Raw genomic sequence first — 72,089 nt, 5'->3', positions numbered from 1 at the left:
GCCCTTCCTCCTAACCTCACGGAAGATTCTTTTTTAGACAGGATTTCACCTACCATACGCACACCCAACCCAACACTACTGTCAAGAAGGATCTTGACCAGTGCTCTGGCTCTAAGCCCCCTCATTTTAACAACAGAACCACCGCACCTCAACACTCCATCGACAACCAGATCACTGAAAATAGCACATTTTTACACTCCAGTTTCGAGCATAGAAAAGCACAAACGTTCAAACGTAGATTTAGCGGATGCAGAGGAGGTGGAAAGAAGCGCACCTCTAAACAAACGACCAAAACCCAAAAGGGGAGAGAACCATTAGTCCACCCTCCCATGATAGAACAAAAAGCGAATGGCATCTTCAACTTATCAAAGTATTCCCCAACACAGAATGAGATTAAAGTATTAGGCAAAGGTTTATCGTTTTGTCAAACTAATGGACCTGGCCCCTTTGAACTATTTATAGATCTTAATCAATTTGTAAGGAAATTAACCCTTCATAGACATTTTTCTACAAAGAACCACAGTTGCCCCATTCAAGGTCGTACCTTGATGAGTGGTTGTTCCATCTTGGATCCCACCCCTACCTCGACACTTTCTACCACGGCTGATCCTCTTAGTCCTCCATCTGAGTCTGTGTCCACTCCGACATTCATCCAGTCTACAGTTAAACCCAAGTCTGTTTTTTATCCGTTAGAGAGTAGAGGTCCGCATATTGAGACCTTTTACAATATGGTCATGTCAGATTTTAAGGAGAATCGATCTACTATAACACTTACAAACAAAGAGAAAAACCTCGGTCCAGAACTTACCTCAGCCATGAACTCCTTGGGATAGGGATATTGTAATTAATAGTACCGACAAGGGAGGGGGCATTGTTATCATGGACACTAGCTATTACATCCAGGAGTCTCTCCGCATTCTATCGGATCAAGATTATTATGAGTCTTTAATCCACAATCCAACCCAAGAATATAAAAAGGAATTGCATCAACTTCACAGGTTTCACTGATGGTATTAGTGAAAAAATATGAAAATTCATCTAAGAACAATGTACCCATCCACAGATAGATTTTGTTTCTTACCTAAAATACATAAATCACTTACAAATTCCCCAAGTAGACCCATTATTTCAGGCATCGGTTCTCTTACCACCAATCTCTCTGAATATATTGATGGCATACTGCAGAATTATGTGGGGAAATTACCCTTCCATCTGAAAGACACGTCCCACTTATTGAAAATTCTGAACTCTTTTCAGTGGGAGGATAGCTACATTTGGGTGACTCTGGATGTAGCATCTTTATATAGTAACATTACCTACTCTTATGTCCTCAAGGCAATTGAAGAAATTTTATCTCTAGATCCTAATATGCCCATAGCACAAGGTGCTTTTATTATACAATCGATCAACTTCATCTTGAATCATAATTATTTTGAGTTTAAGGGTAATAGCTATCGCCCAAAAAAAGGAACGGCGATGGGAATCAAATTTGATCCGTCATATGCAAATTTATTTATGGGGGCCTTTTAAGACAAAATGTGTCTACTTACGCATCCCAACGTAAAACTATACAAGAGATATATCGATGACATCCTGATAGTTTGGGATGGGAATTACGATACTTTAACAACATTCCTTAAATATATGAATGTAAATTAATGGAATTTATCTTTTACTCTTGAAAAGCATCCAAGAGAAGCGGTCTTTTTGGATCTTCAACTTAGTATAGTGGATAACCGCATTGTCATGAGAACACATTTTAAACATGTTGATACTAATAGCTATTTAGATTTTAAAAGCTGCCACCATCATCGGTGGAAGAATAATATACCTTACAGCCAAATAAGGAGGCTAAGAAGGAATTGTTCGGACAATGCGGTACTCCATCAACAATTGGATTTAGTGGGAAAAATGTTCCTTGAAAAAGGGTATCCAAAAAAGCTCATTAACAAATCTAAGATGAGAACCCTAGTAGCAAGCCAAAAAGAGAGCTTGATAAAAAAGGACAAGGACGAACCTGCTAATACTAAAAACTTCCCTCTGAGTCGTATCACCAGATACAATATCAAACATACAGTGATTAGAAAGATTCTTACCAAACATTGGCCAATACTTAAAAAGGACCCTATTATAGGGGGTAGTATTTCCAAAGTCCCCAACGTAATTTTCAGGAGGGCCAAAACCATGAAGGAGACCCTAGCACTATCTTGCCTGAAATTGGAAAAAATTACGGATAAATCATCATTTCTTAATGATCTGAATACTAACTGAAAAAGGGGATCTTTCATGTGTGGAAAACCGAGATGCAAATGATGCGCTATGATCTCTCACAATACTAAAGTAACTATCACCACTCTCAAGGACCCCATTCGCCTGAGACATGATATGAATTGCAATACCTCCTTTGTGATATATCTCCTACACTGCTCCTGTAACATTTACTGTATAGGACGCACTACCCAAAGATTACGCAAACGCATGAATGAACACAGGTCCAATATTAACAGAAAAATCAACACCCATAGCGTCTCTCGTCATTTTTCCATACATCATGATGGGGACCCTAGTTGCCTCAGAGTGACTCCCCTGGAGTGGGTGCCCCACTCCTACCAGATACTATGTCACAAAGAAATGTTTTGGATCTATAAACTCAATACCCTAGTTCCGTTTGGCCTGAATGAATCATTAGAGTATGTCAACTATTGAAAGCTCTAAGAGGAAACACCGGCTGTTACTTGAGTAAAAGCGCATAATTTTTAATGTATGTACATTTGTTCATCTATTTATATAACATAATAAAATAAAAAGGGGGTAAAGTGGCCGTTGTCATGGCTCGCGAACTACAATAATACTAATTAGAATGTTTTGCCACCAATAGGTGTGTATACAGATACAGAGGTACATATGTGTATATTCATGGGATTCTTTTTATAACAGAATTTCTTGAGAAAGGCTCAGTTGTGAGCTGAAGCGTCGCTATTGCTTCACATGGGTGAATAAAGACACCGTTTTTTCAAGTCTTGGAGTGCTGTCCTATTTCTGGTGTGTATATATATATATATATATATATATATATATACACTCACCTAAAGAATTATTAGGAACACCATACTAATACAGTGTTGGACCCCCTTTTGCCTTCAGAACTGCCTTAATTCTACGTGGCATTGATTCAACAAGGTGCTGATAGCATTCTTTAGAAATGTTGGCCCATATTGATAGGATAGCATCTTGCAGTTGATGGAGATTTGAGGGGTGCACCTCCAGGGCACGAAGCTCCTGTTCCGCCACATCCCAAAGATGCTCTATTGGGTTGAGATCTGGTGACTGTGGGGGACATTTTAGTACAGTGAACTCATTGTCATGTTCAAGAAACCAATTTGAAATGATTTGAGCTTTGCGACATGGTGCATTATCCTGCTGGAAGTAGCCATCAGAGGATGGGTACATGGTGGTCATGAAGGGATGGACATGGTCAGAAACAATGCTCAGGTAGCCCGTGGCATTTAAACGATGGCCAATTGGCACTAAGGGGCCTAAAGTGTTTCCAGAAAACATCCCCCACACCATTACACCACCACCACCAGCCTGCACAGTGGTAACAAGGCATGATGGATACATGTTCTCATTCTGTTTATGCCAAATTCAGACTCTACCATTTGAATGTCTCAACAGGAATCGAGACTCATCAGACCAGGCAACATTTTTCCAGTCTTCAACAGTCCAATTTTGGTGAGCTTGTGCAAATTGTAGCCTCTTTTTCCTATTTGTAGTGGAGATGAGTGGTACCCGGTGGAGTCTTCTGCTGTTGTAGCCCACCTTTCTTTCCCATTCTGACATTCAGTTTGGAGTTCAGGAGATTGTCTTGACCAGGACCACAACCCTACATGCATTGAAGCAACTGCCATGTGATTGATTGACTAGATAATCGCATTAATGAGAAAAAGACAGGTGTTCCTAATAATTCTTTAGGTGAGTGTATATTATTTTATTTTTTCATTGTAACTCTTTTAATGTTTTTATATTGAGAGATTTCCCCCTTTTTTCATATGTCTGTATTTTTATATTATATATGGTACTCAGGGTTACATTTGATGTATTTTTGTGTGATTATATATTTATATACATTCTTCTATATACATGGGTTTTTTCAGTGTAGATGTGTATCTTAAGTTAAGTGTGCCCACATTCATATATGTTCATATGCTTTATGTTGCACTATTCGATCTATAATCAGATGTGATTCACTGTGTTTTTTTTATAGACTAAATATATATATACACTGAATATATATGTATATATATATATATATATATATATATACACACACACACTTTTTCTAACGACCGATATATAAAATAAAAAAGTGGTAAAAGCATAAAATAACCATTTACTTCTCATCTTGAGGGGCCAGACCTGTATATATCAATCTGGCAGGCAACGGTATGCTCCACAGTCAGCTGAGCATTCCTTGCGGCCTCCCACTTCCGGTACGGGAGAGCACTTATGCGTTCCACAGGACCAGCTGAGCACACTTTCTGGCCTCCCACTTCCAGTACGGGTGAGCGCTCATGCGTTCCAGCGAAAACCGGAAGTAACGGAGGAGCGTTCCATCGATAACCGGAAGCAATATATCGAGACAATGGGGAATACTCCTAAGTTGGTATAACTATTTTTGAACAGTGGCACCTTTAGTTAACATAGATTGACCGCCGGACTTATGGCGTTATCTTAGTATTTATTTAATTACTATATAATACATAGAAAATACCTTTGCGTTCCAGCGTGAAACGCATCAGACGTCACTTCGGGTTCCGGTTTAAAGTGGCGCGAAAACACGCCATATTCTATTGGATTTGAACATGTATAAATATGTATGAACTTTGAAACTGTATATTCTACATTTGCTCCTGAGGAAGGGGAACTTATGTCCCCGAAACACGTTGAGCCATATATTATACCGAATAAAGTGTTTGACCTGTGGCACTCACCACTTTTCATTTATTTTCCTTTTTTTATGTGATGGGTGACGGTTCATGGTGAAAATCATTCCCATTGACATCACCCCTTGCTTCTGTACTTTTGACATTGGAACTTCAACTTCCAATGACAATGCTGATGCTTTGTCTAGGCTACCTGCCAAGAAAGAACTAATTTCTACCGATGATCAGTGGGAAATGTGGAAATGCCAATATTCTACTCCTGATTTGCCCAGCAGGAGGCCCTACACACTAGGCGTCCGACCTCTAAAGTCGCTTGTTTTCCCACAGATCTGTGACTCCTCACCTCCAGTTGAGAAAGAGCTCTTGATTCAACTATAATCAGAGTAGGGTTGAGCGAACCCGAACTGTAAAGTTCGCGTTCGTACCGAACTTAGGATTCATGGATCCTGGACCCGAACATTACAGTAAAAGTTCGGGTTCGGAGTTCAGCGATTTATTGGCTCTTTTTGAAAGGCTGCAGAGCAGCCAATAAACAAGCGTTTAACTCTGTGCCCTTAGAAGCCAACATAGCCATGCCTATTAATGGCATGGCTGTGATTGGCCAGTGCAGCATGTGACCCAGCCTATATATAAGCTGGAATCACGTAGCACCGCCCGACTGCCCGTCACTCTGCTGTGCTTAGTGTAGGGATAGGATGCTGCTGCTGTGAGGGAGAGAATAGGAAAGAAACTTTAATCAGAACTACAATTGAACTCAGCGATCTACATAGATTTAGTTGTGTGGGTGCAGTGCACAATCTTTTTATCCTGCCCTGAGCCCAGTGACGGAGAAAAATGACTTTTATCTGTCTGTTAGTTAGGTGGGCGGCGGCGGCCATTTTATGCAATCTCAGTGCACCAGCACTGCATATGTGCTTTTGTGACATTGAAATCCAAGCTTAAAATACTGCATTAATAATCTGGGTTTAAAAAAAAAAAAACTTTTTTGACAATATGCTACATCTGGTGCCTTTGCAACATTAGTCAGTGTGCAATTTAAGCTAGAAATACAGCTATAATTTTCTGGGTTTTAAAAAAACTTTTGAGGCAAAATACTAAATTTTACAGCCCATTCTGCATCTGTACATGTGAAATTCAAGCGTTATATACTGCTGTCATATTCTGTTAGTAAAAAAGCATTTTTTTTCTGCAAAATACTAAATATTGCAGCCTTTGCATCTGTGATTGTTTAAAACAAGCTTGAAATACTTCAATAATTTTCTGGCTTAGAAAATACACCATTTTATGGCAATACCCTCCATCTTGGTCCTCTGCCGCATTAGTCAGTGTGCAATTTAAAGGCTGTTTACCACCAGAAATAACGTTATGTAGCCGACTGACATTAGCACATCGCTAATGTAAGCACTACATAACAGTATGTTTTTGACATTTCTCTCTGCAGCCATTTTGGTAAAATAAGCACTTTTATAATATGCTAATGAGCCTCTAGGTGCTATGTGGGCATTGAATTAGCACCTAGAGGCTCCGTCTACTCACCCTTTATCCCGCCCAGGTCCCCTGTTCTGCCCGCCCCGCTCCTCTTGATTAATGTGACGGTTCGCAGCTTCACTGATGAAATCCCACGCCTGCTCCGTTCACTTCTGTACTCGGCGCAGGCACAGTGAGTGAATGATGCGCTCCTGGTGCCGAAGGAAGCCGGCACCAGGAGAGCGACCTTCACTCACTGCGCCGAAGACAGAAGTGAATGGCGCAGGATTTCGTCAACGATGCTGAGAACCGTCACATCAATCAAGAGGAGCGGGGCGGGCAGAACAGGGGACCTGGGCGGGATAAAGGGTGAGTAGACGGAACTTCTAGGTGCTGATTTTACGCCCACATAGCACCTAGAGGCTCATTAGCATATTCCTTGAGTCCTTGCTGCATCTGTGCGTGTGAAATTCAAGCGTTATATACTGCCGTCATATTCTGTTATTTAAAAAACACCAATTTTTAGCAAAATACTCAATATTGCAGCCTTTGTTGCATCTGTTATTGTTAAAACAAGCTTGAAATACTTCAATAATTTTCTAGCTTTGAAAAAACACCCATTTTTGTCAATAACCTCCATCTTGGGCCTCTGCCACATTAGTCAGTGTGCAATTTAAGCTAGAAATACAATAATAATTTTCTGGGTTTTAAAAAACACCCATTTAGGGCAAAAAACATAATTTTGTAGTCTTTGCTGCATCTGTCATTGTGAAATACACCCTTTACATACTGCTGTGCTATTCTGGTATTAAAGAAAACACCCATTTTGGGCAAGATCCTAAATTTGAAAACTGCCATTTTAGGCAAAATACTTCATTTGCGGCCTTGCCTGCATTTGTACGTATGAAATTCAAGCGTTATATACTGCTGTCATATTCTGGTATAAAAACAAAAAAACACCCATTTAGGGCCAAAAAACTTAATTTTGCAGCCTTTGCTGCATCTGTCATTGTGAGATACACGAGTTAGATACTGTTGTTCTATTCTGTTATTAAAGAAAACACCCATTTTGGGCAAGATCCTAAATTTGAGAAATACGAGAAGACAGTGTCAAATAAGGGACATGGCGCTCCTGGTGGAGCTCCTGTTGCAGGGAGAGGACATGGTCGATCTGTGCCAGCTACTTGCATAAGTGAAACACCTTCCTCAGGTGAGAGTAGGTGACAGAACCTTTAGCGGTATTTGTCGGGCCTAATGCAGCTCTTCAAATGGTAAGGCCAGAACAAGTACAGGCGATAGTAGATTGGGTTGCTGACAGTGCCTTGGGTTGCAATACATCTGGTATGTCACTGTCCATATTGTGGGACTATTTGTGCAATTCTAGTAATTATTTCTTGGCTGCAAATACGAGCTGAAGGTTTTTCAGGTTCGCCTGCCATTAAAATGAATGTGACCCGCCGCAAACTTTCGGTTCGCAAACATTTGAACGCGTTTGCGTGATCGCGTTTGCGAACCGTCCCGGCAGATGTTCGTCCATCACTAGTCACAGGGACGTGCGATCAGGCAGAAGTTATCTAGAGTCAGCAAAGTGCAGTAGGGCCTATCCTGGCTAACGTTTCCAAATCCAAAATACCCCAGTGACATTCCTTATAATTTTTTATTAATCATTCCAATAACAGGACATTTTAAGAGTCCTGTATTGTTATTTATTGTCGCTACCTCCCCAAGTCAGGAGTGGGTAATTGCTGCGCTCGCCCTCCTTAACTTGGAAGCTTATGCTTCAATACTTTGTCCCACATTTCCACTCTATTACATTTAATTTCATCATTGACCTCCCTTGGATGTAGTATCCCTTTCTCAGGCTCCCTCTCCAGCCTGGAACCCTGATTCCCCGCCACCCGTGATCACCATGGATATGTGCATAAAAGAATATCGAAAGATTATAGAGAAGATATCCAATTGGATCGTGGACATCATTACATTTTTATAGCTATTTTAGTGCTCAAAACTTCGGGTCCTAATTGACTTCAATGGGGTTTGGGGTCAATTTCAGGTCAAGTTCGGGTCCTGAACTTGAACTTTTTTTGTGAAGTTCAAACCCGAACATCCAGCGGACGCATACTGCAGAGAATCCGACGGTGGAGAGCTGACTCAGAGCTGGTTCGCCTTTGGAGACAACAGAAACTACTCTTTCTACAAAGAGACCTACTCCTAAGGAGAACGCTTGATCCAGTCACCTGTGAGCGGCTCCATCAAATAGTGGTGCCCCGAAGAGATGCAAAGATGGTAATGGACATGTACCATAACCGGTCTGGTCACTTTGGAACCCAAAAAACAGAAGCCACCATCAGACAATGTTTCTACTGGATTAGCATGAGAAGTGACATTGAAACTCGGTGTTGGCAGTGTCCCACTTGTGCTGTGGCTAAAGGGGAAAGACATGATCAGCGAGCCCCCCTTCATCCAATAGTGAGTAGAAGTCCTCTTGACTTTGTGGCAATTGACCACGTCAAACTGGAACCCAGTAGATCCAGGTATGTCTATGCTATGACAATCATAGACCACTATACCAAGTTTGTTGTGGCTGTACCTGTCTCATCTTGGTAATCATGTTTCATTCCATCCCCCGACCCCCCTGAGGCTTTTCCTAAATATAATCTATTTTCTAAATCATAAAGTTTTTTAATAAAATTGAAATGTTTATAGTCGCTGCCCATGGATACGGCCACCGCTCGCCGGCCGCATCCATGGGCCGCGCTTGCGCATTCTTATCTTGTGATGCTCCGGTCGGCCTCCCCACTGTCACTGAATGCGCACGGCCGGCCGCGCATGCGCTGATGCACATTCTTCTGAGCCGTGGCTAATATAGTTCTGCGCATGCACGGCCGTACGAACAGTTCGTGCAGGGAAGAGACAGTGCGGACAGCGTCAGAGGACATAAGTGGTGGGTAAGTTTATTTCTATGTGCTCCACAAACGAATGGGGGCAGATGGAGGAGGCACTTATGGGGGGCAGATGGAGGAGGCACTTATGGGGGGCAGATGGAGAAGGCACTTATGGGGGCAGATGGAGGAGGCACTTATGGGGGGAAGATGGAGGAGGCACTTATGGGGCAGATGGAGGAGGCACTTATGGGGGCAGATGGAGGAGGCACTTATGGGGCAGATGGAGGAGGCACTTATGGGGCAGATGGAGGAGGCACTTATGGGGGCAGATGGTGGAGGCACTTTGGGGGCTAATGGATGTAGCAGAGCTGAATATGCTGCTGTTCAGCCACAGTACTAATGGTGAAGGAAAAAGACAGATGTAACCGAGATGTACAGTATACTGTCAAAACCACTGGTCAAAATCGACCACAATAGAGGAAACCTGAGGACTGCTAGTGAAATAATCTGTAACAAGTGGAGTCCTCGATGTTGAAGTCTTGGACCTACTAGGGTCACTATTCTTCATTCTCGCCCCAGTTTTGTTAATGCTGTCAGAGATGAGCCTCTTAGGATAACCCCTAGACCGAAACTTCATGGCCATCTCTGATAGTCTGTGGTCCCTAATTCGCCGACTATCCTGGCCACTCATAACATCTGACTAAGGGGGAGGGACTTGATCATTGCCCGCGGGTGATAGCTTTCGAACCTTACAAGAGCATTTTTATCCGTGGGTTTCACATAGAGGTCCGTGGAAAATACATGTCCTTGGATCGAGACCTCTGTATTATGAAACTGCAATTTATCCTGGGAGTGTATCAGAGTAAACTTGACACTTGGGTCAATCTCGTTTAAGAAGGAGTGGAAGGCCATGAGGTCCCCTATGGCACCCACCCATATAAAAAAAATATCATCTATGTAGCGCCACCACCCCAGCACATGGCTGAAGTGGTGGCACCCATAGATGTAAGACTCCTCTAGATGTGTCATATAGATGTTTGCATAGGTGGGCGCCACATTGGAACCCATCGCTGTCCCCCTCAACTGTACATAATATTTATCTTGAAATAAAAAATAATTCCTAGATAGAATGAACCTCAACAATCCAAGTAGAAATACCCTACATTCTTCTGTGTATTCGGTCTGCTGTAGACATTGCTCCACCGCAAGTAGGCCCAACTCATGCTCAATCAACGTGTATAAACTACACACGTCGAAAGGAGCAAGAGTGGCACCGCCAGGTACCCTCAGATCTTTGATTTTGGACAAAAAATCACTAGTGTCTCTTATATAAGACCTGGCGGACATAGCAAATGGCCGCAAGATCTTGTCAAGAAAAATCGCAGGGTTGCAAAATAGGGATCCCCTGCCAGACACTATGGGACGGCCAGGGGGGGCAAGCAGATTTTTATGTATTTTAGGGAGGGTATACAATATGGGCGTTATCGGTTTTTCACAAAATAAATAGATGAACAGTTTCTCATCTATGATGCCGCCAAATTTGGCCTGCAGCAACATCTCTCTAAGTTGTCTCAATAATACAAATTTGGGGTCATTTGAGACCCGCTGATACACATTTCTATCTGTCAACTGGGAATTTCTAGCACGTAGCGATCTGTGTCCATGACCACAACCCCACCACCCTTATCCGCAGACTTGATGGTAAGGCTGCGGTCCGAAGCCAGATTGCCAACGGCTTTTATATCCTCAGTGGTCATATTAGCATGCCCCATAGGATTCAACAAAACCTCTTGTTTTAGTTTCTCTATGTCCCTCCCTACTGCCAGAGTAAAAGCCTCAATGGCAGGGTGGTGTGACACAGGATTGAAATCACTTTTAAGAAACAATCCAGTGCCATGTAGACTCAGTTCACTCAATCTCTTAGTGTCAGTCGAGGGTCTGTCCTGTTGTCCTGAAGCCCACACTTTTAATTTGATCATGCGGTAAAACCTTTGCAGGTCCAATTCGACATTAAACCAATTCGTTTTGGCAACTGGGCAAAAGGACAACCCTTTATTTAGCACAGAAATGTGGGCATCAGTAAGTTCAACTGAAGAGATGTTTACCACTGTGTTCTCTTTTTCACAGTCCTTGGTCCTGAGATCTGGACACCTTTTCTTTTTCTCCACTTGCACTGGCGTCGCCCGCCCCGCCGGGTTCTCTTGTCCCTGGACTCTGCTCTAAAAAAGAAGAACAAGGGGCTCCAACAGCAGAAAATCGCATCTCAGCCTTGTCCCTAGGCCCTCGATTAGATGGTTTCCTATTATCACTTGTCGTACTCAAGCCTCTTTTCTCTCCCACCGGCCTCATTTTTTTTCTCAGATCTCCTTGCCAGCTATAGATATAACCCGTAGAGTAGTCTGAGTGGCCTGAAGATCGCTCTTGAATGTATCAAAGATCAACCGGCTGGTGGACATATATGTATCAAAGTCCTCTGTAGGTAACATTTTTGTTGCAGTTGTTCAATCAAAACCTGTAAGCATGCCTCTAATGTTATAAGCTCTTTTTGCAAAAATTCTACATTTAATAAAATAAAGTCAAAAGCATATTTGTTGGAAATCTGTGTAAATCTTGCACAAAACTCAGGATTATGCAAAAATAAATCCGGTCTGAGATGCGAGCGCATGCCTCTCGGTATTCTGTGAAGCTGGTTATATTCACTTAACGTTTGCAGGTGTAAATCCAAATTTATGGAGCGTTTTGATTCAGTTTCAAACTTTTTCTTAATGTCCACAATAGAAGGAACAGAAAGGAAGGTAACATCTCTCACCGTGTTCTGAAAAATTCTCTCCTCATCTTCTCTCGTATAGGAAAACACATCAGATCCGAGCAATATATGTAGAAAAATTGATGAGCAGCACACAAATCCAAGAATGGTGCAATTCCTTGAGACGGATTGTGGACCCAATCCAGCTGGATATATGTAAGAGAAATCCAAGGCAGCACACAGATATCCGTGAAAAAAATTGGTATTTTATTCAGCCATGTGTAGACAGCAACGTTTCAACTCACTCCATGGAGCCTTTGTCAAGCCATAATACAAAGTGCAAACTCAAGTGCTAATAAAGCATACATACTTAACAAAAGTGATTACATGATTATACATCAATTATTATAAAAAACATTAATAAAAGCAGTGAATCGCGAGTGTACATGATTATACTATAAAAAGAGAATTCATGTATCAAAAAAATGCTGTGTGCCAAAAATAATAACCTTCAATACATCCAATTATAGTGCATAATATCATAAATTGATATTCCCCATCAGGTGTGCATAATAGTGTTAATTGAAAAAACAATTCATTTAATATAGAAGTCTCACATGTCGCTGGAGACGGCAGGACTCGGTCGGCGTCCGGAACTCGACAGCGCGCAGGCGCGGGAAATATTACATCCCGCGAGACTAACCATAGCATAAAGCACATAGCGGCCCACAGTCAAGATGGCAACTCTGCACCAAACACAGACTGGGCATACTCATTCCCAAGGTAAGGCAGGCATAGTCTGATGTACACAGAAATCATGTGACAAATCACCTGACCACCATGCATAACAACGGACCGGTTATACTAATCATTTCCTATTTACTCACTCAAAAAGACGGGGAATCCGGCAGTGTAAAACAGGCTAATGGCATGTCGCCACTGTCACCCTTAATCACCTAATCCCCACAATTTTATAATTACAGTTAAATCTCCCAAAGTCCGCACATTATGTTCTGTCACACTTACTCCCCATTTGTGTGATGCCTCCGCCGGGGGTTACCCGATCGGTGGCAGCACACCTGAGCGGGATCGGCAGGCATGGACGTCACCATGAAATGACTCCGTGCCCCAATCCCCATCATGGGGGAGCCATCCAAACACGCGCAGACTATATCAATACTAGGTGACCGTTGTACACACTTAAGAAGCCTGCAAATGCTGGCCATCCATGTTCTGTCAAAGGTCCCCCAGTCAAGGGAACATGCATGGTGCTAAGTCTCATCCCGTCTGTGTCACCAAACATCAAATACATATCTCAAAGGAAATTAAAAGACAATATCAAATATCGCTGATCGCCAATGTGGTCCTGCTGTCTTCCAGCTTCCACGGTGAAAATCCATTATAGAATTCGTTTTCATATTCATCTATAAGAAATATATAAAAAACAAACTATTAGTTGTTGGTTTGAATACAAAACTTGCACATGTATAAAACCTTACGAGAGAAGCGAGCAGAGTTCAACAGAACCCACACAAGACAAACACAGGGAAAAAAAGGAGAAAGGGCAACATACACAAATGAACAAAGAAAAAAGGGAAGAGTAAACACAAAACAAAGGAAAGATGTTCAAACCACTCTAAAGTCAACATTGAGCCCTCTCGGTTTAAGAGTTTTTAACTCAAAAATCCAATAGAGCTCCCTTCTTTTCAAACGTATCATCCTGTCCCCACCCCTTCTGGGTAAGGGCACTTGCTCAAGTATTCTGAATTTCAAATCGCGTTCACTGTGTCCTGCTTCTGTAAAGTGTTTGGGCACGGGTAAATCCAACCTCTTTTTTCTTATAGTGTATCTATGTTGGTTTAACCGTATTTTGACATCCCAAGTTGTTTCACCAACGTACCACAGTCCACATGGTCATGATAACAAATAAATTGCATATGTGGAATCACACGTAAGGTATTGCTTAATTCGGATTGTCTTGCCAGAGGCTGGATCTACAAAAGAATCGCCCCTAAGGGTGACAGTGGTGACATGCAATTAGCCTGTTTTACACTGCCGGATTCCCCGTCTTTTTGAGTGAGTAACCAGGAAATGATTAGTATAACTGGTCCGTTGTTATGCATGGTGGTCAGGTGATTCATCACATGATTTCTGTGTACGTCAGACTATGCCCGCCTTACCTTGGGAACGAGCATGCCCATTCTGTGTTTGGTGCAGAGTTGCCATCTTGACTGTTGGCCGCTATGTGCTTTATGCTATGGTTAGTCTCAGGGATGTAATATTTCCCGCGCCTGCGCACTGTCGAGTTCCGGACTCCGTCCGAGTCCTGCCGTCTGCAGCGACATGTGAGAATTCTATATTAAATTAATTGTTTTTTTAATTAACACTATTATGCACACCTGATGGGGAATACCCATTTATGATATTATGCAATATAATTGGATGTATTAACCCCTTCACGCAACATCACGTACATGTACGTGGGGGAATGTGGTGCCTCACCGCATCCCCACGTGCATGTACGTGATCGGCTTTCACTGTCAGCGCAGGGACCGAAGTGCTGAAGATTCAGTGAAGCCGGCGTGCTGGGGTTGCTAGGCAACCAGAGAAGCCGGAAGGAGTTGTATTAGACCCCTGACCCGCCCACGATCGCTGTGATTGGTCCAATACTGCAGAGGGACCAATCGCAGCGCATCGGGGCAGGTAAGGGGGGGTTAGGGAGGGACTGTGTGCCTCTCCTTCTCTGATCGTCCCCATTCCTGTCAGGGAAGCGATCAGAGAAGGAGAGTGTGACAATATACTATACCTATGACATGTATACTAGTCATGGAGCACTGCTACTTAGCGCTCCATGACTAGTATACTCCTCATCGCATTTAACTGTCACCATGTCTGCAGACATGGTGACAGCGCTGAGTGCCGGCTGTTACACACAGTCAGGCACTCAGGCTCAATGCCGAGGGGGGTCCTGTGACCCCCGTATCGGCGATCGGGTAGTTTCGGCACCCCCCCATGGGCGATTGCTCAATGTAGTTTCTGATCCCTGCGGTCCCTGACCGCAGGGATCCGAAACCTAAAAATTGCCCCAAATCGATTTTTTTAACCCCCCTGCACCCCTTGAATTCATTTATGTGGCGGGGTGCAGGGGGGCGGTTTGTGGGCGGTGCGGGCGGTGCGGCAGTTGCGGGAGGCGGGCGGTGCGGCAGGCGGGATCGCGATCCCCCACCCGCCCCCCATTATAATCATCGTTGGCGTCTAGTGGGTTATACCAGGGTGCCAGCACATTGCTGGCACCCTGGTATAAACGGCTGACATCGGTGATGCGATGTCAGCCGTTTAACCCTTTCCATACCGCGGTCCGTACGGACCGCGGTATGGAAAAGGTTAACAGCTCAGGGAGCTCCCTCCCTCTCCCATCGGTGGGCTGCTGTACCTTTGCAGCCCCCCGATGGAGAGGGAGAGAGCCCCCAGACAGCCCCCCCAGAGCCCCGTCCTTACCCTTCCTCGTCTGCGCAGTTCTGACCATAACTGAGCAGACGGGGAAGGTTCCCATGGCAACAGGACGCCTCTCAGGCATCCTGCTGTCCATGGTGCTGAACAGATCTGTGCTGAAAGCATAGATCTGTTCAGTGTAAGTAAAATATAGTACAGTGCAATATATATTGTACTGTACTGTATTATACAGACATCAGACCCACTGGATCTTCAAGAACCAAGTGGGTCTGGGTCAAAAAAAAAAGTGAAAAAAGTAAAAAAAGAAATGTAAAAATCAAAAAACACATTTATCACTGATTAAACATGAGAAAAATAGAATTCCCTTCACATGTTTGGTATCGCCGCGTCCGTAACGACCTGATCTATAAAACGGTCATGTTACTTTTCCCGAACGGTGAACGCCATAAAAATAAAAAAATAAAAAACTATGATGAAATTGAAATTTTGCCCACCTTACTTCCCCAAAAAAGATAATAAAAGTAATCAAAAAAGTCGCATGTACTCCAAAATTGTAACAATCAAACCGTCATCTCATCCCGCAAAAAATGAGACCCTACTTAAGATAATCGCCCAAAAACTGAAAAAACTATGGCTCTTAGACTATGGAAACACTAAAACATCATTTTGTCATGGTCTTACCTCCTTGCTGTTCTCCTTCGTTTGACATGTGCTGGCGGCCATCTTGGTTTCTGGGTTTCTTGTAGCCTCCCACCCTGCAGCTCCTCCTTCCCACTGGGAGGAGCTGGATGCCTAGCTCATATATATAGGAGGTCTGTGGCTTCAGTTCCCTGCTTGGTCCTCCTGTGCTCACATGCTTCTAAGACTGCTGCTGCTTCTGGTTCCTGATCCTGGCTTCGTCTGACTACCCTGCTGATTCCTGATCCTGGCTTCGTCTGACTACCCTGTTGGTTCCTGATCCTGGCTTCATCTGACTACCCTTCTGGTTCCTGATCTCTGGTTTCGCAAGACCCTGCTTCGGTTTAGCCATCCGTTTGGACTTTTGCCTTACAGCTTTATTTTCAATAAAGCCTTCTTATTTCCACTCATCTCTTGTTGTACGTCTGGTTCATGGTTCCATGACATTAGGACCAAGCCATGAATTCTGATGGTACAGGGCCATCCTCGCTACCTACGCTGGTTGCCAGACTTGATCAGCAGGATCACCTGTTGGGTCGGTTCGCTGTGGCGTTGCAAACCCTGCTTGAACGCACGGCTCATTTAGCTTCCGTTGCCGATGGGTCGGTTGTCGCTCCTGGGCCCGCTCCTACTGCCGCTCCGGTTGTTGCGCCAGAGTCTACCCCGACACCTGTTGCTGCGCCTGCGGTGTTTCGGGGTATGACCGGTTCTGCCCCCCTTCCACAGCGCTTTGGGGGAGAGCCAACTCAGTGCCGAGGTTTCCTTAACCAGGTGGGCATTTACTTCGAGTTGCTGCCACATGCCTTTCCTACTGAGAGATCAAAGGTGGGCTTCTTGATCTCGCTGCTCTCGGACAAGGCCTTGGCCTGGGCCAGCCCTTTATGGGAGAACAACAATCCGGTGGTTGCCGAGTTTTCCGGTTTTGTTGCTTCTCTTCGGAAGGTATTCGATGTGCCGGCTCGTGCTGCCTCTGCTGCGAAGCTCCTTATGTCCATCAGACAGGGTTCACGATCCGTAGCTGAATACGCCATTGAGTTTCGTACCCTGGCAGCAGAGGTGGGCTGGAATAATGAGGCTCTGGTCGCTGCTTTCTCTCATGGTCTCTCGGATGCCTTGAAGGATGAGGTTGCAGCTAAGGACCTACCTGTGGAGCTCGAGTCTCTTATTTCTTTCCTGATTTTGATTGACACCAGACTCAGGGAGAGACCTTCCTTTCAGGAGAGCCTGCGGAGGCCTTCTAACAGATTGGCGCCTACGTTTGCTGTCCCACCCGTGCCTCCCTCTCCTCCCACGCCTCCTGGGGATGACTTGTCTGGGGGTGAACCCATGCAGCTGGGGTTTGCTCGCCTGTCCGAGGGGGAGAGGGTACTCCGGAGACGCGAGGGCCGATGCATGTACTGTGGTCTCGGTGGGCATTTTCGGTTGGCATGCCCGAACCGTCCGGGAAACGCTCGCACCTGAGATCCTGTCGGGGGCAGATCTTGGGTGGAGTCTCCTCGTCCCCGGTTTCCCGTGTTGACAAACCACTGATTACTGTTGTCCTCTCCTGGGTCGGGGGCTCGGTGACGACCCAGGCGTTGGTGGACTCTGGTGCTGGTGGTTTGTTCATTGATAGTGTGTTCGCTGCCGCCAATTCCATTCCTCTGCAGCCTCGAGGTTCCCCACTGGCTCTTGAGGCGATAGACGGCAGACCCCTTCTGCTGTCACACGTGACTCATGAGACCCTTCCAGTAGGGATGGTCATTGGTGCCGTTCACAGAGAGTCGGTCTGTCTCCAGGTTATTTCGTCTCCACACTACTCGGTGGTCTTGGGGTACCCCTGGCTCCAGAAGCATAATCCGACTTTCGATTGGAAATCGGCCGAGATCCTCTCGTGGTCACCGCAGTGTGGGGCTAGTTGCATCCATGGGCCTGTCAAGTTGCTGTGTACTTCCTCGGACTCTCTGTTGCCTCCTGAATATGAGGAGTACCGGGATGTATTCGATAAGGTGCGTGCGGTTGCCCTACCTCCGCACCGCCCATACGATTGTGCCATAGAGTTACAATCTGGTGCCGTTCCTCCTCGTGGCAAAGTCTATCCACTGTCGGTAGCGGAGAATGAGGCCAAGGAGGAGTACGTGAGGGAGGCGCTTTCACGCGGACACATTCGCAAATCCTCGTCCCCGGCAGGGGCTGGATTTTTCTTTGTGAAAAAGAAGGGCGGTGAGTTGAGGCCTTGCATCGATTACAGGGGTCTCAATCGCATCACGATCAAGAACGCTTACCCGATACCCTTGATTTCCGAGCTGTTCGATCGCCTCAAAGGGGCCACGGTCTTTACCAAACTCGACAAGAGGGCGGCATATAACCTGGTAAGGATCAAGGCGGGCGATGAGTGGAAGACCGCGTTTAACACCAGGACCGGTCATTATGAATCCTTGGTTATGCCCTTTGGGTTGTGCAATGCGCCCGCAGTCTTCCAGGAATTCATCAACAATGTTTTCCGTGACCTGTTGCAGCAGTGTGTGGTGGTCTATTTGGATGACATCTTGGTATATTCTGAATCCATGGAGGCCCACATTCTGGATGTCAGACGAGTGTTGCAACGGTTACGAGAGAACAAGCTGTTCGGTAAGCTTGAGAAATGCGAATTTCACCGATCCTAGGTAACCTTCTTAGGTTACATCATTTCCGCTGAGGGGTTCTCCATGGATCCTGAGAAGGTTTCGGCTGTCTTACAGTGGCCCCAGCCCAGTGGTCTTCGTGCCCTGCAGCGCTTTTTGGGCTTCGCCAATTATTATCGGAAGTTCATCAGGGACTTTTCCATGCTAGCCAAGCCTCTCACGGATCTGACCAGGAAGGGCAGTAATCCCCAGGTCTGGCCGCCCGAGGCCATCCGAGCTTTTGAGGCTCTAAAGTCCGCCTTTGTGTCGGCTCCGATTCTGTCGCATCCCAACCCTGGGTTGCCGTTTGTCCTCGAGGTAGGCGCCCTCCTGTCTCAGCGTAGAACACCAGAGGGTCCTCTGCTTCCTTGTGGGTTTTACTCCCGGAAACTGTCTTCCGCGGAGTGCAACTATCAGATTGGTGACAGGGAGTTATTGGCCATCGTGCAGGCCCTTAAAGAATGGAGGCACTTGCTCGAGGGCTCGGTGGTTCCGGTTCTCATCCTGACGGACCACAAGAATCTGACCTACCTCTCTGAGGCCAAGAGATTGACACCACGTCAGGCCAGATGGGCTCTGTTCTTGTCACGTTTTAATTACGTGGTCTCCTACCTACCCGGTTCCAAGAACATCAGAGCGGATGCCTTATCACGGCAGTACTCCGAGCTGTCCGGGGAGGAGTCGATTCCGACTTCGGTCATACCTCCGAATCAGATCCTGGCCGCCATTCGCACCAGCCTGACCTCTCCCCTGGGTGAGCAGATTTTGGCGGCTCAATCTGGTGCTCCCTCTGGGAGACCCAACGGCAGGTGTTTTGTGCCTGAGGAGTTGCGCACTCGGTTGTTGCGAACCTACCATAACTCCAAGGCCGCGGGGCATCCTGGAAAGAATCAGCTGTCCTGGGCTGTTTCACGTCTGTTCTGGTGGCCTTCTCTACGTTCCGACATCGCCGCATATGTAGCGGCATGCTCCGTTTGTGCCCAGAGTAAGTCCCCTCGGCACCTTCCGTTGGGCCTTTTGCAACCCATAGCCACCGGGGAGCGTCCATGGTCACACCTGGGGATGGATTTCATTGTGGACCTCCCTGCATCCCGAGGCCATACGGTCATTCTCATGATAGTGGATCGGTTTTCCAAAATGTGCCACTGTGTTCCTCTCAAGAAGTTACCCTCTGCACAAGAGTTGGCCTCGATTTTTGCCAGGGAGGTCTTCCGGTTGCACGGTTTGCCCAAGGAGATTGTGTCGGATCGGGGGAGTCAGTTTGTGTCCAGGTTCTGGCGCGCCTTTTGCTCCCAGTTGGGGATTCATCTCTCTTTCTCATCGGCCTATCACCCTCAGTCCAATGGGGCCGCAGAACGATCCAATCAGGCCTTGGAGCAATTCCTTCGTTGCTATGTCTCCGATCACCAAGACAATTGGGTTGACCTCCTGCCTTGGGCTGAGTTTGCCAGGAACACGGCGGTGAACTCTTCCTCTGGGACGTCTCCCTTCATGGCCAATTATGGGTTCCAACCTGCCGTGTTACCGGAGGTATTCTCTCCCGAGGATATTCCGGCTGTGGAGGATCACCTTTCCGTCCTACGTGCTTCTTGGGTACAGATCCAGAGGTCCCTTGAGGTCTCTGCGCAGCGCCAGAGACTCCAGGCTGATCGCAGACGAGCGCCCGCTCCTTCCTACCAGGTCGGAGACCGCGTATGGTTGTCCACCCGCAACCTCAACCTTCGAGTGCCCACTCCCAAGCTGGCGCCTCGCTTTGTTGGTCCCTTCCGAGTGCTTCGCAGGGTAAACCCGGTAGCCTATGCCCTTGCGCTTCCTCCTGGCATGCGGATCTCCAACGTGTTTCATGTCTCCCTCTTGAAGCCACTGGTGTGTAATCGTTTCACTTCCTCGATTCCTCGGCCTCGTCCGGTCCAAGTGGGCAATCGTGAGGAGTATGAGGTGAGCAATATCCTGGACTCACGCCTGGTCCACGGCCGGGTGCAGTTTTTGGTCCATTGGCGTGGTTATGGTCCAGAGGAGCGTTCCTGGGTTCCCTCCGCAGATGTCCATGCTCCTGCCTTGCTCCGAGCCTTCCACGCACGCTTCCCTCAGAAACCGTTCCTTACTCCGCGGAGGAGGGGCCCTTGAGGGGGAGGTACTGTCATGGTCTTACCTCCTTGCTGTTCTCCTTCGTTTGACATGTGCTGGCGGCCATCTTGGTTTCTGGGTTTCTTGTAGCCTCCCACCCTGCGGCTCCTCCTTCCCACTGGGAGGAGCTGGATGCCTAGCTCATATATATAGGAGGTCTGTGGCTTCAGTTCCCTGCTTGGTCCTCCTGTGCTCACATGCTTCTAAGACTGCTGCTGCTTCTGGTTCCTGATCCTGGCTTCGTCTGACTACCCTGCTGATTCCTGATCCTGGCTTCGTCTGACTACCCTGTTGGTTCCTGATCCTGGCTTCATCTGACTACCCTTCTGGTTCCTGATCTCTGGTTTCGCAAGACCCTGCTTCGGTTTAGCCATCCGTTTGGACTTTTGCCTTACAGCTTTATTTTCAATAAAGCCTTCTTATTTCCACTCATCTCTTGTTGTACGTCTGGTTCATGGTTCCATGACACATTTTTTTTGTTTCAAAAATGAAATCATTGTGTAAAACTTATATAAATAAAAAAAGTATACATATTAGGTATTGCCGCGTCCGTATAGACCGGCTCTATAAAAATATCACATGACCTAACCCCTCAGATGACCACCGTAAAAAAAAAAAAAAAAAAAACGGTGTAGAAAAAGCAATTTTTTGTCATCTTACGTCACAAAAAATGTAATAGCAAGCGATCAAAAAGTCATATGCACCCCAACATAGTGCCAATCAAACCGTCATCTCATCTCGCAAAAAATGAGACCCTACTTAAGATAATCGCCCCAAAACTGTAAAAACTATGGCTCTTAGACTATGGAGAAACTAAAAAAATTTTGGGTTTGAAAAATGAAATCATTGTGTAAAACTTACATAAATAAAAAAAAAGTATACATATTAGGTATCGCCGCGTCCTTGACAACCTGCTCTATAAAGTTACCACATGATCTAACCTGTCAGATGAATGTTGTAAATAACAATAAAAAAAAACAATGCCAAAAAAGCTATTTCTTGTTACCTTGCCGCACAAAAAATGTAATATAGAGCAACCAAAAATCATATGTACCCTAAACTAGTACCAACAAAACTGCCACCCTATCCCGTAGTTTCTAAAATGGGGTCACTTTTTTGGAGTTTCTACTCTAGGAGTGCATCAGGGGGGCTTCAAATGGGACATGGTGTCATAAAAACTGTCCAGCAAAATCTGGCTTCCAAAAAACATACGGCGCACCTTTCACTCTACGCCCCGCTGTGTGGCCGTACAGTAGTTTACGGCCACATATGGGGCGTTTCTGTAAACAGCAGAGTCAGGGCAATAAAGATACAGTCTTGTTTGGCTGTTAACCCTTGCTTTGTTAGTGGAAAAAATGGGTTAAAATAGAAAATTAGGCAAAAAAATTAAATTCTCAAATTTCATCCCCATTTGCCAATAACTCTTGTGCAACACCTAAAGCGTTAACGAAGTTTGTAAAATCAGTTTTGAATACCTTGAGGGGTGTAGTTTCTTAGATGGGGTCACTTTTAGGGAGTTTCTACTCTAGGGGTGCATCAGGGGGCTTCAAATGGCACATGGTGTAAATAAACCAGTCCAGCAAAACCTGCCTTCCAAAAACCATACGGCGCACCTTTCACTCTACACACCGCTGTGTGTCCGTACAGTAGTTTACGGCCACATATGGGGTGTTTATGTAAACGGCAGAGTCAGGGCAATAAAGATACAGTCTTGTTTGGATGTTAACCCTTGCTTTGTTAGTGGGAAAAAATTGGTTAAAATGGAAAATTAGGCAAAAAAATGAAATTCTCTAATTTCATCCCCATTTGCCAATAACTCTTGTGCAACACCTAAAGGGTTAACAAAGTTTGTAAAATCAGTTTTGAATACCTTGAGGGGTGTAGTTTATAGAATAGGGTCATTTTTGGGTGGTTTCTATTATGTAAGCCTCGCAAAGTGACTTCAGACCTGTAGTGGTCCCTAAAAATTGGATTTCTGAAAAATTTCAAGATTTGCTTCTAAACTTCTAAGCCTTGTAACATCCCCAAAAAATAAAATATCATTCCCAAAATAATTCAAACATGAAGTACACATATGGGGAATGTAAAGTCATCACAATTTTTGGGGGTATTACTATGTATTACAGAAGTAGAGAAACTGAAACTTTGAAATTTGCTAATTTTTCCAAATTTGGGGTAAATTTGGTATTTTTTTATGCAAAAAAAATTAATTTTGGGACTTAATTTTTCCAGTGTCATGAAGTACAATATGTGATGAAAAAACAATCTCAGAACGGCCTGGATAAGTCAAAGCGTTTTAAAGTTATCAGCACTTAAAGTGACACTGGTCAGATTTGCAAAAAATGACCTGGTCCTTAAGGTGAAATAAGGCTGTGTCTTGAAGGGGTTAAAGGTTATTATTTTTGGCACACAGCATTTTTTTGATACATGAATTCTCTTTTTATAGTATAATCATGTACACTCGCGATTCACTGGTTTTATTAATGTTTTTATAATGATTGATGTATAATCATTAATCATGTAATCACTTTTATTAAGTATGTATGCTTTATAAGCACTTGAGTTTGCACTTTGTATTATGGCTTTACAAAGGCTCCATGGAGTGAGCTGAAACGTTGCTGTCTACACATGGGTGAATAAAATACTCTTTTTTTTCACAGATATCTGTGTGCTGCCTTGGATTTTTCTTACATATACTATAATTAAAATATAATTGTTTTCGCTAATATTTTTCCCAATATCTGGCCCTGCAGCACTGATGTGACAATTCACTGCAGACTCTGTTTATAGGCAAATTCTGAATTATTTATGGAAAAAATACAGTATATTTGTTGTCAGCAATATTTTTCCCAATATCCAGCCCTGACACATACACACTCTATTGCAGTGCAGATGTGACAATTCACTGTAAACACAGTTTTTAGGCAAAGTGTGGATAAATTAAGGAAAAAATATCATTTTTGCTAATATTTTACCCAATATCTAACCCTGACACACACTATTGTAGCACAGATGTGATAATTCACTGTAGACCGTTTATAGGCAAAGTGTGGATAAATTATGGAAAAAATATAATTTCGCAATTATTTTTCCCAATATCTGGCCCTGACACACTGTTTTGCAGCACAGATGTGACAATTCAATGCAGACACCGTTTATAGTCAAAGTGTAGATAAATCTTAGAAAAAATATATTTCTTGTCAGTAATATTTTTCCCAATACTTGCCCTTGACACACGCTATTGCAGCACAAATGTGACAATTTGACGCAGACACCGTTTATATAGTTAAAGTGTAGATAAATTAAGGTAAAAATTGAATTGTTTTTGCTAATATTTTTTCCAATATCTGGCCCTGACACACGCTATTGCAGCGCAGATGTGACAATTCACTACAGATAACGATTATAGGCAAACTGTGGATAAATTATGGAAAAAATATATTTGTTGTCAGTAATATTTTCCCCAATATCTGGCCCTGACACACGCTATTGCAGTGCAAATGTGACAATTCACTACAGACACCGTTTATAGTCAAAGTGTAGATAAATCTTGGAAAAAATATATTTCTTGTCAGTAATATTTTTCCCAATACTTGCCCTTGACACACGCTATTGCAGCGCAAATGTGACAATTTAACGCAGACACCGTTTATAGGCAAAGTGTTGATAAATTATTGTGAAAATATAATTGTTTTCGCTAATATTTTTTCCAATATCTGGCCCTGACACACGCTATTGCAGCGCATATGTGACAATTCACTGCAGACAGTGTTTATAGGCAAATTGTGAATAAATTATGGAAAAAATACTGTATGTTGCTAGTAATATTTTTTCCAATATCTAGCCCTCACGCATACACACGCTATTGCAGCGCAGATATGACAATAAACTGCTGACACTGTTTATAGGCAAAGTGTGGATACATTATGGAAAAAATATATTTGTTTTCGCTAATATTTTTCCCAATATCTAGCCCTGACACACACACACACTATTGAAGCGCAGATGTGACAATTCACTGCAGACACTGTTTATAGGCAAAGTGTGGATAAATTATGGAAAAAATATATTTGTTGTCAGTAATATTTTTACCAATATCCGGACCTGACACACGCTATTGCAACGCAGATGTTACAATTCACTGCAGTGTAATGACCGGTGTCACGCACAGGGAGGAAAACAGGGAAAGCCCTGCCCAAGGGAGAGGGAAAGGTGGTGACCCCTAACTCACCTTGCGGCTGGCACCTGACTGCCCTGACGTCCCTAGATGGGTTCCTCACCCGTGCGGCGATCACGTGCCTAAACCCTGGCTTTCCCTGAAATAAGCCCTAGATAGTGAACGGGCCGGTGGGATCGCTAGTCCGCACCACTGCACTAAGAGGGAAACACCAGGGAGAGGACAGACAAATACAGACAAACACAAACACCCAGGTGGACGACCACAGCAGTCCACAAAGGTCCAACAGGGATCCGGAGGGTAGCGTTCTGAATCAACAGTCAGAGAACGCAGCAACACAGCTCCAGTGGGTCAGGATAGATGTCCAGGCAGGAAGCTCTATCTCTGGCAACCAGAGAAGTGTGAGAGAGGAATAGAAGGAGGTTTGGGAGTGCTGGACAAGGAACAGCTGAGGAGAAGGAGCTACGGATCCCTGAGTGAGCCAAAAGGGTTTGCAAAGCAAATTTAGAAAGCTACCATAAGGAAAACAGCCCTATCTTAAATAGAGCGTGCAGCCAACCGCTGCGACTTCCTGACCCCGGGTATAACAGAGTCAGGCGTGGTTCTCGATACCCTCGTGACATGCAGACACTGTTTATAGGCAAAGTGTGGATAAATTATGGAATAAAAATATTTAGATTTTCGATAATATTTTTCCCAATGTCTGGCCCTGACACATGCTATTCCAGCGTAGGTGTGACAATTCACTGCACTGTTTATAGGCAAAGTGTGGATAAATTATGGAAAAAAATTATTTATTGTCAGTAATGCACCTCAAGAATATCTCCAGAATCCGCCCTTTTCTTATGGTGGAAATGGAAAAAACTCTTATTGTTGCTTTGATTCATTCTCGTCTTGACTACTGCAGTGCATTACTATTTGGTCTCCCTCTCACTAAACTCTCCCCCCTTCAGTCTGTCCTAAATGCTGCAGCCAGGCTCATCTATCCATCCAACCGCAACACTGATGCCACTAGTCTGTGCCAGTCACTTCACTGGTTGCCCGTCTACCACAGAATACAGTTTAAACTTCTCACCCTCATCCACAAAGCTCTCTACAGTGCTGCACCTCCATACATCTCCCTCATCTCCATCTACCACCCTACTCGTGCTCTCCGTTCTGTTAGCGACCCAAGATTAATAACCTCCAGAATTTGTAACTCTCACTCCTGTCTTCAAGACTTTTCTTGAGCTGCACCTACTGGAATACTCTGCCCCGGAATACTAGTTCAATTCACAACTTCTCCACCTTCAAACGTGCCTTAAAACCACATCTTTTCAGGCAGGCATATCAAGCTACCTAAACTGACTATTCCCCAACTAAACCTTCCCCCACCAACTCCTCTGGCATGAACCCGATCCTCTAGTAGTCCCAAACCCGAAGCAGATCGTCCGGCACCACTCCTGTCAGTTCAATAATGGCTCAAATCCTATTTATCACTATCAACTAAGCTCTTGCGAGCAGGGCCCTGACTCCTAGTGTTTCCGTTGCATATTAGCCAGTTAGTTATGAACCCTATGAATTTGTAAAGCGCTGCTGCATATGGTGGCGCTATATAAATAAATTGTATTATTATTATTAGTTATATTTTCCCCAATATCTGTCCCTGACACATGCTATTGCAGTGCAGATGTAACAACTAACTACAGACACCGTTTATAGGTTAAGTGTGGATAAATTATGGAAAAAATACTGTATGTTTGTTTTCAGCATTTTTTTTGCCAATATCTGGCCCTGACACACACACACAAACGCTATTGCAGCACAGATGTGACAATTCACTGCAGACATCGTTTATAGGCAAAGTGTGGATAAATTATGGAAAAAATATAATTGTTTACGCTAATATTTTTTACCAATATCTGGCCCTGAGACACAGAAGGTATTGAAGCACAGATGTCACAAGTCACTGCAGACACCCTCTATCGAAAAAGTATTACAAAGTATTGTAAAAAAAAAATTGCTGCCTATATTATATTTCTGTCAACCTGCCACCACACACAATAGTCCTTAAAATAACTTTTGGGTCTTTGAAACTTTTTTCTATTGAATTTATTGCAATCACACTCCCTAAACTATCTGTCTCTTCCTAAGTGCAGCTCTCCCTAACTCACAATGAGCCGAACCCGCGTCATCGGGTGCTATATAGCACCCTATGACGCTTTTCGGCCAGCCAATCACTGTAATGCCAGTAGCCAACATGGCTAATGGCATTACAGTGATAGCATTGCTTACCTGCACGTTTATTGGCTGCTTAGCAGCCGCGAAACATGCGGGAGGGAGACTCAAGCATGGCGCTCGAGCACATGTGGTACTCGGCCGATTACCGCCATGTGTCAAGCATAGCAATACTCAAGTCGAACAGGTATTCGGCCGAGCATTCTCGCTCAACGCTAATGTAGACCTTTATAGCCCAGAAATTAGCTGAGCTCCATCACCTGGCTAAGAGCTCTATAGGAAACCTGTTCTGGACAGGAAGGGAATGAGGATCCCCACTACCAACCTTCTCCTCATTCCGTAAATATCCAGGTCGGACAACACCATTTACCAAAGTCCTCAGAAAACAATGTTTTGCTAAGGCAACCCATCTTTCCTGGATTTCTGCTATTTTACCCAGCTTTCCTGGTTGAGATATTTACTTGATGTAGCCTAGTACATTGTATAGCAAAGAAACCTAGTCAAAATATAACAATTTTCTACTACTTTTCTAGTCACTGTTTTGTCACGGTCTCACTATATATATATATATATATATATATGTTGTGGGGGATTTGCTCTGGTAGACAGGCTAGCGAACGCAGTACAGAGGCAACCACAAAGTCTTTAACTTAAACAGTTCAGTGTTTTATTCACACAAAGGGAAAAACAAAAAGTTATAGTTTGCAGTCTTGGTGTTTGTTCACACCATAAAAAGCTCACAGAAAAAAAACTTCACCTGGTTAGCAGTTTTTACACCCGCGGTCCCAGCAGGCGTCTCTCAGACCTTTAGCACGGCACAGGTTCTCAGTTCCAAAAACACACACAGCACTCCACTGTCAGATGGAGGATAATCCACACCCAGCTGAGACTGCTGACTGGGTTTTATATAGGCCAATAAAGAGCCGACCTGGAGCGTGGGGAGCAGCCACCCACCCAGCACTTTGACTACTCCCAGTAAGAGCCGGCCCGGATCGGCTTTACAGCCACACTAACAGCAAACAGTGTCAACCAGCACTAGCTGCCGCTGACACTTAAAACGACCAACTCTTACCTCACCGAGGCCAGGAATCTCGGTGACACATACCTTCAATCAATGAAGGCCCCTTGCGCCTTCCTACAATATATATGACACTTATTAGTATAGCCTTTGTTGATTTTCTTTGCCAATTGCTTTATTTTTTTAATTGTGTCCCCTTGTTGGGCAAATCTTCTGTGCTGTCCACATAGGAGACCTGTCCCTGAGATGGATGCTGATGGAGGGTCATGTGATCAGGCAAAAATAACTCCAGACACATCACTCAACTTTCTCCACTCAAACACAGCACATCCGCCATCTGCCCTTGCAATGTTGTGAATTTAGTACAGGTGCAGTGTATTTAAATGGAAATGATTTTCCTTGTCAATATGACCAAAGGAAAGGACCTGTGTGTGGACAGCACGAAAGACTCGGCCAAGAAGGGGAATTACCTTATGAAATACAGAAAATGGTGCAGAATATCAGTAGGGATGAGCGAACTCGAACTGTATAGTTCGGGTTCGTACCGAATTTTGGGGTGTCCGTGACACGGACCCGAACCCGGACATTTTCGTAAAAGTTCGGGTTCGGTGTTCGTCGCTTTCTTGGCGCTTTTGTGACGCTTTCTTGGCGCTTTTTGAAAGGCTGCAAAGCAGCCAATCAACAAGCGTCATACTACTTGCCCCAAGAGGCCATCACAGCCATGCCTACTATTGGCATGGCTGTGATTGGCCAGAGCACCATGTGACCCAGCCTCTATTTAAGCTGGAGTCACATAGCGCCGCCCGTCACTCTGCTCTGATTAGCGTAGGGAGAGGTTGCGGCTGCGACAGTAGGGCGAGATTATGCAGATTAACTCCTCCAAAGGACTTGATTATTGATCGATCTGCAGCTGTGGGTCATTGAGCTGCTGATACTCAATTGCTCACTGTTTTTAGGCTGCCCAGACCGTTTGTCAGTCACATTTTTCTGGGGTGATCGGCGGCAATTTTGTGTCTTGTGGTGCGCCAGCACAAGCTGCGACCAAGTGCATTTAACCCTCAATGGTGTGGTTGTTTTTTGGCTAAAGCCTACATCAGGGTGAAGCTGTCACACCAAGTGCATTTAACCAGCAATAGTCTGTTTATTTTTTGGCCATATACTACATCAGGGGCAAGCTGCGCCTGTCACCAAGTGCATTTAACCCTCAATGGTGTGGTTGTTTTTTGGCTAAAGCCTACATCAGGGTGAAGCTGTCACACCAAGTGCATTTAACCAGCAATAGTCTGTTTATTTTTTGGCCATATACTACATCAGGGGCAAGCTGCACCCGTCACCAAGTGCATTTAACCCTCAGTAGTGTGGTTGGTCAAGCTATCACACCAAGTGCATTTAACCAGCAATAGTCTGTTAATTTTTTGGCCATATACTACATCAGGGGCAAGCTGCGCCCGTCACCAAGTGCATTTAACCAGCAATAGTCTGTTCATTTTTTGGCCATATACTACATCAGGGGCAAGCTGCGCCCGTCACCAAGTGCATTTAACCCTCAGTAGTGTGGTTGGTCAAGCTGTGACACCAAGTGCATTTAACCAGCAATAGTCTGTTCATTTTTTGGCCATATACTACATCAGGGGCAAGCTGCGCCCGTCACCAAGTGCATTTAACCCTCAGTAGTGTGGTTGGTCAAGCTATCACACCAAGTGCATTTAACCAGCAATAGTCTGTTCATTTTTTGGCCATATACGAAATCAGGGGAAAGCTGCGCCCGTCACCAAGTGCATTTAACCAGCAATAGTCTGTTCATTTTTTGGCCATATACTACATCAGGGGCAAGCTGCGCCCGTCACCAAGTGCTTTTAACCAGCAATAGTGTGGTTATTTTTTGGCCATATCCCAGTCTAATTCTGTCACTAAATCCATACCGGTCACCCAGCGCCTAAATACTAGGCCTCAAATTTATATCCCGCTAAATCTCTCGTTACCGCTGTCCTGTTGTGGCTGGGAAAGTTATTTAGTGTCCGTCAAAGCACATTTTTTGTTCTGGGTTGAAATACAATTCCCAATTTAGCAATTTCATAATTTAGTGGTTCCTGCTATATCAGAGCTATTTGAAATCTATCCCTAAAAGGGTATATATTATTCAAGGTGCACATAGGGTCATTCAGAATAACTTCACACACACGCTACTGTCCATTTCCAAGTCTAATTCTGTCACTAAATCCATACCGGTCACCCAGCGCCTAAATACTAGGCCTCAAATTTATATCCCGCTAAATCTGTCGTTACCGCTGTACTGTTGTGGCTGGGCAAGTTATTTAGTGTCCGTCAAAGCACATTTTTTGTTCAGGGTTGAAATACAATTCCCAATTTAGCAATTTCATAATTTAGTGGTTTCTGCTATATCAGAGCTATTTGAAATCTATCCCTAAAAGGGTATATAATATTCAAGGTGCACATAGGGTCATTCAGAATAACTTCACACACACGCTACTGTGCATTTCCGAGTCTAATTCTGTTTGTAAATCCATACCGGTCACCCAGCGCCTAAATACTAGGCCTCAAATTTATATCCCGCTAAATCTCTCTTTACCGCTGTCCTGTTGTGGCTGGGAAAGTTATTTAGTGTCCGTCAAAGCACATTTTTTGTTCTGGGTTGAAATACAATTCCCAATTTAGCAATTTCATAATTTAGTGGTTCCTGCTATATCAGAGCTATTTGAAATCTATCCCTAAAAGGGTATATAATATTCAAGGTGCACATAGGGTCATTCAGAATAACTTCACACACACGCTACTGTGCATTTCCAAGTCTAATTCTGTCACTAAATCCATACCGGTCACCCAGCGCCTAAATACTAGGCCTCAAATTTATATCCCGCTAAATCTGTCGTTACCGCTGTACTGTTGTGGCTGGGCAAGTTATTTAGTGTCCGTCAAAGCACATTTTTTGTTCAGGGTTGAAATACAATTCCCAATTTAGCAATTTCATAATTTAGTGGTTTCTGCTATATCAGAGCTATTTGAAATCTATCCCTAAAAGGGTATATAATATTCAAGGTGCACATAGGGTCATTCAGAATAACTTCACACACACGCTACTGTGCATTTCCGAGTCTAATTCTGTTTGTAAATCCATACCGGTCACCCAGCGCCTAAATACTAGGCCTCAAATTTATATCCCGCTAAATCTCTCTTTACCGCTGTCCTGTTGTGGCTGGGAAAGTTATTTAGTGTCCGTCAAAGCACATTTTTTGTTCTGGGTTGAAATACAATTCCCAATTTAGCAATTTCATAATTTAGTGGTTCCTGCTATATCAGAGCTATTTGAAATCTATCCCTAAAAGGGTATATAATATTCAAGGTGCACATAGGGTCATTCAGAATAACTTCACACACACGCTACTGTGCATTTCCAAGTCTAATTCTGTCACTAAATCCATACCGGTCACCCAGCGCCTAAATACTAGGCCTCAAATTTATATCCCGCTAAATCTCTCGTTACCGCTGTACTGTTGTGGCTGGGAAAGTTATTTAGTGTCCGTCAAAGCACATTTTTTGTTCTGGGTTGAAATACAATTCCCAATTTAGCAATTTCATAATTTAGTGGTTTCTGCTATATCAGAGCTATTTGAAATCTATCCCTAAAAGGGTATATAATATTCAAGGTGCACATAGGGTCATTCAGAATAACTTCACACACACGCTACTGTGCATTTCCAAGTCTAATTCTGTTAGTAAATCCATACCGGTCACCCAGCGCCTAAATACTAGGCCTCAAATTTATATCCCGCTAAATCTCTCGTTACCGCTGTCCTGTTGTGGCTGGGAAAGTTATTTAGTGTCCGTCAAAGCACATTTTTTGTTCTGGGTTGAAATACAATTCCCAATTTAGCAATTTCATAATTTAGTGGTTCCTGCTATATCAGAGCTATTTGAAATCTATCCCTAAAAGGGTATATAATATTCAAGGTGCACATAGGGTCATTCAGAATAACTTCACACACACGCTACTGTGCATTTCCAAGTCTAATTCTGTCACTAAATCCATACCGGTCACCCAGCGCCTAAATACTAGGCCTCAAATTTATATCCCGCTAAATCTCTCGTTACCGCTGTACTGTTGTGGCTGGGAAAGTTATTTAGTGTCCGTCAAAGCACATTTTTTGTTCTGGGTTGAAATACAATTCCCAATTTAGCAATTTCATAATTTAGTGGTTTCTGCTATATCAGAGCTTTTGAAATCTATCCCTTAAAGGGTAAATAATATTCAAGGTGCACATAGGGTCATTCAGAATAACTTCACACACACGCTACTGTGCATTTCCAAGTCTAATTCTGTTAGTAAATCCATACCGGTCACCCAGCGCCTAAATACTAGGCCTCAAATTTATATCCCGCTGAATTTGAATACAATACATTGGGCCAAATAATATTTTTGTTGTTGTGGTGAACCATAACAATGAGGAAAACATCTAGTAAGGGACGCGGACGTGGACATGGTCGTGGTGGTGTTAGTGGACCCTCTGGTGCTGGGAGAGGACGTGGCCGTTCTGCCACATCCACACGTCCTAATGTACCAACTACCTCAGGTCCCAGTAGCCGCCAGAATTTACAGCGATATATGGTGGGGCCCAATGCCGTTCTAAGGATGGTAAGGCCTGAGCAGGTACAGGCATTAGTCAATTGGGTGGACGACAGTGGATCCAGCACGGTCACATTATCTCCCACCCAGTCTTCTGCAGAAAGCGCACAGATGGCGCCTGAAAACCAACCCCATCAGTCTGTCACATCACCCCCATGCATACCAGGGAAACTGTCTCAGCCTCAAGTTATGCAGCAGTCTCTTATGCTGTTTGAAGACTCCGCTGGCAGGGTTTCCCAAGGGCATCCACCTAGCCCTTCCCCAGCGGGGAAAGACATAGAATGCACTGACGCACAACCACTTATGTTTCCTGATGATGAGGACATGGGAATACCACCTCAGCATGTCTCTGATAATGATAAAACACAGGTGCCAACTGCTGCGTCTTTCTGCAGTGTGCAGACTGAACAGGAGGTCAGGGATCAAGACTGGGTGGAAGACGATGCAGGGGACGATGAGGTCCTAGACCCCACATGGAATGAAGGTCGTGCCACTGACTTTCACAGTTCGGAGGAAGAGGCAGTGGTGAGACCGAGCCAACAGCGTAGCAAAAGAGGGAGCAGTGGGCAAAAGCAGAACACCCACCGCCAAGAGACTCCGCCTGCTACTGACCGCCGCCATCTGGGACCGAGCACCCCAAAGGCAGCTTCAAAGAGTTCCCTGGCATGGCACTTCTTCAAACAATGTGCTGACGACAAGACCCGAGTGGTTTGCACGCTGTGCCATCAGAGCCTGAAGCGAGGCATTAACGTTCTGAACCTTAGCACAACCTGCATGACCAGGCACCTGCATGCAAAGCATGAACTGCAGTGGAGTAAACACCTTAAAACCAAGGAAGTCACTCAGGCTCCCCCTGCTACCTCTTCTGCTGCTGCCGCCTCGGCCTCTTCTGCTGCTGCCGCCTCGGCCTCTTCCTCCGCCTCTGGAGGAACGTTGGCACCTGCCGCCCAGCAAACAGGGGATGTACCACCACCACCACCACCTCCGTCACCAAGCGTCTCAACCATGTCACACGCCAGCGTTCAGCTCTCCATCTCACAAACATTTGAGAGAAAGCGTAAATTCCCACCTAGCCACCCTCGATCCCTGGCCCTGAATGCCAGCATTTCTAAACTACTGGCCTATGAAATGCTGTCATTTAGGCTGGTGGACACAGACAGCTTCAAACAGCTCATGTCGCTTGCTGTCCCACAGTATGTTGTTCCCAGCCGCCACTACTTCTCCAAGAGAGCCGTGCCTTCCCTGCACAACCAAGTATCCGATAAAATCAAGTGTGCACTGCGCAACGCCATCTGTAGCAAGGTCCACCTAACCACAGATACGTGGACCAGTAAGCACGGCCAGGGACGCTGTATCTCCCTAACTGCACACTGGGTAAATGTAGTGGCAGCTGGGCCCCAGGCGGAGAGCTGTTTGGCGCACGTCCTTCCGCCGCCAAGGATCGCAGGGCAACATTCTTTGCCTCCTGCTGCCACCTCCTCCTTCTCGGCTTCCTCCTCCTCTTCTTCCACCTGCTCATCCAGTCAGCCACACACCTTCACCACCAACTTCAGCACAGCCCGGGGTAAACGTCAGCAGGCCATTCTGAAACTCATATGTTTGGGGGACAGGCCCCACACCGCACAGGAGTTGTGGCGGGGTATAGAACAACAGACCGACGAGTGGTTGCTGCCGGTGAGCCTCAAGCCCGGCCTGGTGGTGTGTGATAATGGGCGAAATCTCATTGCAGCTCTGGGACTAGCCAATTTGACGCACATCCCTTGCTTGGCGCATGTGCTGAATTTGGTGGTGCAGAAGTTCATACACAACTACCCCGACATGTCAGAGCTGCTGCATAAAGTGCGGGCCGTCTGTTCGCGCTTCCGGCGTTCACATCCTGCTGCTGCTCGCCTGTCTGCGCTACAGCGTAACTTCGGCCTTCCCGCTCACCGCCTCATATGCGACGTGCCCACCAGGTGGAACTCCACCTTGCACATGCTGGACAGACTGTGCGAGCAGCAGCAGGCCATAGTGGAGTTTCAGCTGCAGCACGCACGGGTCAGTCGCACTACAGAACAGCACCACTTCACCACCAATGACTGGGCCTCCATGCGAGACCTGTGTGCCCTGTTGCGCTGTTTCGAGTACTCCACCAACATGGCCAGTGGCGATGACGCCGTTATCAGCATTACAATACCACTTCTATGTCTCCTTGAGAAAACACTTAGGGCAATGATGGAAGAGGAGGTGGCCCAGGAGGAGGAGGAGGAGGAGGAGGAAGAGGGGTCATTTTTAGCACTTTCAGGCCAGTCTCTTCGAAGTGACTCAGAGGGAGGTTTTTGGCAACAGCAGAGGCCAGGTACAAATGTGGCCAGCCAGGGCTCACTACTGGAGGACGAGGAGGACGAGGATGAGGAGGAGGTGGAGGAGGATGAGGATGAAGCATGGTCACAGCGGGGTGGCACCCAACGCAGCTCGGGTCCATCACTGGTGCGTGGCTGGGGGGAAAGGCAGGACGATGACGATACGCCTCCCACAGAGGACAGCTTGTCCTTACCCCTGGGCAGCCTGGCACACATGAGCGACTACATGCTGCAGTGCCTGCGCAACGACAGCAGAGTTGCCCACATTTTAACCTGTGCGGACTACTGGGTTGCCACCCTGCTGGATCTACGCTACAAAGACAATGTGCCCACCTTACTTCCTGCACTGGAGCGTGATAGGAAGATGCGCGAGTACAAGCGCACGTTGGTAGACGCGCTACTGAGAGCATTCCCAAATGTCACAGGGGAACAAGTGGAAGCCCAAGGCCAAGGCAGAGGAGGAGCAAGAGGTCGCCAAGGCAGCTGTGTCACGGCCAGCTCCTCTGAGGGCAGGGTTAGCATGGCAGAGATGTGGAAAACTTTTGTCAACACGCCACAGCTAACTGCACCACCACCTGATAAGCAACGTGTTAGCAGGAGGCAACATTTCACTAACATGGTGGAACAGTACATGTGCACACCCCTCCACGTACTGACTGATGGTTCGGCCCCATTCAACTTCTGGGTCTCTAAATTGTCCACGTGGCCAGAGCTAGCCTTTTATGCCTTGGAGGTGCTGGCCTGCCCGGCGGGCAGCGTTTTGTCTGAACGTGTATTCAGCACGGCAGGGGGCGTCATTACAGACAAACGCAGCCGCCTGTCTACAGCCAATGTAGACAAGCTGACGTTCATAAAAATGAACCAGGCATGGATCCCACAGGATCTGTCCGTCCCTTGTCCAGATTAGACATTAACTACCTCCCCTTAACCATATATTATTGGACTCCAGGGCACTTCCTGATTCAATCCTATTTTTATTTTCATTTTACCATTATATTGCGAGGCTACCCAAAGTTGAATGAACCTCTCCTCTGTCTGGGTGCCGGGGCCTAAATATATGCCAATGGACTGTTCCAATGTTGGGTGACGTGAAGCCTGATTCTCTGCTATGACATGCAGACTGATTCTCTGCTGACATGAAGCCAGATCCTCTGTTACGGGACCTCTCTCCTCTGCCTGGGTGCTGGGCCTAAATTTATGAAAATGGACTCTTACAGTGGTGGGTGACGTGAAGCCTGATTCTCTGCTATGATATGAAGACTGATTCTCTGCTGACATGAAGCCAGATTGTCTGTTACGGGACCTCTCTCCTCTGCCTGGGTGCTGGGCCTAAATTTATGACAATGGACTGTTGCAGTGGTGGGTGACGTGAAGCCTGATTCTCTGCTATGACATGCAGACTGATTCTCTGCTGACATGAAGCCAGATCCTCTGTTACGAGACCTCTCTCCTCTGCCTGGGTGCTGGGTCTAAATATATGCTAATGGACTGTTGCACTGGTGGCTGACGTGAAGCCTGATTCTCTGCTATGATATGAAGACTGATTCTCTGCTGACATGAAGCCAGATTGTCTGTTACGGGACCTCTCTCCTCTGCCTGGGTGCTGGGCCTAAATATATGCCAATGGACTGTTGCAGTGGTGGCTGACGTGAAGCCTCATTCTCTGCTATGACATGCAGACTAATTCTCTGCTGACATGAAGCCAGATCCTCTGTTACGGGACCTCTCTCCTCTGCCTGGGTGCTGGGCCTAAATTTATGAAAATGGACTCTTACAGTGGTGGGTGACGTGAAGCCTGATTCTCTGCTATGACATGCAGACTAATTCTCTGCTGACATGAAGCCAGATTGTCTGTTACGGGAGCTCTCTCCTCTGCCTGGGTGCTGGGCCTAAATTTATGACAATGGACTGTTGCAGTGGTGGGTGACGTGAAGCCTGATTCTCTGCTATGACATGAAGACTGATTCTCTGCTGACATGAAGCCAGATTGTCTGTTACGGGACCTCTCTCCTCTGCCTGGGTGCTGGGCCTAAATATATGCCAATGGACTGTTGCAGTGGTGGCTGACGTGAAGCCTCATTCTCTGCTATGACATGCAGACTAATTCTCTGCTGACATGAAGCCAGATTGTCTGTTACGGGACCTCTCTCCTCTGTCTGGGTGCTGGGCCTAAATATATGCCAATGGACTGTTGCAGTGGTGGCTGACGTGAACCCTCATTCTCTGCTATGACATGCAGACTAATTCTCTGCTGACATGAAGCCAGATCCTCTGTTACGGGACCTCTCTCCTCTGTCTGTGTGCTGGGCCTAAATATATGCCAATGGACTGTTGCACTGGTGGCTGACGTGAAGCCTGATTCTCTGCTATGATATAAAGACTGATTCTCTGCTGACATGAAGCCAGATTGTCTGTTACGGGACCTCTCTCCTCTGCCTGGGTGCTGGGCCTAAATATATGCCAATTGACTGTTGCAGTGGTAGCTGACGTGAAGCCTCATTCTCTGCTATGACATGCAGACTAATTCTCTGCTGACATGAAGCCAGATTCTCTGTTACGGGACCTCTCTCCTCTGCCTGGGTGCCGGGGCCTAAATATCTGAGAATGGACTGTTCCAGTGGTGGGTGACGGGAAGCCAGATTCTCTGCTATGGGACCTCTCTCCAATTGATTTTGGTTAATTTTTATTTAATTTTTATTTTAATTCATTTCCCTATCCACATTTGTTTGCAGGGGATTTGGGAACCCGAACATCCAGGTGTTCGCTCAACTCTAAATATCAGCAAAGATTATATTACTAAGTTCCAGATAATTATGTTATCAAGAGTAGCCATAAAGTGGTCAACCCCTTTAATTACCTTGACCCAGCCCTCTCTGGAGTTTAGGGTGGGGGCTGACCCCTCCCCCTGGTTATAGAAGATTCCAGTTTCAGTAGTTGTGAGAAGGGTGGAGGTGGGGAGCAGACATGATGTGCTCCTCTCCCCCACACTCCAACTTCAAGCCCTGGAGCTGTGTACAGATAACTGCTGGGTATACTACAACTCCTATTTGGTGCACAGTAAAGAGAAACTTTTGTTAAGTTCAACCTAGCCTGGTTACTAGCTATACTAACACCACACACTGGCCATTGCATCATTTTCAAGCCCTGCATAGCACTCACACGGACATTTAGCATCAAGGGCACCCACAAACTACCATCAGTCAGGAGTCCTAGCTACAGGGAGTGCTCTAAGGGAATATAAGGTGCCCATCCTTCACTGTATTTACCCCAGGGAGCAACGACCTGAAGGAGTACACAATGACACGTCATCATCAGGGCCACTATCACTCCCATCCTCCAGTTTTCCCAGGGGCTTGCTGCAGTGCCGTGTGCTATATTAAGACAACTGAAGATATTAAAGATATAACCAATTGTGCTTACACACTGAGGTACAGAGAAGGTAATCACTTGAATAACACCATGGGCTGTGGCTCTATTTTGGCAGGTTCAAATTATCTTATAACTAGTATGCAACAATATCTGCAGCTGTCAACAGCTGAGAAGCCACATGCAAGGGCTCAAGACCCATATATGTCTGCTCATCCAGTGAAAAATACCTACATTGTATCCCTAATCATATGTGATTTTGATATATTGTACTGTATGTCTATAGAAATATTCAGAGAGTAACACATTGAGTATAGTTTAAGAAAGAAATAATCCTGGAATGTTAACAAAAAAAGCTTTTATTTTTTTAAAGAAAATGTTGAACTTTGTTCCATTAATTGGAGGCAACAATCTGGTCCACCCAGTTACGGAGCTCAGTCACACGGGCATAGACCCCTGGAGAAGATGTTGAGCATGTACTGCTTCCCCAAGATACAATACCAACCAGGGTCCAAGCACCATTTCTTTGGCACACAAGGGGTCCACCAGAATCACCCTGTATTTGGAAAAAAAATTTTGTATAACATTGATTTGTTGCTTTTGGTAAGGATTCCATTATTGAAATATAACAATCACTTCACATTTATGTGAAGGAATACATTTTTACAGAAATATTTTTAATCTCTTTAAACTTTCATCCTCAACTTAAATGGGTGGTTCGGCCCCTAAAAAAAAGGGAGCTGGACAGGGATGAGAGTAAAAAAAAAACTAAAACACACACACATGCCAAGTACCCACATGTCAACACCACTAGCCAATCAATAGGCTCAAAGGTCAAGTGCCGTACCTGCAAAAGCCAGGCACTGATTTATTGGCAGCAGTAATGTACAACTCCATTGAAGGTTTTTTCCGGGATAGGTCATAAGTATCTTATTGGTGGGGTTCTGACACCTGGGACCCCAGCCGATCAGCTGTTTGAGAAGGCAGCAGCCCTCGCAATAGCACTGCAGCCTTTTCTCAGCAAACCAAGCCCCTTGACGTACATTGCATAGTATTGCAGCTCAGCCCTGTTCACTTTAATAGGGCTGAGCTGTGCCTAGGCCATGTAACTAATGAATGTGATCATATAGACCTGGAGAGTGAAGAGCTCAATTCTGTTTTATCGCATAGTGAACACTGTCAAAACAAAACCCATAAAACTATGATGGAATTGTGTTTAGTTTTTTTTTTTGTCCAATTCCACCCCATTTGGAATTTGTTCCAGCTTCCTACTACATTCTATGCAATATTACATGGTGCCATTAGAAACTGTAACTTGTAGCCCTCATATGGTTATGTAAATGAAAAATAAAAAAGTTATGGCTCCAGAAAGACAGGGAGAAAAAAACGAAAACGCAAAAACTGAAAATTGCTGCATCAAGAAGAGGTTAAAGGCTATGGACATTTTTGTACAGATTTTTTCATTTGCTTCCTAAATTCTAAATTAAGGAACTTTGTAAATAGTTTTCATTCCAATGCCAAATGAATGTTTGCTGCTGTAGATTCTATGCAACTCCTAAACATTGCTAGCTGTGCTGCTTTTGAGATAGATCAGACAGCACACTGCCCTGGCTATGCCAGCTGCCTCTATTTTATTCCTCTCTCCACTCACAGTAGCCTATTGTTGGAGATACCAGCATGAAAGATGAGAAGGTTCCTAGAAGATTAGAGTATGAATAAGGAGCAAAAAGTATCATCAGAGGTCTCAGGAAGAGCAGAGCACATAGGCTGTTAGGCTGTTCTATTTCAGAGTATAGATATTGAGTAGAGCACGCATGTGACAGCCTTCAGATCAGATGGAATGTGAATTACATACAGTAAGATGCATTATTAGATGAAATAGGGTAGCACCCATTGCATACTATGCAGAGTAAAGGAAGGGGTGAGCCACAAACTCCTCAGCATGCATATGTGTCTGTCAGCACAGTAGAGAGTAGATCCCTCATGGGCTGCAGGAAAAAGCAGTATAGTGAAAAACCTATCATAATAAATGAGAGCTAGTGAAGACAGCAGCTCCTGGGAACTGCAGAACTCAGTAGATTTCCGCAGATGCAGTACTGGGAAGGCAACAAATGAAAAAGATATGAAACAGCAGATTGCAAACTGCACATATGGGAGTGTGAAAGTGAATAAACAAATGCAATTGCAAATTGCAACCACAAACTTTTTAAAATCAATCTTTTGGCTGGGCTTGCTGTACTAAGTGGGCTTCTGAATAAGTGGAGTTTAAAGAACCAGAGTTTAAGACAAGGCGCAAGAAACTAAGGTTTGATAGCTTTTCCTTGTGTGTTGTTAGCTTGATTCTAGCAAGTTATCCAATTACAGGGGTCTAAATCTAAACTCATATATATTGTTTTCTTTCTTTACTGTTCATCTCCATTTAAACATGTGCTCCATGGACAATGCTACCCAAGTGTATGTCTTGGGCAATGCATGCATGCCTTGAAGAGACATTTGAGGGTGAATACATTTGCACTAGATGCAAGCCTGTTGCATATTTGGAAGCCCAGATCTATCTAATTAGGCAGCTTGCAATACTTAGTGGCATTGCATACCTGGAGAGAGGTTTAGACCTCACTGTGCAGCCACTGACTGGGGTCAGTAAAATGGAGGTGGGTGGAGGAGGGCAAGATCAGGACTATGGGGTCAGTAGTTGGGTAAATGTAGGAAGAAAGGGTAAAAATACTAGGGAGGCTAGTCTTGAGCTGGAACACTCTAGTAAATATGCCTGTTTTGCTCATATTATGGATGAAAGCCCAGGGCCAGCAACCTTGCAGCAGGGCATTTCTCCTAGCAATCACGAAAATGACCACTGCATGAAGGATGAGAAAAGGAGTTCAGCAAAGGTTAGACAGATGCCTGGTGTTGGGGGACTCTATTATTAGGCGGACAGGGTCATCTGTCACCAAGACCGTGAATGCCGAACAGTGTGTAGTCTTCCAGGTGCTCGGGTTCGGCATATTGTGGATCGGATTGAAAGATTGCTAGGTGGGTCTAGGGAACATCTGGTGGTAATGGTACACATTGGCAGCAATGACAAAGTCAGGGGGGGATAGAAGGTCCTTAAAAATTATTTTAGACGACTAGGAAAGAAGCTCAAGTCCAGGATCTCCTTTTCAGAAACAGTACCGGTGCCACGAGCATCACTAGAGAGATGACAGCAACTTAGGGAGTTAAATAAGTGGCTCAAAAGCTGGTGCAGGAAGGAAGGGTTTGGGTTCATGGAGAACTGGGCCGACTTCTCTGTCAGCTACAGGCTCTACAGTAGGGACGGGTTGCACCTTAATGGGGAGGGTGCAGCTGCTCTGGGGGAAAGAATGGTTAGATGACTGGAGGAGCTTTTAAACTAGGATCTGGGGTGAGGGAGGGTGGTCATACTAATAAGGAGGTAGATCGTGTAGATAGAGAGTGAGATATAGGAGGGAGAAGTGGGGATTTAGTTGGGGCTGGGGTTAGTGAGGAAAGTATGGAGAAGACTTAGCAGAACCGTACATCAATGAAAAATTGTCATGGGTAATGGGGAGGGGATAGCACCAAATGACACACAGAAGACGTGGACTGGAGTCTAGGCCTCCAAGCTAAGGGACAGGGATGGTGACCTCCCAGGAATCCCTAGACCTCTACCGGACTCCTGCCAGTATGAGTAGACCCTGAAGGTGGAAATACTCACACACCGTAACCTAGGCCCTGAAGACCCTGTAAGTCCCTAGGAATGGTGGCAGGGAATAAGACTACTGGTTCCTCCCCAGATGAAGAAACCAGCATCTCCCTGAGGCCTAGACAACAACACACACACAAGTGAACAACAAAATGCAAGACAAAATGCACTTAGCTTAAAGCACAATAGAGGAGCAGGAGATCCAAAGTAACAACACACCAGCTCAACCAACTCCAGCAGGAAATATCAACCGCAAGGCAAGCAGTGTGAGTCAGAACTAAATAGCCTCAGTAATGACCATCAGCTGCACCAGACAAGAGGTGCGGTCATTACCAAACACAACACTGAAAGGAGAAAACAGAGAGACTGTCAGATACCCTCACGTGCCGCCAGTCTCTCCGATCTTCTCACCTCTGTCATGGGAGGGACTGTGACAAAAATAGAGCTTCTGATAACATGGACCTATTACATACAAACATCAACCAAGGTACCCCAAAAATCCCAGATATTCACTTTATAGGTAATAGTAATTTAAAATGTATTTTTACAAATGCCAGATGTCTAGCTAGCTTTATAGGGGAGCTGGAGGCTATGGTTCTAGAGGAACATATAGATGTAGTTAGTATGGCCGAGACATTGTTGGACTCTTCACATTACTAGGCTGTTAATATTTAGTGTTTTACACTATTTTGGAAAGACAGCAAAGGAGACAGAAGAGATGCCGGGCTGCGTGATCAAGTGGACTAAGGTGAGTTAAATTTTTTTTATTTTTTTTAACCCCTCCAGCGCTATTTTACTATGCATGTTATAAGGGAAAATAATACAATCTACAGAACACTGATCCCAGACCCGAACTTCTGTGAAGAAGTTCAGGTTTGGGTACCAAACATGCATGATTTTTCTCACACGAGTGCAAAACGCATTACAATGTTTTGCACTTGCGCGAAAAAATTGCGGGTGTTCTCGCAACGCACCCGCACATTTATAGTGTAAGAAATGCAGGTTTTGTGAATAATAAATGCCTTGTTTAAGATGATATTTTTTATGATATATTTATTTTGGGCGAAAAAAGGGAGACTCATGTATATTGCTGCATGTCTGAATGTAATGCAACAGTTTCATTGTTTTACTGGGGTTCTCACATCACAAGTTCTATCCATTGGATATCTCTTACAGAGATAAACTGTAGGGATTTTCGAGGACTCCTATATTGATGACCTATCCTAAGGATTAGTCATCAATATGTGATTGGTGGAGGTTCAACAACGGACATCTTCACCTATCCTCTGTTTGGAGAGATCAAGGTTCTGTGGTTAGTGCTGCAGCCTTTTCACAGCATACCAAGCATAGCACAATCCATTTTATAGTGGCAGTGCTTGGTATTGCAGCCCAGGCCCATTCACTTGAATAGGACTGAGCTGTAACTAGGCCATATGACCAATGAACATGGTCTGGCATAAGAAGATTCAAATAGTTAATCCACAGGTGTCTTGGGAGTCGGATGCCTACCAATCATGTATATATTACTTATCCTGAGGATAGGAAATCAATATAGAACACCAGCAAAGCCCCTTTAATATCACACATTTAAGACAAAACGCTACCATTGGTGGAAAATGTGTCCTTAAGCTGTCTTTGCGCTCATGTATGTTACTCTCTCCGTCTGTACCAGTTTGTAACTTGTCTTGTTTATGATTAGTGCAATTGCCTGTATTATGTATGTATACCTCTTCCCATATGTACAGCGCTATGGAATGAATGGTGCTTTAATAATAATAAATAATAATGTTTTAACAATGTACACATTCTTCATTTATCAGGGTAGTTCAGTCTCTGGACATTGATGACCTAGCCTCAGGGTTGGTCATGCATATCAAATTGGTGGGTGTCCAGTATCCTGCTTCCTGTGCATCCAGCTGCATTAAAAATGCTTGTTCCAGACCTGAAAGCTGCACGGTATAGCTACTGGGTAATGAGGGGAGTTGGACCCACACCAATTGGATATTGATGATCTATCCTGAAGATAGATTAAAGATATCATGAGAATGGAAACCCCTTTTAGAAATATTTTCAAATCAATCTTGTTTCTTTTTACAAGACCCTTTTGACCTCCAGTACCATTTAAAGAGAAATTGTAGTATTTTTTAAAAAAAATATTCTGTGTGTTGTACAGGACTGTGAATGTGTGTTTCCCATCCTCATCGCCATAGCTTAAAAAGGATAAATCCATCTGATAATACAAACCATGCAGGAAGATGACCCAGCAGCTCCAGCGCAGACCATGACATCACTGATGTTAGTACCCCAGTAGGTCTTACATTGTTCATTAGACAACACAGGCAAGGCTGTCTGCTGCAATTTGCTAGGGGTGGAAAGGGCTGTTCAAAAATAAAGAAATCAGTATGTAAACAATTTATGTTTTGTTTGATCAATAAATGAAATATGAGCATTTATAAAACATGCATCAATTTACGTTTTAAGCATTGATTTAACATTAAAAGGGTATCTTAATAAAAATGTTGGATTCATGGGGATTTTTATAGTCTAACCTGGTGATAAAAAAAATAAATAAAGACTTTGTGGTGATTCAAAGACTAGCTCCTACTGTGATCCTATGTTCACCCATTTCATATTTGCTGTGTATACATGTAAACGTGTGTCACATCCATGCTGGAATCTTTAGTGAGTGGGTGTGATAAGAAAAGATTAGTTGGTGTGATATAAGAAACTCTTTCCTAGCATACAGAAATCTGAAAACGTTAACTTCTGCTTTAAAGAAGTTTTCCAGGAGTTACCTATTGATGACCTTCAAATGAATAAGAGCAGCAGTGCAGTAACCATGCACAACCACTACAGAATGGATGGAGTTGTATTCTTCTGGATTCAGCAAGGCAGCTAACAAAACAGCTGACTGGTAGAGGAACCGGGAGTCAGACCCAAGGGCACTTTCTGTAACCATCGGGCAAACCCCTTGGCAGCTGGACCTCACAGCAGCAGCATCACAAGTTACATTACTATGCCAGTGCTGTTCATACTGATAGCTGTCAGGTTTACAGCCTGTGACACAGCGAGGGGTTTTGTCTGGGAAGGCAGGTATTTCCCTCCCAACATCTGCGGCTGCGCTGGTTTTCAGCCAGGTGAGGTCAATTACTGGACCGGAGTTTAAGTGCTGATCTGGGTTTTGGCAGCACCTGGCTGTCCTTAACTAGGCAGCTGGGCTCAGAAGCTTAGTCTCTGTGTTGGGATCTGGGAGCCTTGCTTCTGGATGAAGGCTTGCTACCTGTTTGGCGTGAAAACAGGTTGGTGCTGCTATCAGCAAGGACTCTTTGAGGCAGAATTGCTGCATCGTGTGAATTACTACCAACACCACAAGGTGACTTTTTGTTTGTTTTGTCACTTGCCTAACATGTGAATAAAAGACTGAACTGTTTGATCCAAAGAACTTGTTGCTTCTATACTGCGTCCGCTAATCCTGTCCACCAGTGTGAGTCCCCACAAGCCACATACAGTGATTTACTATTCTCCTTGGACAGTCTCATACATTGTCTTTATGAGATCTGACCCTGCACCAAAAGGTTATCATGGACATCCCTGCTCAGGAAAGTGTAAAGCCTGTGTTAGACGCTGTGAGAATCGAATGAAAAATTGTAATATCGTTTGCAAAAGTGTGATCTTCGTAGTGTGTAATAGTTTCCAAATCACAAAATCATTTGATCCTCTTGTTATCACCCACTCATTAGAAAATCAAACAGTAGGTGTGGTGTTGTGTTGTAGGCGAGTTTATAATGATCGAAGTACTGATTACTACAGCAACCATTGCTCTGTGTAATGTATAGTCGCTAACTATTCGATCCTCAATCATCATCGGTATTTAATCTACTTGTCTAATACAGCCCTTAATCCCCAGACTGCTATCAGTAGAGCATAACTATATGTGTGACTTTCTTCTGCTATACAGACACATACATTTCCCCAATGTACCATAGTACCAAAGGAAAAATAGTAAGGCTACATTCACAGCCAATTAAAGTCTATAGGGCTATTTACATTGCAGTTTTTTTAATGGCCAGTTAATAGCAGCTGTCAAAATATAAGAAGTCCTATTTTCTTCAGGATAGGTCATCGATATCAGATCGGCGGGGGTCCAACACCCGGCACCCCCCGCCGATCAGCTGTATGAGTGCGCACATGCCGTCTCCTTTCTCTCTCTTCCTGTCCGCTGCTACTGTTTATGGTCTTTGAGATAGACAGCAGTCGTGAACAGGAGGAGATACGGGAGGCGGAGGTGTGTGCGCAGTCTCCTCGTACAGCTGATTGACGGGTGTTGGACCCCTGCAGATCTGATATTGACAACCTATCCTGAGAATAGGTCATCAATAGTAAAAGCCTGGAAAACTCCTTTAATGTCCATTTTAATGCCTGATTGTACAGGTGTGCACGCATCTGGCTGCTGTTAAAAACAGGTACACTAGAGAAAAAATTGCCTTTTAAGGGTTAAAAAAATACTCACCTGACCCACTTGCAAGGGGGGACACTAGCTCCTCTTTGCAGCGTGATGATGTCACAGTGCTGGGAGTGCAAGGTCCTACTACCTCCAGTCAGTGTCCCCTCACATGCAAGTGGATGAGATCTTTTCTTTTTGACAGTCGCAAAAAATGCTGAGGGCCACTATGGGGAACATTATTAATGCTGGGGGACACTGTGCTGGACATTATTGATGCTGGGGCCACTATGTATACTATAGGAGTTGGGATTTATATTTAAAAAGCCAATGAAAATCATCTATTTTAACGGCAACATTTTCATCACTGCCGTGAATATAATCATAAAAAAATGTTAAAAACAATTTTTTTTCACTAACATTCACACTGGAGGAATGGGGCTAGGTGACATTTTATTCAGTACAGGCTTCACTTTTCAAACAGGCACAAAGTGGGCATTCTGCTGTGTAGGGAACACAAAGGGGAAATAACTATTGTGTGGAGACATTAAGGGGGCATTCTACTGTGTGGGTGCAGTAAGCGGACTAGGTGGGATTGGGTGTGTATAGATAGGTATTCGGTAGGTAGAGGCATGGCTTAGTGTCATTTTTTTTTACTGCAGCACGATACACATGCTGCAAACATTCTACCTTTTTGTCCTTTTTCAAAGTTGGGAGGTATGTAAAAACATAGCCCAATCATCACTACTAGCAGAATTGCTGTTTTTTGCGAACACTAAAAATAAATAAAATAATAATAATAATAATATTATACCCTGATGTTCCCTACACAGCCTTGGGGCCTAGAGCAGCATGAGCTGTAAATATAGCCCTGGATATATGAGTGCAAACATTTCTCATTAATATGTCTCAAAAATGTCTCTAAATAGAATTGTTCTTATAATGTTAATATTAAATGTGTACATTTTGTAAGATAATGAACAATGTTCACAGGGCTCACTCATGAAACTTTTGCACTGAGCCCACCAGTGTGTTAAACTACCCTGGTCAGACACATTTTATTTTAATGACCCATTATAAGAATAGGTCATGAGAAGGTAAGGCTTATATTAGTGCGCAGATCTTCAAGGCGATTGTAAAAAAGTGTTCCTTCCTGACAATTGCCTGCTTATTAGTAGAGAAGACTAGCGATCTTTTCCTCAGTATGGAAATGAGCAATTGCTAATCCCATCGCTCGTTTCCGTACTGAATCACTGTTTGCCGGCAGCAGATCGTGATTAGAGTGTTTTCTCATTCATAGGGTAATCAGCAGTAGTATTACACTGCCAGATCATTGCTAGCAAGCACTCATACAAATGCTTGCTAGCCATAATCTGCAAGATTATCTGGCAGTATAATATAAGCTTAAGTCTTGGAAAAGCCCCTTCAAATGGCCAGCAGTGCAGGTTTTGTGTTACCATTACCACACAACACTTCTTAAACATAATAAAAATATACAGTATGTACACAAGTGGAAAATAAAAAAAGAACACTTGGAAAACTTAAAGTGATTGAGATGACTGCTAGTGGTGCTTGGTGAATGATCACATAATCAAGGTGGTGCAGCCTTCATTGTGGGTTCTGCAGCAAGGTATACGTTGAGGCAGGGTCACATTAATACTGCATGGCATCTCCCCATGCTTTGAAAACTGGCTGCCACTCTGGTATGGTAATGGTCATACAGATGCCCGATATCCTTGTGTGCTATGTCATTCCAAACTCTTTCAACTTGGACCCACAGTTGAACCAAGATGGTTGTTGACTGCTATACATGGGAGATTTGTAATTTCCTACAGTCCCAGACATTCTCAATCGGGGAGAGATCTGAAGATCGAGCTCGCCGGAGGAGCTGCTGGATACCCGAAAGTGCATGTTATGTAGTAATGCATTGGAAAACCACATCTCCTGAGTCACCATAGGCAATAGGACTGGTTCCACGATGTCATTGAGATACCAAAGGCTAGTCAATGAATACCAGATGGGAACAGCCATGATAACTACACTGTGACACCCCACACTGTAACACCTGATATTAGTCCTTTGTGTTTGCACACTATGTATGACATAGTCTTGCAAACCCTGATGCGGCCATCATTAGTCAGAATCTGCTTTTATTAATGAACACTACTTTTTGCCACTGATGGCCGCATCAGAGTTCACAGGAGGTCCGGGAAGAGCTACTGCCATCATGCATAATGTGGAGACACACAGCACCAACACCAGATGTCATGGCGTGGCATTATCTACCATGTCTGTTCCCATCTAGTACTCGGGGAGGGAATATTCACCAATGTTCGGTATGTCCAAGGCATTGTGGAACCAGTCCTACTGTCTTTTTGACTCAGGAGATGTGATGTTCCAACAAGATGTCACGGTCCCTCAGGTGAATGATGTCAGGAAATTAAGGAGATTGGCTGAGCGTGGAGGACGCTAACTGCCTCCTTGATTTCGCTTGATTCAGTGTTGATAGGGTTATTGACCACTTCCCTTTTCTCAGCTGTTGCTCAGTGGTTCTACCCTTTATAGTCCCACCGACCCTTCTGACTATGCGGTTGATAGCTTCATTTGGGTTTGGCAGAGCTGGTGTGAGATCCTCTCTGGTGTTCCTGTTCTTCCATCTCTACAGAAGTTAAGTGTTGTGTTTGTTTGTATTTGTTATATTCCCTGTATCTGGGCCTGAGAAAGAGACTTTCATTCGTACATCTGTGGAGGAATGGTTTGTCCCTGGTCCTATACTTATTCCTGGGCCTTATAGGGAAATCAGGGCCCAGGTATACTGCTTATGAATATTTTTACCTTCAAGGTCTATTCATATTGATAGGTAGTCAGGGCCCAGATTAGTGTTGTCCAGGGGATGACCTGTTTCTTCCCTAGTTTCCAGGCCCAATTATTGTTCCCCTTCCCTCCTGTGTTCCGTGTGGAGTCCCCCCTCCTCCCACACTGATCATGACACAAGATAATGCTGACCCACACTCTATCCACTCTACATAACTGTAACTTCAGGGTATCCAGCAGCTCCCCTGGCCAACTCCATCACCAGATCTCTCCACCGCTGAGAATGTTGAGGACTGGATGGAGTGACGGATCTCCCATGCACAGCAGCCAACAACCATCTTGGCTGAACTATGGGTCCAAGTTGAAAAATCTTGGACTGTACCACAGAAGAATATTTAACATCTGTAAGACCATTACCATGCCAGAGTGGCAGCCTGTTTTGCAGAAAGGCGGAAAGCCATTTAGTATTAATGTGACCCTGCCTCTACGTATACCTTGTTGCAGAACCAAAAATAAAGGGTGTGTCACCTTGGTTGTGGGATCAATGACCAAATGCCCAAATAATTAGGTTACACTTTGTCAATCTCAGCTCAATCACATTAAGTTTTATAATGATCTTTTTTCATTTACTGTGTCATTTATGCCAGTGTGAGTGTGTGATTCTTGCCGTATGCAGTGTCACACATAACATTTTAAGGATATTTTTGTATGCATACATATGTTACTTTTAAGTCCATAATGCATTATGAAAAACCCTGCATGCAAAGCATTCTTAAAGACCCTTTTGTGTTACATTTGACTGTTTTTAAAAACACAGCATGTACTAGGAAAAGCATTATTTTCTAGCATTTTTACCATAGGCTTCTCTATCAATCTTAAAAACTGCAGAATAAACACATTTAAAGAGTTATAGAGATGTAGCAGGGTTAACACTCAAACTCAACTCAAATTTCTTAACTCATCGTGTAATCCTAAAGCAAAAGCCATTGAAAACTAATTGAAGGTGTTTGCTTAACGCATTTAGTTTAGATAACACATCTCATAAAGCATGAGTGTTAACTCTACTACAAAGAAAAAAATCTATTATAAAAAATAGAAAATTCTAAGTTTTTTTTATAGTGCTTTGATTATATTCTTTCCTTGCATGTTTGGAGACAAACATAACAAACCACCAAAAATACATAAAAATACTGTCTGTGAAACTGGCCAATGTAAGAATATTTGCCAATGTAACTCTTAGTGGCAGCATTATATATGAGTAAATAGATTCTATAGATGCTTTGAAAAAATTGGATTCAGGAGAATCAGAACTGTAGGTGAATCTGGTTCAAATCGAATCAGAGAGTCAAATTGGTCGAATTGAACCTAAATCAAATTTACAGAAATGTGCTCATCTCTAGTGTTATTGTTAACAAGCATAATGCATTTTAAATGTTCAAAATCCTTTGCTCACCAAACCATCTTGTCTTTCCCCATCCACTTGTAACACAGATGCGGCCATCATCATACACTTCACCAGGATTAGCTAAGCACACTGGGGATACAGTTGAGCCAATAACAGCTGGAGTGGCTAGTTTTATCAAGGAAATGTCATTATTGATGGCGTTGGAATCCCAATTTGGGTGCGTAAAAACCTTAAAAAGAAAACATTTATTTAAAAGTTATGTACTAATTGTTTAAACCACCATAATGATAGTATTGCACAGTTTTTTTTAGATATAGTGTTGTTTTTGAGTAGCAATATATATATATATATATATATATATAATTGAAATATAATTGTTGATATTGTAGGAAGGCGCAAGGATCCGTCATTGACGAAAGGTATTTGTCACAGAGGTTCCTGGCCTCGGTGAAGTAAAAGCCGGTATTTTCAGGTGTCAGCGGCAGGTAATGCTGATTGACACTTTGCTATTTTAGTATGGCTGTATAGCTGATCCGGTATGGCTCTCACTGGGAGTAGTCAAAGTGCTGGGTGGGTGACTACTAGCCATGTTCCAGGCCGGGTCTTGACTGTCCTATAATAAACCCAGCCGGCAGTGTCATCTGGGAGTGCTTACCTCTCTCTGACAGAGGAGCTCTGGCAATCGCTGGTGTGGGAACTGAGCTCTGTGCTGGGCTAAAAAGCTGAGATCTGTGTGTTGGGAGAGAAGGCCACCTAAAGCCTGCATTTTGACTGCTGGAGGCAGAACTGCCGACAAGGTGACGTTTTTGTTATGCATGAACGTTTTACTCGGTGTGAGCAAACACACACCAAATTTCATGGCCTTTTTTACAAGCTAAAGATGGCAGCAAAAATGCAGTGAGGTAGCACCCTAAGGCCAGACACATGCGGTGTGTGTCAGGGAGTGGTCCTATTCTGATCTCTGCTCCTCTGACAGGATCACAGGTATTAAACTGATTTATAATGCCATGTAACCCTGAGAGTTCTGAAATCTACTGAATTACACTGACATGATAGATTTCATGACTCTCTCGGATACCTTAGCAGGCTGTCCTCAAGATGAGGAAAACACTTGTGTCTCCTTCGCCTCCCCAGGGCAGAACAGATCTAAGATCTGCATTGGGGATATAAGGTCCTGAAGGGTACACCTCAGTTGATGAATGGCCTATAGGCCCTGGTTTAAACTAAATGTAGTCAATGAGGAAACTCTCTTGGGACAAGACAATTAGCAAATTATGTTCAAGAGGAGGATAATGTGAAAGAAATTAAGTGGTTGATGAACATGAATGGTGCTAATTGTACCTAATTGTCAAATATCTGGGTTTTTTGCTTAAACGTCTTTGATATAACATCTATGATTGAGAAATATAGTCACTTGATTCTTCTAAAGGAAGTTAGACAGACACTGCAAATATGGAACTTCTTGCATAAATATATACAGGGGATTTTTGCAGATATGAGTCATGTATGTGTGTGTATACATGTATTTTTCCATACCAATATGATTCTGATTGTTTGCTTTAATAACTACTTGTGATTGGACATATTAAAATTGATGGCTAAAGGAGGGGTGGTTAGATCCACAATGTACAACTAATAAAATTGACTCTATGGGCGTTGCCTTTAACCAGCAAAGTGTTTGGGTTTTTGATTCTTATGTCGACTACATCCCCTGGCACATGGGGAGAACTTATTCATCAATTTGAATCCCAGACAGGTGTAGTCCCCTAGTTTGGGACTTGTCCTAAATTGCAATGACACTGACTCCAGGACCATTTCCAACTACTCCTACAGCTCCTGCCTTGCCCCCATACAACACTTATTACACCTAGGGCACACCAACTACCATTTGACAAGATTCACAAACATTAGAGTGTGCTCCGAGGGAAGAAGGGGTGTGCCCTGCTATCACTGCCCGGACATAGGGAGTATTAGTGTAAGGATTACTACTGTGACTGACTGTTACAGCCTGAGTCTTTGTCAGGTCTGTAAAATATAAATTGATTAACAAAATTAAAATGTAAACTCACTTGTGATACGGCCAGGGACTGGATTGGTTCAACAGAGGAACTTCTGTCATGTTCTCCAAGAACAACACGGTCGCTTAAACTGCAAATAACAGCAACATACGTCACATAACAAATGTGTCAAATTCTGATATCATTACAGAAACCCAAACAGTGGTTTCACACATAGGGGTTTCAAAAAAATGACCACTGCTGTTTTTAATGCAATTTTTGAGCCAAAAACAGATGTGGATCTAACAGGAAGAAGGCATATAAATCTTTCCTTTATATTCCATTCTCTTTCAATCTACTTATTGCTTTGGCTAAAAAAAAAGCTGCATCTAAAACTGGAAACCCAATGTGTGCGAAACCACCCAAAGGCTCCCTTCACACATTTTTTGCTGCAGTTTTGTGGGCCTGTCCAAAACACCCTGAATTTCATAATTTTTTAAAATTTATTGTGTTCTAAATTTTTGACATATGTCTTTTCAGTATTTTTTTTTCTGTACAAATGTCTATAGGAAAAGACATCTAATAAAAAAAAAACATTATGAGGCTAATTTACTAAGACTAACATTTTATACACCAGTCTATAATTCACTAGATTGAACTGTGTAGTGTTTGGGACATGGTGACATATAAAGGCAGGGGTAGATTGGCCATAGACCCTACAGGGAAATTTCCCAGTGGGCCGATGCCCAGTGGGCCGCCCAAGCCCTCCTGAACTCAACTGTATTACCGTCCTCAGGATGGAGATACAGTTAAATACTGTGGCAGGGGTGGCAGTATTTTGTGCAACATTGTGATATTTGGTTCTGTTGGGGCGGTATTTTTGTGCTGCACTGTAGTATTATTAGTATTATTAATTTCTTTTTCCACGGTCAACCCTGTAAAAAGGGACCACCTTCATAAAACTTGTGATCATTGTACCAAGATTCTCCTCGTCAGTAATGAAAGAAGCATAATCACATATTAAACTGCTCCCCTCATCATCTTCAGTCAGCAGTTTTTAGGAATAAAAGCTGCCAAAAGGCTCCATTTAAGGCCGCATGCACACGACCGTATGTATTTTGTGGTCCGCAAAAAAAAATACAGATGACATTCGTGTGCATTCCGTATTTTACGGAACGGAACAGCTGGCACCTGATAGAACAGTCCTATCCTTGTCTGTAATGTGGACAATAATAGGACATGTTCTATTTTTTTGTGGAACGGAAATACGGACATGCGCACGGAGTACCTTCCGTTTTTTTTGCAGACCCATTAAAAAGACTGGTTCCTTAAACAGTCTGCAAAAAAAACTTAACAGACACAGAATGAAAATACGGTCATGTGCATGAGGCCCAAATAACACTTAATGAAAGATCAAATACACCTACCCAACAGTGCAGTGAGCTGCTGTTACCACCCAGTTGCTGTTAATTAGGGAACCACCACAATAATGCCATCCAGTATTGTCCTGTAAGATATAAAGCAACAATATACTGTAGGAAAAATTATCTTATGTACATATTGCCAGTCGTAAGAAGATATTAAACTGCTGGCAGATATATTTGGAAGTGGCTCATCTCCCATTTTAAAATGTAGCATTTTTGAATGCTGAAATATAAAAAAAATAGTTTGCAATTAAATGTGCCGCCGGCGGTGATCAGAAATACATAGGACGTACCAGTACGTCCTGTGTCCTTAAGGATCGGGACATTAGGGCGTATCGGTACGCCCTATGTCCTAAACAGGTAAAAGCTGAAAATATCCCAGTTCTTGCATGCCCAGCATACTCACGAGACATGTAACCCATTGAGCATGTTTGGGATACTCTGAATCGACATATACGAAAGCGTGTTCCAGTTCCTGCCAATATTCTGCAACTTTGCACAGCTATTGAAGAGGAGTGGACCAACATTCCACAAGCCACAATCAACAACCTGATCAACTCTATGCAACTGAGATGTGTTGCACTACGTGAGGCAAATGGTGGCCCCACCAGATACTGACAGATTTTCTGACCCTCCCCCAGTAAGGCAAAACTGTGCACATTTCAGAGTAATCTTTTATTGTGGGCAGTCTAAGGCCTCTTTCACACGGGCGTCAGTTTCTTTGCCCGGATAAGAGGCGGGTGCGTTGTGGGACTTGTCATGTGTTTTGCACTCGCGTGAGAAAAATCGTGCATGTTTGGTACCCAAACCCGAACTTCTATACAGAAGTTCGGGCTTGGGATTGATGTTCTGAAGATTGTATTATTTTCCCTTATAACATGGTTATAAGGGAAAATAATAGCATTCTGAATACAGAATGCATAGTATAATAGGGCTGGAGGGGTTAAAAAAAAAAGTTAACTCACCTTCTCCTCTTGATCGCGTAGTTCCCGGTCTCTTTACTTCTTGAATGAGCTGTGGGCCAAATGACCTGTGGTAATGTCAGATCACATGCTCCAATCACATGGTCCATCACCATGGTGATGGAGCATGTGATCTGACATCACCACAGGTCCTTTAGCCCACAGCTCATTCAAGAAGTAAAGAGACCGGGAACTACGCGATCAAGAGGAGAAGGTGAGTTAACTTTTTTTTATTTTTTTTTAACCCCTCCAGCCCTATTGTACTATGCATTCTGTATTCAGAATGCTATTATTTTCCCTTATAACCATGTTATAAGGGAAAATAATACAGTGAATAGACTGTCACCTAGCAACCATGTGTGAAAATCGCACCGCATCCGCGCTTGCTTGCGGATGCTATGCGATTTTCACTCACCACATTCACTTCTATGGGGCCTGCGTCGCGTGAAAATCGCACAATATAGAGCATGCTGCGATTTTCACTCAACGCACAAGTGATGCGTGAAAATCACCGCTCATGTGTACAGCCCCATAGAAATGAATGGGTCAGGATTTAGTGCGGGTGCAATGCTTCACCGCACGCATCGCACCCGCACGGAAAACTCGCCCGTGTGAAAGGGGCCTAAGGCTCACCAATATTCATGCTGTCTAATCAGCACCTTGATATGCCACACCTGTGAGGTGGGATGAATTATCTCAGCAAATGAGAAGTGCTCACAAGCACATATTTAGATAAATTTTTGAACAATATTTGAGAGTAATGGGTCTTTTGTGTATGTAGAAAATGTTTCAGATTTTTTAGTTCAGCTCATGCAAAATGGGAGCAAAACCGAAAGTGTTCCATTTATATTTTTACTCAGTGTACATAAAAATGAATTTCTGGCACACAGGTACACAGGTACATCAGGTTTTTAGACCGTGTCTCAGCTCTCTAGGACGTACCGTTCCCGAGATATTTCCAAAAAAGACCCACATTAGCCAATACAAACCTGCAAGTCTTTCTCTTCAAATCCCAACACAGTTTTACTCCAGGTTTCGATAACAAACCAGCAGTTTTTCTTTACTGCTTAAAGGGGCGGGCACTGTGGCGGTCACTGTTTTTAAAGGGACGGGCACAGTGGAGGTCACTGTTATTAAAGGGTAGGGCACTGTGGAGGTCACTGTTATTAAAGGGGTGGGCACTGTGGAGGTCACTGTTATTAAAGGGGTGGGTGCTCTGAAGGTCTCTGTTAAAGAGACGGGCACTGTGAAAGTCATTGGTAAAGGGGCGGGCACTGTGAAAGTCACTGTTAAATGGGCGGCCACTATGAAAGTCACTGTTAAAGGGGTGGTCAATGCTAAAAGGGTGGTCACTGTTAAAGGGGCTGGCACTGTGGAGTTAACTGTTAAAGGGTCTGGCACTGTTAAAAGTGCAGGCACTGTGAAAATCATTGTTAAAGGGGCGGGCACTGTGGAGTTAACTGTTAAAGGGTCTGGCACTGTTAAAAGTGCAGGCACTGTGAAAATCATTGTTAAAGGGGTGGGCACTGTGGAGATCAATGTTAAAGGGGCGGCAACTGTGGAGGTCAATATTAAAGGGGCGGGCACTGTGGAGGTCATTGTTAAAGGGGCGGATACTGTAGAGGTCACTGTTATGGGGGAAACTGTTGATATCTTTTTATGACACGGAAGCATAAAATGAAATAGATGATATATACCTGTGCAAATACGGGTCCTTCTGCTAGTCTCATATATATATATATGTATATATATATAAATGAGTTTCTGTCTGTCTAGACCTTCTTTATGCGCGACCAAACGACTGTACCGATCTTCCCCAAATTTGGCACACAGGTACATTAGGTGTCCGGGAAGGTTTTAGACCGAGGTCTCAACGCTCTAGGACATACTGTTCCTGAGATATTCCCCAAAAATTTCCCACATTAGACAATACAAGTCTGCAAGACTTTCTCTTCAAATCCCAACTGCCATAAACACAGTTTAACTCCAGGTTTTCATAACAACCCAGCCATTTTTTTTTTTTTACTGCTTAAAGGAGCGGGCACAGTGGAGGTCACTGTTTTTAAAGGGGTGAGCACAGTGAAGGTCACTGTTATTAAAGGGGCGGGCACTGTGGAGGTCACTGTTGTCACTGTTATTAAAGGGGCAGGCGCTATGAAGATCCCTGTTAAAGAGGCAGGCACTGTGAAAGTCACTGTTAAAGGGGCGGTCACTGTGAAAGTCACTGTTAAAGGGGCGATCACTGTGAAAGTCACTGTTAAAGGGGCGGTCACTGTGAAAGTCACTGTTAAAGGGGCGGTCACTGTGAAAGTCACTGTTAAAGAGGCAGTCACTGGTAAAGGGGCGGTCACTGTAAAAGTCACTGTTAAATTGGTGGGCACTGTGGAGGTCACTTTTAATAGGGTTGGCACTGTGGAGGTCTCTGTTAAGTCTCTGTTAAAGGGGCAGGCACTGTGGAAGTCACTGTTAAAGGGGCAGGCACTGTTAAAGGGGCGGGCATTGTTCAGGTCATTGTTAAAGGGGCGAGCACTGTGGAGGTCAATGTTAAAGGGGCGGCCACTGTGGAGGTCAATGTTACATGGGTGGGCACTGTGAAGGTCATTGTTAAAGGGGCGGGTACTGTAGAGGCCACTGTTATGGAGGAAACTGTCAATATCTTTTTACGACACACGGAAACATAAAATGAAATAGATGAAATATACCCATGCAAGCTAGGTCCTTCTGCTAGTATATATATATATATATATATATATATAAATTAATTTCTGTCTATCTGTTCTTTATGCACGGCCAAACGACTGGACCACTCTGCACCAAATTTGGCACATAGGTACATCAGTTGCCCGGGAAGGTTTTAGAGAAATTATCAGCTCTCTAGAATGTACCGTTCCTAAGATATTCCCAATTATGTATTTGTTATACACTTTTAGAGGTCACTGTTAGGGTGCAGGGTGCAGGGTGCAGTGGAAGTCTTATATTAAGTGGACAGGGTGCTGTGGAGGTCTTATATTAAATTCCCCATGTAATAACAATTATTAAGCATCTTTTCTTATTTTCTCTATCTTGTACCATTCCTTTATTATTTCTACTAGAAGTTATGAATGAATTGCTAGCAGTCTGCAGTAAGGGTACAGAGGGGTGCTAACAAGTTGGGGGGGGGGGGTGTACCTGTGCAGACTCACTCTATCCAATTAGTGCTGCCATTTTCAGAATGTTCAGGTACACACCCCAACTTGTTACCTCCCCCCTGTACTCTTACTGCAGACTGCTAGAAATTAATTCATAACTTCTAGTAGAAATAATAAAGTACTGTCACAACATAGAGCCATAAGAACAGATGCTCCAGAATTGTTATTACATGGGGAATGCATGAAGCTTTTTAAACAGGCATCTCAGGAGCGTTGAAAGGTCCTCTAAAGGGTTTCTGTCACCAGAATTAACCCTATTAAACTGTCTGACATTAGCGATGTGCTAATGTCAGCAGACCCTAACTCTACTATTCTTATGCTTATTGATGGCCCCCTTACTGCACAATTTAAACTTTTATGATATGCAAATTAGCCTCTAGGAGCGGGGGGAGCGTTGCTCCTGCTCCTAGGGGCTCCGTTCTCCTATCTCATGTCACACCCTGCCGTCCTTGATCAACAGGGCCAGCGTTCATCTTTTCCTGCCGGCCTTGTGTGCTGGATAAATCTTGCGCAGTGCTGTTTACGCGGGTGCTGTGGAGGTCACTTTTAAGGGGTCAGGCCGCTGTGGAGGACACTGTTAAGGGGGCAGGGTACAGAGGAGATCACTGTTAAGAGGTCAGGCTGCTGTGTAGGTCACTGTTGGGGCTGTGTAAGTCACTGTTGGGGCGGTGGGGCGCTGTGGAATTTCACTGTTAAGGGGGCGGAGTGCTGCTGATTTTACATTTTTATGGGGTGGGGTGCTGTGGAGGGGTCACTGTTAAGGGAGCGGGCTGCTGTGAAGGTCAATGTTAAGGGGAAGGGGCCCTGTGGAGGTGACTGTTAAGGGGTAGACTGCTATGGAGTGTCACTGTTAAGGGGGCGGCACTGTGGAGGTTACTATTAAGGGGCAGAGTACAGGGGACATCATTGTTAAGAGGTCAGGCTGCTGTGGAGATCACTGTTAAGGGGGCGGAGTTCTGTGGATTTCAAATTTTTATGGGTTGGGGTGCTGTGGGGGGGGGGGGGTGATGTGGAGGAGAGGAGAGGGATGATGTGGAGGTCTCCTTTTAAGGGAGCGGGTGCTGTGGAAGTCACTTTTTAAGGGGACAGGCCGCTGTGGAGGTCACTTTGGACACTGTTAAGGGTACAGGGGAGATCACTGTTAATGGGGTGGGGTAATGTAGATGTCACTGTTGGGGCGGTGGGGCACTGTGGAATTTCACTGTTATGGGGTGGGGTGCTGTGGAGGTAAATGTTATGGGGAACACTGTGGATATCTTTTACCCACACACATTACACACAAACATGAAAGGAAATAGCCAAAATATACCCGTGTGAAGCCGTGTCATTCTGCTAGTAATTTATACAGCATGTGAACGACAAAATATAAAATGCCAAACTGTGGCAGAATTGCTAGTCTTTTCAATTCCCCCGAAAGACTTAATAAAAGTTAATCATAAAGTTATATATACATTAAAATGATGCCAGTAAAAATACAACTCATTCTGCAATAAACACCAAATACCTGAAGGGAGACTTGCCAGGGCCAAGATCCAGGAACTGCCTCTTCACCATTGACTATCCTAGCATAGCCAGTGACAACAGGGGAGATACTGGGAATTCCGCAGCCTGGTTAGAACAAATATTTTGATGGTATAAAATTAAATATGCTCATTTAGTAGTTTTTTACAATGTTTCCAGCCTAAGGCTGAATGCACACGGCCGTGTTTCACGGCATGAGCGGTCTGTGGAACCACGGGCTGGATTCCTGCTGAGAACAGGAGCGCACGGTGTCATTGGTTGCTATGATGCCGTGCGCTTCCTGCTGCCGCCGCAGTACACCATGGATCTATACCAGGGTACTACTGTATTGCGGCGGCAGCATGAAGCGCACGGCGTCATAGCAAGCAATGACGCTGTGCGCTCCTGCTCTTAGCAGGAATCCAGCCTGTGAAACACAGCCGTGTGCATTCGGCCTAAAAGTAACTTACTGTCTAAGTAATTAGACATATCAAATGCAATCGGGCGACTTTATCATAACCATTATTTTATAAATTTTTTTGCAACTTTTTGAGTATTGCACCTACCAGAGAAACCTATAGATTTGGAGTGAAAATGTTTACAGAATTTCAGAGTAGATCACTTTTGTGCCATAGTTATGCAGTGCAACTTTTTAAAGGTTTGCAAAAACAGTCACAGCCTCACGCCAGGCATACCTTTACTGAAACAGGCGCAACCAAATTGCACTTGCGCCTAATTTATTAATGCTTTGCACTAATTTCAAAAATTTGGTGAAGGTGCATATATACTACTCACAAAAAGTTAGGGATATTTGGCTTTCGGGTGACATTTTTGGAAAACATAAAAAGTTCACGCTCCATTAATATTATATCATGAAAGTATGTAATTTAAGTAGAAGCACGCAACAGTGATTTCTTCTTCTCAAACAATTTATTGAAACAAAAGTCAACAACAGTGGCGGGTATACCTCCACAAACGGGTATACCTCCACAAAAATGCCAATGTCTCAATAACTTGTCATACGGCCTTGAGCATCAATTACAGCTTGACACTGACATCTCATGCTGCTCACAAGTTGACTTATTGTCTGCTGAGGCATGGCATTCTACTCTTCTTGAAGGGCGGCCCTCACGTAATTAAGGTTCTGGGGTACAGAGTTACGAGCCTCTACACTGCGACTCAGCTTATCCCATAGGTTTTCAATGGGATTCAGGTCTGGGGAAAGTGCCGGCCACTCCATTTGAGGTACCCTAGTCCACAGCAGCCGTTCCCTAATGATGCAACCTCAATAAACTGGCACATTGTCGTCCATGAAGCTAAAATTGGGCCTCTGTTGTTCATGCAAAGGCACAATGACTGGATTAATGATGTTATTCAAGTAGTATGGGCTTGTCACTGTAGCATTCACAAAGTGTAGGGCACTTCTGTATTGACTAGACACACCTCCCCACATTGTACACCAAAGTATAATTTTTTGCATCTTTAAAAACATTTAAAATTCAGAATCCGAAGTCGGGTTTGGTACCAGCTGATACCTCGGTACCAAACCCGACTTCGGATTGCTATTTTAAAATGTTTTTTAAAGACGCAGATGTGATTACCAAATTCATTCACTGAAGTCTCAGGCAAATTTAGCTGAAAGAATTTTGCCTCCACGGAGGTACATTTTAACCACCTCCCATCCGCCTGTTGACTATAAACGTCTGGGAGGTAGTTCTCTATCTCTGAATGGACATTTCTGAACGTCCATTCAGAGATCACAGTTTCACGCTAATCGTGGAGCTGCAGATCGGGTTGCCCGCTGTCAGTGACAGCAGGGCAACCCTTAAAGAAGGCAGGGTCAGTTCCCAGGTGCCCCTGCCTTCTAGATCGCTGTATACACAGCGCTCACTGAGCGATGTGTATACAGAGCAGGAATTGGTATGCGCTTCCTGTTCCGGCCCGGCGGTCATGTGACCGCCGTAGTCGGGTGAGTGCAGGAGCTGTCGGGTCATTCTCAGAACTCGATCAGCCCTGCACTGAGGCTGTACAGTGCAGTATACTGATATACAGCCTCTCTGAGTATGTGTATTTCCTCTGCAACTGGGGCTACTATGTCAATGTGAAAAAATGTCCCCCAGAGGTCTTGCATGACCTTATGGAGGACAAAAAGTGTAAAACGAAAAATAAACAAATAAAGAGTTAAAATAAAAAAATAAAAAAAGGTTTCACATGTAAAAAAAATATTCCCCAAGTAAAGAATTAAAAAAAATTGAAAAAATAAATAAAAAATAGACATATTTGGTATAGCTGCGTTCGTGACAGTCGGCTCTATAAATAAATCACTTGATCCACCCAGTCCGAAGAAAATCGCTCAGAAAATGAAAAAAACTATAGCTCTCAGAACATGGACACATTCAAACATCATTTTTTGGTTTCAAAAAAGCTATTATTGTGTTAAATTGAAATAAATAAATAAAAAAGTAAAATAATAAGTAAAAATATTAATAAAAACGGTGTAAAAAAAAGACAATTATGTCCATTTACATCTCAATTTTTTTTAAGAATTGCTCAAAATTCTAAGCCTTCTAACGTCCTAAAAACTTAAAATGACATTTCCAAAATGATGACAACATAAAGTAGACATATGGAGAATGGTAAGTAATAAATATTTTATGGGGTATGACATCCTGTTTTAATAGCGGAGAAATAGAAATTTTGGAAATTGCTAATTTTTCTAAATGTTTTGTAAATTTGGGCTCTTTTCATAAATAAAGGTAAAATATATTGACTCAAATTTATGACTATCATAAAGTACAATGTGCCACGAGAAAACAATCTCTGAATGGCTTGGATAAGTAAAGGCAATCCAAAGTTATTACCACATAAAGTGAAATATGTCAGATTAGCAAAATTAGGCCTGCTCAGGAAGGGGGCAAATGGCCTGGATGTGAAGTGATTAATTATATACAGAGAAAAGTCTCTGGACAGCATTAAGTGTTTGAACAAATCGACTTCAGACCTATGATCGGATGCTCGAACACTATATCACCATAGGCAGAATTATAATGACAAGTAACACCTCTGTATAGATAACACAAGCTTATCTGCTCTTTCCTGACCTCTGCACAGTTCACAGTCCATACCTAGAAAACTCTCCCATAAATGCCAGCTCCTGTCCATTGTGTCTATGTCTCATGTAGCTGCTCTCAAAAGACATGCAGTCTTGGCATATTTTAGACCTAGCGGTAAGTGTGAAAATTTCAGGGATATTTGCATTTTTTTTATATATATAGTGACATGAAAAAAATTAAAATATGTTTAACTTAAAACATGATTTAAGCAATAGGTCATTTTCTCCTGACAGATTCCCTTTAAGCTTTAGTAAGCTTTGCACATTGTTAAACTAAGTCAGCGAAATTAGCTTGTGTGTTAACGTGTCAAGAAAATACTTTAACACCAGCTACATCTGTATAATTTTTTTTTGAAACAATGTATTTAACATGTTATCAATGTATACAGTATTTGTCAACAGTTATACAAATGCATGCAACAGTACAATAAAAGCAATAGAATTTACCATAAGCTGCACTGGCGAAAGCCAAACAGGAGATAAGCAGAGGGAAAGCCATAGTCAATACTTTCTGTATTCACATGAAGAACTTATATAGTAAAGGACCCCAAGCTTTAAGATATGAATTTGCTTAATGATTGGTTAAATTGTTTGAGACAAGGTGAACAAATAGTGCTAACTTAACCTTTAGCATACAACTGACTTATATCTTACTATGAGCTATTTCTAAATTTGACATCTGCTAATACCAAAATAGTTACTATTTACTGGAACTAAGACTTTTATCTGGCATTTGCTTTTCTAAGGAAAGAAACATCCTTTTCCATCTAACAATTGTAAAATTAAATGAAAAAATATACATTCTAACTTACACATAGAGATAGATTTATCAATGTAATTACACTACCTTGAAATATGGCTGCATCTGTACCACTTTTTCCAATCCATATTAAGGTATCAAGGAAACTGTGTGCTGCTTTAGAAAGTCAGCAAGTTTTATTAACATATTCCTAATTTTAAAAAAGTGTCCGTAAATAATACCAGGTCTGAATATTCTAAGGCACTGGGGAAGAAAGTGGCGTACATATAATATTCTACACCAGCATTTATAAATCCTTCTTCAAATTCCTATTGGTTTCTATAGTGCATGACTACATTGATGGTTAAAAAGTCTATTTACACAACATTCTGGACTGAGGATGAGCAAATCGATTCTGAACTAATCAATTTCGTTACGAACAGAGATTAGCGAAGTTTTGAAAAAAATCGATTTATCAAGTTCGTAGAAGTTAGCCAACAAATTTGATTTGTTCCAAATGAATTTGTCATGAATCATTTAAAATCAGGTATACCTAGGCAACTCTTCCTTAGGTATCATTCAGACAGCTGTATGCTATTCACATATCTGTAGATCAGTTTTTTTTGCAGATTCGACGCTGACCCATTTACTTCTATGGGGCCCTTTTCTTTAATTTCACGGCTCCGCAAAACAAATGAAACATGTCTAGAGATGAGCAAATTTCTCATAAATCCAATTTGGTTGGTTCATCGAATTTTCCAAAAAGATTCGATTCGATCCGAATTTATTTGTGATAAATCGCGTTTAAAAAAAGGAATTACCCAGCTGTTGAGAGCCTGCATAGTGGTGTAGAACACTGTGCATTTCAGAAACATGCATGGGAGCCCATTGCGCTAGTGAAACAGTACTGTGAGTCAGTATAAGGCAACTTTCACAAGTAGTGTTTCACGGATCCGTTTGAAGGGCATTTCAAACGGATCCGTCAATAAACTGACTAAACGGAGCCAAACGGAAGCCATTCAGATGGATCCGTTTGTACGGATCCGTCTGTATTACGGATCCGTTTGTCACGTTGGTTTCCGTTTTGTCATCCGTTTAGCGGATCCGTTTTGGAAGGAAAAGCATCTCTAGGTTCCATCTTCATGTATTCAGATCTATAGGGTTGTAATGCTCCTATATTTCTCCAGGGCTATCTTGTTGAAGTTCCAAAGCTGGTCCGACTTTGATAATGGACCACACCTTTTGGACTCTTGTACACGACTACATGCACTTAAAGATGTATAGTGTTCGTTAGAGGGCAATATGTCCCTGATCGTCATTGATCGTGCGTACAGGAGTAAAGAGCATCATGATGCTGACCATGTTGTGCCGCAAACTGGGCTATTGTCCCGCACTCATATGATCTATTAGTGCAAGACTATATCCCCGCGGGAAGCTCAACTTGCACAGGATGATTGTACACTATGATGCTGTGTACTCTCGTGCGCACGATCAATACCACTACGGGACATATGGCCCGCTCACGGAGCGTATGTCTCTTGGGGCATACAGTCGTGTGCAAGAGGCCTTAAAGGGGTTTTCTCATCTCATACAATGGGGGAATACCACTTTAAGATATACCTACATTGTCTTATAGGTGCGGGTCCCACGGCTGGTACCCTCACATATATTGAGAACGAAGCCAAGAAAGTAGATGAAGTTGCACTGTGCTGCCGCCCACCATTCATTTCTATGGGAGAGGCGGGGATTAGCGCTTGGTGGTGGACATACCATGGGAAATGTGTCCTACAGCAACAGTGCTCCCTGCTCCATTCTCGATATAGGTGCAGGTCCTACCAATGTTACCCACACCTATCAGACAATGGGGGCATATTCAAGTGAAATCCCCCCATTGTCTATGTGAATACCCCTTTAAAAACTGCATGTCCCTTGCGTGTCCCTTGTGGTAATCACACTAGTTATATTAGCGTCATCGGGAAATCATTAAACGTTAAAATCACCATTTATTAATGAATTCCTGATGATGCTGATGGACCGTGACTCCCACAAGGGCTCATATGAAAGGGCACAAGATTGAACAATGAACAAGCATTTGCTTGTTCATGTGCCAATCATAGGGTCTACGATCAATAAAGAGCCAAAAGATAGCTTATTATTGATGGTCAGGTTTTAATGGATCTTACGACATTGGCACTAATGCTGTTTTGATATAAAAACTACCAAGGGTGTTGTAATAAACGCACAGTAGTGAGACTAGGGTAGTTTTAATTTCAACACAGCTATAGTGCCAAGGTTCCCTGTACAGGACAATAAAAACACAGACACAGTGCAGTAAAGTATAAACATTTTTTTATTTTTTATACAGAAAATAAATAAAATAAATATAAACATAAATTATATTTACAATTGTTCATAATGTTGTGGGGAGGTGGACTGTCGTGGGGTTGATGGTCTGGGGCTGGCAATGGTAGCCCCCCTGTCCTGGCGATCCACTGAGGTAAAACTACGGGCCACAGGAAAGGATGCAGGGCGTAATTGTGCGGTGTGGAGAAAGGAAGGGTCTGAGGAGGAGGGGACCCGAGCATGTGTAGAGGTGGAGGGAGGTTGAAAAGAAGTAGGAGGAAAATACGGGGCAGGAGAAGAAAAGGAAGCAGAAGGAAACACATGCTCGGGGGGGTGGGAAGGGAAAGGTTGGCGTTACTGGCCACTGGTGTGGGATGGGGGGTAGGTGTGGGATGGGGGTGGGGGTTGGGGGCGGTGCATGATTTCCCATGACCCGTTCTCTAGCATGATCTTAAACTCATGCAACTGCTCGGGCGTCATTGAGTCCATCAAACTGATCATGCTTAGCCCATAATGGTAGTTTGGGCTTCGTTGAAACGCCGACTCCGCCCCCTCCCAGCGGCGAATCAAGTCAGCACCAAACTCCATCTGATGTTGGGCAAAACCTTCTAGAGCGTCGGAAACGACCTCTACAAGGTTCGCATAATCAGCTCGATTTGGCCTACCGGATCTCTGCCCGCTCACCAGGGCTCTCAAATTTTTACGAAAACCTAAGAGCCTCTGTTGAGCGGAGGGACCCGGTAGGGGACCCGGATCATCCTGAGCCGATGCATGAGGGGCAGGAGGGCTGGCGCTGGCGATCTGTTCCGGTTCCGCCCCAGGAGGTTGGTCAGGCTCCCGAGTGCTGCTGGCACTTCTGTAGAAAAAAAAAAAAGGAAAGTTAGGAATTGTTCTTTAAATAAAACATCCATGTTCTATGCTATGTCTACCGTATACCATAGGGGGCTGGCCAAAACAGGGGAGCCAAACGCTCCGCTGTCTCAGACAGCCCCTTAAACTCAGACGGAGAGAAAAGTTGTCCATCTGACTGTGGGGGGCTGGCCAAAACAGGGGAGCCAAACGCTCCACTGTCTCAGACAGCCCCTTAAACTCAGACGGAGAGAAAAGTTGTCCATCTGACTGTGGGGGGCTGGCCAAAACAGGGGAGCCAAACGCTCCACTGTCTCAGACAGCCCCTTACACTCAGACGGAGAGAACAGTTGTCCCTCTGACTGTAGGGGGCTGGCCAAAACAGGGGAGCCAAACGCTCCACTGTCTCAGACAGCCCCTTACAGTCAGACGGAGAGAACAGTTGTCCATCTGACTGTGGGGGGGCTGGCCAAAACAGGGGAGCCAAACGCTCCACTGTCTCAGACAGCCCCTTACAGTCAGACGGAGAGAACAGTTTTCCCTCTGACTGTAGGGGGCTGGCCAAAACAGGGGAGCCAAACGCTCCACTGTTTCAGACAGCCCCTTACAGTCAGACGGAGAGAACAGTTGTCCCTTTGACTGTAGGGGGCTGGCCAAAACAGGGGAGCCAAACGCTCCACTGTCTCAGACAGCCCCTTACACTCAGATGGAGAGAACAGTTGTCCCTCTGACTGTAGGGGGCTGGCCAAAACAGGGGAGCCAAACGCTCCACTGTCTCAGACAGCCCCTTACAGTCAGACGGAGAGAACAGTTGTCCCTTTTACTGTAGGGGGCTGGCCAAAACAGGGGAGCCAAACGCTCCACTGTCTCAGACAGCCCCTTACAGTCAGACGGAGAGAACAGTTGTCCATCTGACTGTGGGGGGCTGCTGGCCAAAACAGGGGAGCCAAACGCTCCACTGTCTCAGACAGCCCCTTACAGTCAGACGGAGAGAACAGTTGTCCATCTGACTGTGGGGGGCTGGCCAAAACAGGGGAGCCAAACGCTCCACTGTCTCAGACAGCCCCTTACAGTCAGACGGAGAGAACAGTTGTCCATCTGACTGTGGGGGGCTGGCCAAAACAGGGGAGCCAAATGTTACCCTGTCTCAGACAGCCCCTTTACAATTTATTTTTTAAACAGTTGTTATAAATATTTACCTTTTTGGTGCCATTGCTTTTCGTAGGAACCCCAGGGCCGCCGTATGGATGTAGGTGGCCCCTGAGGTTCCTCCGGAGCCACTCGGGGCCTGAACCTTCTTGTTGTAATCCCTCCTGAAGCGGTCCCGGATAGATCGCCAACACGTTGTAACCAGTTTGACTATCGAAAAAAACAATAAAAACTAAAATCAGCATGATGAAAGGAAAATAACAATATTTTAATGTATTAAAATACATATTGTTTTACTTACCATATTTCTCCTGAGCCGCCGCATCTAGATCCCCCCAGGTCTCAAAAACTTCAGCACAGATGTCCCTCCAGAGCCGCTGGGTACGACGATGATCGGCGTGGTGGCGGTCGGAGTGGTCCCATAATGCTGGACGCGCCTCCACCAGTTGGATGAGGAGCAGGTTATCTATGTTCGGAACCCCGAACTCCTCATCTTCCCTGGTGGAGCCTACGGAACCCTGAAAAAAAGGAAATACAAAATTTTATGTAAATCCTAATACAAAATGCTAAAAAAAACTACTTAATTCAATACTTACACGTCTATGACCGCCGCCTCATTCCCGCGGACTCTGAAGGCGACTGGGGGATCCTCGCTGGCGGCTCTAGGTGCAGATTGCTAAAAACAAATATTTTTTTTTAGAAGACTGTACTTAAATTTTAAAAAAAAATTACGATATCTATATATATATATATATATATATATATATATATACTTACTTCTTGACACCCCCGGTCCGGGCTTGGTCCACCTCCCCTGGACACTGGCGATTCCAGCACTGGAGCTCCGGCAGGTGAGCTGGCCATAGCTGGAGAGCCCTCAGCTGATGATGATGATGACGAAATCTATAATAAGAGCACATACTGATTAATGCAACGAATCAAACAGTAAAAACTCCAAGTGTTGATTTTATACTTACCGGCCACTGAATACGGCGGCGCCTTCTGGGTGGGTTACTCCAGTCAATGGTTGTCTTCTTTGAGGACATCTGTACGCAACAGAATACCAGACAAAATGCAGATAACGTTAAAGGAACTTGTAGAGCACTATTTCCTCATATATCAACAATTTTTTTTTTTTCAATACTTACTTTTTAAAATATAGATCTGGGCTTGCCCACTGCAGATATTTTCTATTGTTTTTTTTCTTTTTTTGGGAACGACCCTAATAATAAAATTATTTAAAAAATGTATCCGACAGGAGCCATAATCCCCCCCCCCAAGTGCCATAAACACCCCCAGAGACAGCAGCCCCGCATAGTGCCAGCAGCCCCCCACAATAACATCAGGCCCCCAGTTCCAAACAGCCTTCCCACAGTGCCCTCAGCCCCCCAATGCCAGCAGCCCCCACAGTTCCAGCCACAAACACCCCCGCAGTGCCAGCAGCCCCCACAGTTCCAGCCACAAACACCCCCGCAGTGCCAGCAGCAACCACAGTTCTAGCCACAAACACCCCTGCAGTGCCAGCAGACCCCACAGTTCCAGCCACAAAAACCCCTTCAGTGCCAGAAGCCCTGCACAGTTCCAGCCACAAAAACCCCTGCACTGCCAGAAGCACCGCACAGTTCCAGCCACAAACACCCCCGCAGTGCCAGAAGCACCGCACAGTTCCAGCCACAAAAACCCCTGCACTGCCAGAAGCACCGCACAGTTCCAGCCACAAAAAAACCTGCAGTTCCAGAAGCACCGCGCAGTTCCAGCCACAAACACCCCCGCAGTGCCAGAAGCACCGCACAGTTCTAGCCAAAAACACCCCCGCAGTGCCAGCAGCAACACAGTTTCATCCACAAACATCATCGCAGTGCCAGCAGACCCCCCCCCCAGTTCCAGCCCCACACGCCCCCCCCAGTGCAAGAAGCCCCCCATAAAGGCAGCCCACACCACCAGTGCCAGCGGCTCCCACTGTTCCAGACACACACCCCTTCCCAAGTGCCAGCAGCCCCCCCCACCCTAGAAATAGAGAGATAGATAGATAGTAAAAAAAGAAAGATAGACAGACAAAACTTCATACTTACCAGTCTCACCAAGTCGATAATCCAAAATGGCCGATGATGAGGGGGAGGGACAGGAAGTTACTGGGCATGCGCAGAGACGTGAACAGTTTCTAACGGATCCGTGTCAAAGCGGAGCCAGGACAGACGGATCCGTCCCCATTGACTTCCATTGTAAGTCTGAACGGATCCGTTTGGCTCCGCACGGCCAGGCGGACACCAAAACGCTGCAAGCTGCGTTCGGGTGTCCGCCGGCTGAGCGGAACGGAGGCCAACCGGTGCCAGACTGATGCATTCTGAGCGGATCCTTATCCACTCAGAATGCATTGGGGCAGTACGGATCCGTTCGGGGCCGCTTGTGAGAGCCTTTGAACGGAACTCACAAACGGAGGCCCAAACGCTAGTGTGAAAGTAGCCTAACACGCAGATGATAGGTGTTACAGTTAGAATCACTTCACTTTTTTGGTCAGTTAAAGGGCCAAAACTGACAAAATAACTCAAGTGTGAACTCAGCCTTACAGGTCAGTGTTAGTGTCAAAAAGAAGCGTGTTGTGCCATTCATCCATGACCATCACCTCATGTTGCAGCATGATAATGCGTGTACAGTGTTTATTTTAGGATATGGTCAGATATGATAGTCAAGTATCAAAATAATGCCAATGTGACACCTGATGCCTGACGCCTGACTCTCACATCTGAGTTTGACTTATGCTCTTCATAGGTCAGGGTCAAAGTTAGAATAAGTTAAAGATATACTATGTATTTGTATGCTAAATCACACAACCAAAGTACGTCTGTTGCTCAGCTTATAGCTCTGTGCCTAAAATGCTGTAAGCTAACACAATACAGTGTTTTATGAGAGCATAGCTGATAGCTCAGTGGTAAAGCAATTGCCTCATACTCAGTGTTTCTGTGTTCAAAGCCCCTTTAACCCCTGAATGACTCAGCCCTATTTCACCTTAAGAACTTGGCCATTTTTTGTAAATCTGACCAGTGTCACTTTAAGTGCTGATAACTTTAAAACACTTTGACTCATCCAGGACATTCTGAGATTGTTTTTTCGTCACATATTGTACTTCATGACACTGGTAAAATGAAGTCCAAAAAATTATTTTTTTTGCAAAAAAAAAAAAACTAATTTACCAAACATTTGGAAAAATTAGCAAATTTCAAAGTTTCAGTTTCTCTACTTCTGTAATACATAGTAATACCCCCAAAAATTGTGATGACTTTACATTCCCCACATGTCTACTTCATGTTTGGGAATGATATTTTATTTTTTGGGGATGTTACAAGGCTTAGAAGTTTAGAAGCAAATCGTAAAATTTTTCTGAAATGTACAAAAAAACAATTTTTAGGGACCACTACAGGTCTGAAGTCACTTTGCAAGGCTTACATAATAGAAACCGCCCAAAAATGACCCCATTCTATAAACTACACCCCTCAAGGAATTCAAAACTGATTTAAAAAACTTTGTTAACCCTTTAGGTGTTGCACAAGAGTTATTGGCAAATGGAGATGAAATTTAAGAATTTCATTTTTTTGCCTAATTTTCCATTTTAACCCATTTTTTTCACTAACAAAGCAAGGGTTAACAGCCAAACAAGACTGTATATTTATTGCCCTGACTCTGCCGTTTACAGAAACACCCCATATGTGGCCCTAAACTTCTGTACGTAGAGGGAAAGGTGCGCCGTATGGTTTTTGGAAGCCAGATT

The 72,089-nt window shown here is 44.1% G+C and overlaps 1 protein-coding gene across 1 annotated transcript; it reads right to left on the bottom strand.

The window, feature by feature from the left end:
- Positions 1 to 39,097: 39,097 nt before the first annotated feature.
- On the bottom strand, positions 39,098 to 63,742 carry LOC122920933 (chymotrypsin B-like). The gene is made up of 7 exons (XM_044270771.1): positions 63,691 to 63,742; positions 60,136 to 60,239; positions 54,485 to 54,564; positions 53,130 to 53,208; positions 51,109 to 51,289; positions 44,645 to 44,778; positions 39,098 to 39,259 (listed from the first exon to the last, which is right to left on the bottom strand). The coding sequence occupies exons 1-7, from the start codon at positions 63,740 to 63,742 to the stop codon at positions 39,098 to 39,100; spliced, it is 792 nt and encodes a 263-aa protein (XP_044126706.1).
- Between the last annotated feature and the right edge of the window lie 8,347 nt (positions 63,743 to 72,089).

Source organism: Bufo gargarizans, chromosome 10 (assembly GCF_014858855.1).
Source record: "Bufo gargarizans isolate SCDJY-AF-19 chromosome 10, ASM1485885v1, whole genome shotgun sequence".
Classification (NCBI taxonomy): Eukaryota; Metazoa; Chordata; class Amphibia; order Anura; family Bufonidae; genus Bufo; species Bufo gargarizans.
This window is presented reverse-complemented; position numbering and strand designations above follow the sequence as displayed.

Coding starts and splice junctions, on each gene's coding strand:
- LOC122920933 (XM_044270771.1), bottom strand. CDS start 63,742: ATGGCTTTCCCTCTGCTTATCTCCTGTTTGGCTTTCGCCAGTGCAGCT. Junction 54,565..60,135: donor CCTGGCAAGTCTCCCTTCAG/GTATTTGGTGTT, acceptor TATATCTTACAG/GACAATACTGGATGGCATTA. Junction 51,290..53,129: donor AGTCCCTGGCCGTATCACAA/GTGAGTTTACAT, acceptor TTTCTTTTTAAG/GTTTTTACGCACCCAAATTG.